Genomic DNA, 72,089 nt, shown 5'->3' with positions numbered 1-72,089 from the left:
ATCTGAATGAGATCCTTGCCGGGTAGAGTAATCTTGGTTGTAGGTTGTTCCCTTTCATCACTTCAAGTATATCATGCCACTCTCCTCTGGCTTGTAGAATTTGTGCTGAGAAATCAGCTGTTAACCTTATGGGAGTTCCCTTTTATGTTATTTGTCATTTTTCCCTTGCTGCTTTACATATTTTTTCTTTATCTTTAATATTTGCCAACTTGATTACTATGTGTCTTGGGTGTTTCTCCTTGGGTTTATCCTGTATGGGACTTGCTGCACTTCCTCAACTTGGCTGGGCTATTTCCTTTCCCATGTTAGGGAAGCTTTCGACTATAATCTCTGCAAATATTTTCTTGGGTCCTTTCTCTCTTCTCCTTCTGGAACCCCTATAATTGGGACGTTTTTGTGTGTAATATTGTCCCAGATGTCCCAGGCTCTCTTCATTTCCTTTTATTCTTTTTTCTTTATTCTGTTCTGCAGCAGTGAATTCCACCATTCTGTCTTCCAGGTCAGTTATCCGTTCTTCTGCCTCTGTTATTGTGCTATTGATTCCTTCTAGTGTAGTTTTCATTTTAGTTATTGTATTGTTCATCTCTGTTTGTTTGTTCTTTAATTCTTCTAGGTCTTTGTTAAACATTTCTTGCATCTTCTCTAGCTTTGCCTCCATTCTTTCTCCAAGATCCTGGATCATCTTCACTATCATTATTCTGAATTCTTTTTCTGGAATGTTGCCTATCTCCACTTCATTTAGTTGTTTTTCTGGGGTTTTGTCTTGTTCCTTCATCTGGTACATAGCCCTCTGCTTTTTCATCTTGTCTATCTTTCTGTGAATGTGGTTTTTGTTCCACAGGCTGCAGGATTGTAGTTCTTCTTTCTTCTGCTGTCTGCCCTCTGGTGGATGAAGCTATCTAAGAGACTTGTGCACGTTTCTTGATTGGAGGGACTGATGATGGGTAGATCTGACTGTTGCTCTGGTGCGTAGGGCTCACTAAAACTTTAATCTGCTTGACTGCTGATGGGTTGGGCTTGGTTCCCTCCTTGCTGGTTGTTTGGCCTGAGGCAACCCTACACTGGAGCCTACCTGGGCTCTTTGGTGAGGCTAATGGCAGACTCTGGGAGTGCTCACACCAAGGAGCACTTCCCAGAACTTCTGCTACCAGTGTCCTTGTCCTCACAGTGAGACACAGTCACCCCCTGCCTCTCCAGGAGACCCTCCAAAACTAGCAGGTAGGTCTGATTCAGTCTCCCCTGGGATCATTGCTCCTTCCCCTGGGTCCTGATTCTTACACTACTTTGTGTGTGCCCTCCAAGAGTGGAGTCTCTGTTTCCCCCTGTCTTGTCAAAGTCCTCCAATCAAATCTCACTAGGCTTCAGAGTCTGATTCTCTAGGAATTCCTCCTCCCATTGCTGGACCCCAAGGATGGGAAGCCTGACGTGGGGTTCAGAACCTTCACTCCAGTGGGTGGACTTCTGTGGTATAAGTGTTCTCCAGTCTGTGAGTCACCCACCCTTCAGTTATGGGAATAGATTTTGCTGTGATTGCACACCTCCTACCATCTCATTGTAGTTTCTCCATTGTCTTGGATGTGGGATATCTTTTTTGGTCAGTTCAAGTCCATGAATCTTTTTGAATTATTGTTTTCTCAGGCTATTTGCCCAGTAGTAGGATTGCTGGTCATATGGTAATTCTATTTTTAGATTTTTAAGGAAATTTCATATTGTTCTCCACAGTGGTTGTATCAATTTACATTCCCACCAACAGTGCAAGAGTGTTCCTTTTCTCCACACCCTCTTCAGCATTTATTGTTTGTAGAGTTTTTTGATGATGACTATTCTGACTAGTGTGAGTTGATACTTCAGTGTGGTTTTGATTTGCATTTCTCTAATGATTAATGATATTGAGCATCCTTTCATGTGTTTGTTGGCAATCTGTATATGTTCTTTGGAGAAATATCTATTAAGGTCTTCTACCCATTTTTGGATTGGGTTGTTTGTTTTATTGAAATTGAGCTGCATGGGCCGCTTGGGTATTTTGGAGGTTAATCCTTTGTCTGTTGCTTTGTTTGCAAATATTTTCTCCCACTATGAGGGTAGTCTTTTCATCTTGTTTATGGTTTCCTTTGTTGTGCAAATGCTTTTAAGTTTAATTAGGTCCTGTTTGTTTATTTTTGTTTTTATTTCCATTTCTCTAGGAGGTTTGTTGGAAAGGATCTTGCTGTGAGTTATGTCATACAGTGTTCTACCTATGTTTTCCTCTAAGAGTTTTATAGTGTCTGGCCTTACATTTAGGTCTTTAATCCACTTTGAATTTATTTTTGCATATGGTGTTAAGAAGTGTCCTAATTTCATTCTTTTACATGTAGCTGTCCAGTTTTCCCAGCACCACTTATTAAAGAGGCTGTCTTTTCTCCATTGTATTCTCTTGCTTTGTTTATCAAAGAGAAGTTGATCATATATGCATGGGTTTATCTCTGGGCTTTCTATCCTCTTCCATTGATATAAATGTTTGGTTTTGTGCCACTACCATACTGTCTTGATTACTGTATCTTTGTAGTATAGTCTGAAGTCACAGAGCCTGATTCCTCCAGCTCCATTTTTCTTTCTCAAGATTGCTGTGACTATTCAGGGTCTTTTGTGTTTCCATAGAAATTGTGAAATTTTTTGTTCTACTTCTGTGAAAAATGCCATTGGTAGTTTGATAGAGATTTCATTTTTCCAGATTCCACAAATATGCATTAATATATGATATTTGTTTTTCTCTTTCTGACTTACTTGACTGTATGACAGAATCTAGGTCCATCAATGTCTCTACAAATAACCCCATTTTATTCCTTTTTATAGCTGAGTAATATTCCTATGTATATATGTACCACATCTTCTTTATCTATTTGTCTGTTGATGGACTTTTAGGCTGCTTCCATGACCTGACTATTGTAAACAGTGCACCAATGAACATTGGGGTGTATGTTTGTTTTTGAACTTTCTCTAGGTATGTGCCCAGTAGTGGGATTGCTGGGTCATATGTAATTCTATTTTTAGTTTTTTAAGGAACCTCCACACTGTTCTCCTTAGTGGTTGTATCAATTTACATTCCCACCAACTGTGCAAGAGGGTTCCCTTTTCTCCACATCCTCTCCAGCATTATTGTTTTTAGATTTTCTAATGATGCCCATTCTAACCAGTGTGAGGTGATACCTCGTTGTAGTGATGTTATAACCACGGCAATCAGAGAAGAAAAATAAATAAAAGGAATACAATTTGGAAAAGAAGAAGTAAACCTTCACTGTTTGCAGATGACATGATACTATACATATAAAATCCTAAAGAGGCCACTAGAAAACTACAAGAACTAGTCAATGAATGTGATAAAGTTGCAGGATACAAAATTAATGCACAGAAATCTCTTGCATTCCTATACACAACAAAAAAAGATCAGAAAGAGACATTAAGGAAACAGTCCCATACACCATTGCAACAAAAAAATAAAATACCTAGGAATAAACCTACCTAAGGAGGGAAAAGACCTGTATACTCAGGAAACTATAAGACACTGATGAAAGAAATCAAAGAAGACACAAACAGATGGAGAGATATACCATGTTCTTAGATTGGAAGAACCAAGACATATTTTATCATAATTAACTCAACTGGATCATCTCAAAATGGATCATGGACTTAAATGTAAAATGTAAAACTACAGAAGTACTAGGAAATAATGGGGAAAAAAATCTTTGGGTTCTTAGGTATAAGTGAAGAGTTCTTAGACTTCACATAAAAAGCAAATCTATGTTTAAAAAAAAGCTGACAATTGGACCTCATCAAAATTAAAATCTTTTGCTCTGTGAAAATCATCTTTGATAGGATAGAAAGATAATCTAAAGTTTGGGAGATAGATGACAAATAACTAGGACCTAGACTATATAAATAATTGTCAAAACTCAATAATAATACAAGCCAGAACAAAATAAAAACAAAACTAAAAAGTTTAATTTGAAAATGGGCCAAAGAAATGAGATATTTTCCTGAAAAGTATATACAGATAGAAAAGTAGCACATGAAAAGATATTTAACACCATTAGTCATTAGGGAAATGCAAATTAAAATCACAATGCAATAGTCCTATAACTTGTCATGATGGTTAAAATAAAAAATAGTAACAACAAATGTTAGCAAGGAAATGGTGAAAGTGGATCACTCATAACATTGCTGGTAGAAATGTAAGATTGTAAAGTCACTCTGGAAAACAGTTTGGCAGTTTCTTATAAAACCAAAGATGCAACTACCATACAACCCAGCAATTACACTTTTGGGCATTTATACCAGAGTAATGAAAACTTATGTTCATTCACAAACCTGTACATGTATGTGCATAGGAGCTTTATTCATAATTCCCCAGAACTAGAAAAAACCCAGGCTTATTTAATGGGTCAATAATGAAAAAATATGGTATATTCATACCAGGGAATACCACTAAGAAATAAAGGAAATGAACTATTTATATTCATGATAACTAGATGAATCTCCAGAGAATTATGCTGAATGAAAAAAAAAAAAAATCAATCCCAGAAGGCTACACACTATGACTTCATTTTTATAACATTTTTGAAATGACAGAATTATATAAAAAAAAAAAAAAAAAAAGAAGAAGATTAGTAGTTACTGAGGGTTATGAAGAGGTTGTGGGCAGGAGAGAAGTAGGTGTGGTTATAAATGGGAACCACAGGGATCTTTTTGGTGATAGAATGCTCTGTCCCTTCACTATGAATCTTAATATCCTGGTTGTGATACTATACTATAGTTTTTCAAGAACCAGTTACCATTGGTGGAAACTGGTTAAAAGGTACACATAATCTCTTTGTTTTATTTTTTACAACTATATGTCAATCTAGAATTAACTTAAAACAAAATGTTTAGTTTAAAAATGTGAATAACATTAAAAATTCCTTTTGTGCTTGAAGGAGAAAAAACGAATTGTGGAATGTACTCAAATAATCACTAGGTGTATCATTTACTACTGACTCTGTTTTAAATATCCCATACTGTAAAGACCTTAGACAAAGATAATAAAATCAAACCTAATTAATTCCTTCTGTGTTCTTACACTCACAGCATATATTTCCTGAAGTGTTTCAGTCTAATTTGACAATAATGGAGATGGAAAACAGTAAGATGATTTTGACTTTATAGAGTAATGTACACCGGTCCTACATAATGAGGTTTTCTATCATCAAAAAGTACTCGTGCCTTTATAAAGCAAGACTGGGAATTTCTAATAGTTGTCAGGATCACCTCATCATCGTGATAGATTTTATATGAATTGCATAGGCATATAAAATAACAATATTATACTATTTGTTTCTAAGTCTATGTTGTGGCTAGATAATATTTCATGTAATTTTGAAAATGATAAGAATGGTACAAATGTGTCTTTTTTAAGTTGAGGTATAAGTTGCATGGATTGAAATAAATAGATGTAAAGTATACAGTTGGATGAGTTCTGACAAAAGCATACTCCCTTATAACCCACATCCCTATAGAGATACAGAACAGTCACATCACTCCAGAAAGCTTCCTCCTACCTTTCCCCTCATCAACAACTTATCTCTTATCTCTTTCAACATGTCACTACTTCTCCTGCATCATGTCCTATCAAGTTTCTAAACTGTTATTTTATAAAATCAGGTTAGTTGTGTTTTACTTATTAAGTTGTAGAAATTCTATATACTTTATGGATGCAAATTCTTTTGTGAGTTATAAGTAGTGTGCAGTTATTACAATTTTTAAATTGTTGATAAAATTTTGATTTATTATTTTTAATTGATTACCAATAATCAATGGTTAATGATTACCAGGTTCTTTGAGACTTCTCAAAGGTTTCCAGGAAATCTTTGCTTGTCCCCACATTATGAAATATTCTCCTATATTTTCTTCTAGAAACTTTGTTATTTCAACTTCTGTTGAAGTGTGTGACCTATCAAATATTAATATTTTTGTAAGATGTGAGAAAATGGTTGAATTGTCTTTCTTTCTTCAATATGAACAGCCGGTTGTTTCAGGATTACTTTTTGAAAACAATTTTCTGTCTCAAGTTTATTGCTCTGACATCTTTGTGTAAATTCAATTATTCATATAGCTATGGCTCTATTTCTGGACTCTATTTCATTTTAAAACAGTTTTATTGAAGTAAAATCACTTATAATAAAACATATATTTAAACTGTACAATTTGATTGACTTGTCATATATATGCATATATGAGAAGCCCATCAAATTGTATATATATATATATATATATATATATATATATATATATATATACACCTATGAAACCTTAACCATCAAGATGTTAAGCTTATCCATTAACTCAAAAGTTCCTTCCTGCAATGCAATAATTCCTCCACCTTCCCCTCATGTATTCACCCATGCCATTGCCTAGCAACAAATGATCTACTTTCCTTCCCTAAGGGTTAGTCTGTATTTTCTAGAATTATATAAATGGACTCATACAGCATGTATTCCCTCTTATCTGTCTTTTTTGCTCAGCATAATTATCCTGATATTAATCTATGGTGTATCATATATCAAGAATTCATTTATTCATTTTCATTGTTAAATAATACATCATTGTATGATAGATACACCATAGTTTGTTTATTCAATCAAATGTTGAAGGACTGGGACTTCCCTGGAGGTCCAGTGGTTAAGACTTCACCTTCCCGTGTGAGGCTTATGGATTCGATCACTGGTCAGGGAGCTAAGATCCCACATGCCTTGCTACCAAAATTCCAAAACATGAAAAAACAGAAGCAATGTTGTAACAAATTCAATAAAGACTTTAAAAATGGTCCACGTCAAAAAGAAAAAATCTTTAAAAAAATGTTAAAGGACATATGGGTTGTTTTGCAGTTTTGTCTTTTACAAATTAAGCTGCTATGAACATTTATATATAAATATTTTCAGACTTTCATTTGCCTTTGGCAAACAAAGGGAAATTGGAAATTGAATGGCTTACATAATATGGTAACTGTGGTAAGTCCATGTTTAACTTTTTAAGGAATGCCAAACTCTACCAAGCTACCTATTTGTTTAAAACAAGTAGCTCTCTTACCTACCACTTCGTCTTTGATGGAAGTGAAAGATTCATGCTTAATGTTGATGTTTGTATATCTTTATACCAGTACCAGACTACTGGTCCTACACAGTGTTTTCATATCAGAAAAATTTTACTTTTATTTTTCATGACTCTTTTGCCTGTGCTGGTCCCTTTGCATTTCCATATAAATCATAGTATCAGTTTCTTGTTTTTCACATGCACACAAAATCTATATTTGTATTTTTATTGAGGTTGTATTGACACTGTAGATAAATTTGGAAATAATTGATATCTTAATAGTATTCAATCTTCCAATAAAAACATATGTTCATGTAATCATAACTTAGGCCAACTTTAATTTATCTCAACAAAGTTTGTGTTTTTTAATGTAGAAATTCTGAGCATTTTTAAATTAAATTTGTTTCCAGATATTTTAAGTGTTTTGATGCTATTGGAAATTGTATTGTTTCTTAATTTTCTAATTGATTTTTTTCTAGCATATAGATATAGATCTGTACATATATAGATATATAATTATATTCTGCAACTTGCTTAAATTACTAATTTAGTTGCACTTATTTTTTTGTGTATCATTTAAGCTTTTCTATGGAAATAAACTTTTATTCTCTGATAAACAAAATTGTACTGGCTAAACCCTCCAGTAAAAATGACAAAAAGTTATAGGCACCCAGTTGGAAATGAAGAAGTAAAGCAATTCTATTCTTATTCATAGGAAATAGATGATACAATCCTGTGTGTAGAAAATCTTAAGGAATCTATGTAATAACGACTGGAATTAGTAAATGAGTTTAGCAAAAAACAGATCAATATACCGAAAGACTGAATTTGGCAATAAACAATGGACAAACTATATATGATGAGAGAATTCTGCCACACAGCCACTGAAGCAATCAGTGTAAAACAGTCAGGAACTAGTCAATGAATACACTCTTATTTTTTGTTTCCACTTCCATCTCAGAATCAACTAGACAAAGCCAAATACGCTCACTAAACCAAATACATAAAACAGTCCTAGTTAGTCCACCAACAACTTCTCTATGCCAGCAAACCCCCAGTCAGAGCATACCCGAAGCCCTTCACTGTTCTCCTCTATCATCTTCCCATTCCCCTGCTTGTCTTTGATTTTCTGCCAAACACAAATGATGGTAGCTAACTCCCTTATTTTATAGCAAGCTCTGAAGAAATTGCTTCTGTATGTTCTCATTTGGGAGTCTTCATTTATTTTCACAGTATACATTATATGCCTATATATTTGCAGCAAATAATAAGAATATGAATTTTAAAAAATTAACTACATTCATCATAGCATCAAAAGGAATAAAATACTCTGGGGGAAATTTAACAAAGTTAGCACAGCACCTGTACACTTCAAGCAACAAAACATTGCTGAGATAATAAAGAATAAAAAATAATAAATGGACAGATATTCCCACTTTGTGAATTTGAGGAATCAGTACATTTATAATAAAGGAATATCTTTCAGAATGGTGGTAGGAAGAGGGAGATAGACCCTCATTGCAGTGAAACAGCTATTTAACTGCTGAAATTTACAAAAATAACCCTTTACAGTTTGGGGGGATGGTCCTAAGGTAACAAAGCAAATAGAGGAACATACATTCAAGAAAATCTCAGAAAAGAGAGAGTCTATGGCATTTGAACCACAACCTATACCCTCTCCTCCTGGTCTGGCTCAGTATATTAGAAACTCCACTCTGGGTATATGCAGTCAAAATGATTGGGCTCCCTCTCCACATAGCTTTAGTCTAGGTACTATAGTTTCACTGTGGAGAGGTTGACATAGAACTCTTTCACCACTCCAGCTTCATTTGTAGAAGTTCAATTTTGTTTAGGCTCAGTGAAGAACACTAAGTCTCTCTTCTTGTACTCTGCATCCTTGAATAGGATGGAAACTCTACTCTAGGTATGACAAACTCAGCATATGGACTTCAAACACCACTGCTACAGATTGATGGTAGGGTGAAAGTTCCATGCCAGGAAGGCAACCCAAGAAATCAGGGATTACTGTCCCCACACAAAGCCTCACTCACAAAGCAGGGTGTCACTCTGGGAGAAGCTGGCCATTATCCTGCTCCTAGCTCCAGGACAGTGGCATAGAAACATGAAGACAGTTCCTCATCCAACAGAGAATATCAGTAGAGAGATAGAAAAACTTTAAAAAGAACCAGATGAAAAAGTTTGATTGAAAAGTACAATAACTAAAAAAATAATAATCATTAGAGGGGCTCAAAAGTAGATATAAGCTGGCAGAAGAAAGGATTGACAAACTTAATAATAGGTTGATAGGAATGATGAGATTTTAAAAAGAGAGAAAAAGAAGTAAAAGAAACTCAGGAAAAAAAAAAAAAAAAAGCTAAGATACCATTAAATGCACCAATACACACATAATGGGAGCCCCAGAAAGAGAGAAAGAGAAAAATGAAAAACGTTTATTCAAAGAAATAATGGATGAAAACTTTGTAAAATCTGATGAAAAATATTAACCTACTCATCCAGGAAGCTCAGCAAACTCTAAGTGGGTTAATGTAAACAGGTCAAGAACCTGTTTACATTTGACATAATAGTCAAAATGTTAATACAAGAAAAAATGTTAATAAAGACAAAGAGAAAAATTTTTAAGCAGCAAGAAAAAATAACTCCTCACAAAAGATCCCCAAAATATTAATGTGTTATGCATCATAAGAAATAATAAAAGTCAGAGGGAGTGGGTTGACATATTTAAAGTGTAGAAGGAAAAAAAAAGGCCAATTGAGAATTTTATTTGAGTCAAACTACCTTTCAGCAATGAATAAAGACATCCACAGATAAACAAAAACTGAGAAATTTACTTGATAGCAGACCTGACTTATAAGATGTTCTAAAGGAATTTCTTCAGACTGAGAGCAAGTGACACCAGAGAGTAATTTAAATCTATACTTTTAAAAAAGGAGCCCAGAAAAGATAGTTATATAGGTATTTTATTTAATTATATATATCCTTTCCTTTATTTTCATAATTAGTTTAAAAACCAAATTAATAAATAATATGTATATAATTGTATTTTGATGTCTGTTATACATAAAACTATAATATGTTTGACAATAAGCACAAAGGAATTGAATGGGAACAAACATGCACTGGAGAAAGAAAATAAAACCAAATGATAAGTCAAATCCACAGGAGAAATAAAGAGAATCAAAAAGGGAAAATAAGAAAACTATATGACAAAACTTAGAAATATATTCTTGTTCTTCTTTCTTCTCTAGCTACTTTAAATGCCTAAATCATAAAAAGTAATAATTATAATGATATATTGTTGTTTTAGTCACACATATAGAAGTAACTGTATAAAAATAAGGGCAAAAAAAGAGGGAGTAAGACTAGAGCTATTAGGAATAAACTTTCTGTCTCACTGGAAATTAATATAAATATGAATTATATCTATGTTAAAATGAATACTGTGAGCACTATAGCAATGACTAAGAAAATAACTCAAATACTTGGAAAAAAAGGATCCCGTGAATTAAAATAACATGCTAGGAAATACCTAATACAAAAGAAGGCAAAAAAGAGTTAAAGGAACAACAACAAAAATGAGGCATATAAATATTCAAAAGCAAAACAGCTGATAGATAGATAAATCAAACCATACTAATAATAACATTAAATGTGAATAATTTAAACAATCCAGTCAAAGGTAGAAACCGGATTAAAAAAAAAAGACCCAATTATGTGCTATCTACAGAAGTCACACATTTGATTCAAGATACAAATAGATTGAAAATAAAGGATGCAGAAAGATATAATATGCAAATAACAATCATAAAAAGCTGGAATGGCTATACTAACATTAGCCCAAAATAAAGTTGAAATAAAAAGAGAAAATAAAACAACAATAGAGATAAATAAAGGTTTTAGGGTCAGAAAGATAGAAAAATTTTAAAAAATGTATGTCCATCTAAAAGCAGAGCCCCAAAATACATGAAGAAAAAACCTTCAAAATTGAAGAGAAAATAGAAAATATAACAATAATAATAATTGGAGACTTCAAAACTCTATTTTTAATAACTTAAGGAATAAATAGATAGAATACTCACATGGATATAGAAGACTTGAAAAATACTCTAAATCAACTAGACGCCCTACCCCTTTAAATCACTGCATCCTGAAATAGCAGAATACAAACATGGAATATTCACTAAGATTGACCATAACCTAGGCCATAAAATAAACACCAAGAAATATGAAATGATTGAAATCATACCAAGTATATTCTTCAACAAAAATGAAAAAAATTTAGAAATTAAAAAGAGAAGGAAGTTTGGGAACTTCACAAATATGTGGAAATTAAGTTAGAGTTCTAAAAATACCAATGGGTCAAAGAAGATAAATTAGAAAATATTTGAAGAAGGAAAAGATAAACACAACATACCCAAATTTATGGGATGCACCTAAAGCAGTGTTTATAGGAAAAACATGTAGCTGTAAAACACCTTTATTTAAAAAGAAGAAATATTTCAAAGAATGTTAGCAAAATAAAGACCCTCTATGGCGATGCCCACATCTTAATCCCTGGCATCGGTGAGTATGTTATATCTCATACTTCATGACAAAAGGAAACTAAATGTGAAGATAGAATTATGTTTACTAATCAGCTGACCTTAAAGTAGTGGGATTATTCTGGGTTATATAGGTAGAACGAATGTAAATACACAGATCTTTTTTTTTTTTTTTAACATCTTTATTGGAGTATAATTGCTTTACAATGGTATGTTAGTTTCTGCTTTATAACAAAGTGAATCAGTTATACATATACATATGTTTCCATATCTCTTCCCTTTTGCGTCTCCCTCTCTCCCACCCTCCCTATTCCACACCTCTAGGTGGTCACAAACCACGGAGCTGATCTCCCTGTGTTATGCGGCTGCTTCCCACTAGCTATTTTACGTTTGGTAGTCACAGATCTTTAAAAGTGGAATTGATAATCACAAGAGGGAAGTAGAGAGTCAGAGAGAGACTTGAAGATGCTTTGGTGCTGGTTTTGAAGATAATCAGAAACCAAGGATTGCAGGAAGCTTCTAGAAACCAGAAATGGCAAGGAAATAGATTGTCCCTCAGAGCCTCTAGAAACAAACTCAGCCCTGCTAAGGTCTTGATTTGAGTTCAGTTAGACAAATACCTCACCTAAAACTGCAGAACTGTAAGATAATAAATTTGTATTATTTAAGCTGCTAAATGTATACTAATTTATTATAGCAGCATCAGGAAACTAATACACAAATCAGTAACCCTGCATCCAAAGACTTGTAAATTATACCCAAAGCAAGAAAAAGGAAGGAAATAACAAAGATTAGAATGAAACATAAATTAATAAAATGAAGAATAGAAAATCAATACATAAAAATAGATGAAAACCAAAGGTGATTTGGGGAAAGATGTTAAAAATTCACTAACTTTTATCTAGACTAATCAGGAAAAGGATAGAAGATTCAAAGTACTAAAATCTGTAATAAAAGGTAGAACATCCCTACTGACTTTACAGAAATAAAAAGTATAAGGGAATACTATTAAAATTGTGTGCCAAAAATTACATGAACTAAATTAAATAAACAACTCCATAAAAAGACACAAACTCCCTAAAACTACTCAAGAAGAAATACATAACATGAATAAACCTATAGAAAGAAAAGAGAGGAAAGAGATTATTTAAGAATTTCCTACAAATAAAAGTCCAGAAGCAGATAGATTCACTGGTGAATTCTACCCAACATTTAGGAATCAATACCAATTCTTCATAAACTCTTTCAAAAACAGAAGAGGAATTATTTCCTAACTCATTCAATGAGAACAGTGTTACCTTGGTACCAAAACCAGGTGAAGATATCATACACAAAAAAGAAAATTACAGATCAATATCTCTTATGAATATAGACACAAAATCTTCAACAAAATACTAGTGAACAAAATACAGTAATACCTAAAAAAAGGATGATAACAACAAGCAAGCAGGATTTATCACAGATGAAAATAAGTTTAATATTAAAAGTTAATCGATATAATATACCATATTAATAAAGGACAAAGCCATGTGATTATCTTAATGTCAATGGATGCAGAAAAAGCCTTTAACAACATCTAACAACATGTCATGATATAAATGGTGAACAAACTAAGAAATGAAGGGAATTTCATCAGTCTGATAAAGTCATCTGTAAAAAATGCACTGCCAAGATCATAGTCAATGATAAAAGACTGAAAATCTTTCCCTTAAGATCTTGAAGAAGACTAGTATGCTCATTCTAAGCACTTCTATTTAACATTGTACTAGAGGCTCTAGCTAAAGCAATGGAGCAAGAAAAATAAAAAGTGTTATATAAATGTGAAAAGAAATAAATTATCTTTATTTGCAGATGACATGATCATGTATGTAAAATAGGCAATCCCTATCAAAACTCAGAAAGCTTTTTTATTGAGAAATTGACAAGCTGCACCAAAAACTTTATAGAAATTCAAAGGACCCACAATAATTATAAAAAAGAAGAGTTTTGGAGTTCCCACACTAACTGATTTCAGCCTTAAAGTGCAGTAATCAGAATGGTGTGAGATTAGCAAAAAGATGGACATATATATTAGTAGAACAGAATTGAGATTACAGGCAAATTCTGAGATATTCAGATATTCAATTGATTTTTTTCGACATTTCTAAGACAATTCCTTGAGGAAAGGGGTAGATTTTTCAACTCATGGTTCTGAGAAAATTGACCAAAAAAAAAAAAAAAAAGAAAAGAAAAAAGAAAAAACAGAACCCCCCCAAAAAAAACATGGTTTGCTATTTCATGTAACATAACATACAAACTTTAACTCAAAACGGATCATAGACCCAAATGTAAAATATCACAAATCATAATACTTTTAGAACAAAATAGAATAGGGTGTTGGATTTAAATTAGGCAAAAATTTCTTAGCTATGACAACAAAACTATAATCCCTAAACTTAAAAAAATAATAAATTTAACATCAGTGAATAAAAAAATGCTGCTCTTGGGGATTTCTCTTGTGGTCCAGTGCTTAAGAATCCGCTGTCTGATGCAGGGGACGCTGTTTGATCCTTGGATGGGAAGCTAAGATCCCACATACCGTGGGGCAACTAAGCCTGGGTGCCTCATCTAGAGAGCCTGCGTGCTGCAAACTACAGAGCCCATGCACTCTGGAGCCCGCACACCACAACTAGGGAGAAGCCCGGGCGCCTCAACGAAGAGCCCATGTGCCCGCAACTAAGATCTGACACAGCCATAAATAAATAAATAAATAAATAAATAAATAAGGTTGCTTGCTTGTTTGTTAAAAAAACACTGCTCTTAAAAAGGAAAAAGCCACAGAGTGGGAGAAAGTATTTGCTACTCATGTATCTGATAAAGGACTTCTGTCCATAATATATGAAAAACTTATACAGCTCAATAAGAACACAAACCTAATAAAAATGAACAAAGTTATTTTATCAAAGAAATATTTCACCAAAGAAGATATACAAAAACTTGTTAATACATGAAAACATGCCCAACATCATAACTTGTTAAAGAAATGAAAATTCAAACTACAGTGCAGTACGGCTACATCTCTGCTAGAATGGCTACATTCAAATAGATTGACAATACCAGGTGTTGATAAAGGTATAGAGAAACTAGAACCTTCACACATTGCTCCTGGGAATGTAAAATGGTACAGACACAATGGAAAATAGTTTAATAATTTATTACAAAATTAAGCATAGACTTTAATATACCAGCAATTCCACTCAGGAAAAATAAAAAACATATATCCACCCAAAGATTTTAAGATGTAGAGTTGTCTTATATACATCTAAAAAATAAAAATGCTCCCCATTAAGTTATGGCACACCCTCAGCTGTAGGATGCATTACAACGTGAAAAAATGCAAATCTTCTATTGATGAGACTTTCATTTATTTTGCACCCCTCCCAAAATATATTTTATTGCCAGTATTCCAAGTCACACCATTTGGGGTTGGGGATGATGGTTACTATTGGCTTCAAATGAGTCAAATTGACAGCTTTCCATTTGTTAAGGAAAAAAAAAAAGATTATATATTGATATCTTTATAATGGCAAAGAATGTCTTAATCTACAGTTTGTTTAAGAAAATTGTCCTCTTCATCCATCTTTCAATCAATGTAATACTATAAGAATAGGATTTTCAATATGTTACAAAAGTGATTCATTCAGTTGAATATATTTGTTATTAGTGATGAAATTATTATTTAATTACTGTCAACTCTGCTTCAAATATTACTAGTAGGAAATCCTAGAACACTGACAGTAGAATGTAATTTATTAATCAATTTCATAGTACTGCTCAGCTAAGCATAAATTTACCAATTAAAGTAAATTAAATAACTAAATCTGGAAGGGTATATTCATAGCATTAAGTATTTTGACCTTATATAGATAATCACAATATTCATGGCCAGCTAACAAAACTTTTTCTAGAAGAACAAAGCTTGTTCAATGCAGAATAATTGGCTTTATATTAGTATCATCTCTAAATAGTTATTGGACTTCCTCCCTCTCACTCTGCCCCCATCATCCAATCTCTTCCTCTCTTGTTTTTTCCCATTCTTTCTTCCTCTATTTCTTGCTCTCCCCCTCCATTCTTTCCTTTCTTTTGTTTCTTTTGCATAAAGAAATAAATTGTTTGCTAATATCCCTTGATAATTTTGATATTCCTTAAAATAGTTATAATAAAAAAGCTTCGGGCTTCCCTGGTGGCGCAGGGGTTGAGAGTCCCCTGCATCGGCAGGGGTTCGTGTCCCGGTCTGGGAAGATCCCACATGCCACGGAGTGGCTAGGCCCGTGAGCCATGGCGGCTGAGCCTGTGCCTCCGGAGCCTGTGCTCCGCAACGGGAGAGGCCACAACAGTGAGAGGCCCGCGTACCACAAAAAAAAAAAAAAAAAAAAAAAAAAAAAAAAAAAAAAAAAAAAGCTTCACTCTTCCTCACAATTTAAAGGGAGAAATAAGAAATACTGATTAATTTTTAATTCTATATTCAAAATTGTTGTTGTTGTGATGGTGGGGAGACAAATTTATCTTTGCTTTTGGGGCATTCGCTATAAAGGAAAGATTGAGAAATTTACGTATTGTACCAATGAAATATTTCCACTCTGACTTGATTAGACACTTAATATTCCCGAAGATTACTTAACCGGGATTATCTCTTTATTGTAGCCTTAAAATATTTTTCTAGGTGATTGGATAAAAGGCACATATTAATAAGCTCAAACTAGACATTTCAGAAGCATGAAAATAAGTTATGTATCATATTCTTGGCCAGATCCTGTCAATCAGTCTAGCTTCAGATGCCCACAGGAAAACCTAACCCAGGATGCCAGGTTTACTTTCACATACGCAGTGTCAGGCCATTTGTCTAAAGATGGGGCCACCATCTCAAATGTACCAGCTTACCTGTACTTTACTCCCCAGCATAAGGTCAGGTATTTCTCTGTCCTTAGCACCTTTGCATAATGTTTAAGGGTTTCTCATGCCACCTCTGGCTTTCTTCTTGCCTAGAGAAAGAGAAATGGCAGAATATTTCTTTTCAATTGAGGGAGCGAAATATCCAGACACCTTAAATGGTGATAGAAATTTGCTGCAAGAAAAATATGCTGCAAATATATCCTTATAACAAAAAGTGATAGCTGTGGATATTAGACGCATTTGTATTGATGTTTTAGAGGAATGGGGAATATTAACATACAGTAGATGTGCTGAATATGTGTCTATTTTTCTGTGGACCAGATGCATGTCAGCATAGGCGTCTGGGCTGAGAACATGGAGGAAAGTGCCAATGAGGGGTGGGCAAAACTGGGGGATTCACGCCCATAGTGACAAAGTCTTAGCATCATTATTGACTCACTAGAGAAGGTTTTAGTGCAGATTATGATTTCAATACCAAGAGAAAGTTCTAACCATATCTTTCATCATTAAAAATGAGTTTGGGTTGTCTTTATCAGTAGTTGAGATTTCTATCATATATGATTTCTCACAATTTACAAATTCACTGGTTATGTTTATTAGTTTGGGACTCTGCTGACCAAGTGCATAGGGCAAGTAACTGACCTCTCCATTAATCAAGTAAATGCAATGAGAGAGGTAATATAGCCGATGAGCCCCAAGTAGTAATATTATAAGAATTAGACACCCTGAATATTACAACCTGGCTTGATCTCTAGATATAAGAAGCAAAAACATTTCTCTTAGAATTCCAAAATGGTCACTTGTTGTGAGACGTTGAGAAATACTCTGCATTAAGAGCTCAATTTCTTCATCAATGTAATGGGAATCACATAATCTTTGTTTTCTTTATAAAATTATTTTAAAGCTGTAATGGGAATATCGCTGTAAAAAAATTTATAATCTCTAAAATTTTAATCTTGTATAGTATTCATAAAATAAGAAAAGTAATAAAAGCATTAATAGTAATTAATTGACAATAAAATTAAATTTATGGACCACTCTATAAGTTAGGCGTGTATAGATCATGTAATTTGGTTCTTGATATTATGCAGAATTGAAGACTTTACCAATAGCAGATGAAATCCTGAGATGAACCCAGTATACTTGGATTAAAAGCTAAAAAATACATTTAAAATAATTTAAAATCAATTTTTAAAATGCTTATTTAAATATCCACTTTTAAGAATAGATTTCATACTGTAAATTAATAAGATTTGGTATTACAGTTGATAAAAAGTTGAACGGGGCTTCCCTGGTGGCGCAGTGGTTGGGAGTCCGCCTGCCGATGCAGGGGACATGGGTTCTTGCCCCAGTCTGGGAAGACCCCACATGCCGCGGAGCACCTGGGCCCGTGAGCCATGGCTGCTGAGCCTGCGCGTCCGGAGCCTGTGCTCCATAACGGGAGAGACCACAACAGTGAGAGGCCCGCGTACCACAAAAAAAAAAAAAAAAAAAAAAAAAAAAAAAAAAAAAAAAGTTGAAGGGCCCTGAGTGGAAGGAGGATGCAGTGAAGGCCTGTGATGGTCCCTGGACCTCCCTTCCTCCCTGTGTGGGGTCTCCTTGGGGCAGAATCTACAGGTGATGACGGAGATCTGAGATAGGGTCCAGTAGGAGTTCCTCCTACCAGGATATGGAACAGTTTCAGAGCCAATAGATTGAGTATATCAGTTGAGACAGGATATGTCTTTACACTACATTCTAGATTCCCTAAGGGGAAAAAAAAATCTGAAACATGATCTACCCACATGCCAAAGTGTATGTTCAAAACCCAATTTAAACCTTATCAGCAGGTTAACATTATTTTTCCAAATATTACATAGTCTTCTAATGCATCTACTGCCACGATTGTAAGATACAAGAGAAGACAAAGTACATAAACTCATGCCATCAAATTAAGTCTCATGCTCTTCTTGGACTCACAGTTCACTCTAGATCCTAGTGATTTTTCCCAAGACAATTAAAAGGAAGACTGAGCAGGATCATAGGGGAGTAACAGATGGTTATGACCGTAAGAATGAAATGCCACCCCAGATAGAATAGCAATGTGCAGCTGGAATACAAAGGACTTGAGCCACGTGACTCCCTTCTTCACATAGGACTTCAGAATGAATCGACTCTTGGTGTGCCTCATGTATTATCATGGGCTGCAGTTGTAAGTTTGGGAAGATAATTTGTGGTTTCAAATTTTTATAAACTAAAATACTTCCCTCTCACTGAAAACTGCTTCCTTTGGCCCAGCTGGAATGGATGCTTGCCAGAGAAAGGGAGGGAGGGAGAGAAAGAGAGAGAGAGAGAAGGAGAGAGAGAGAGAGAGAGAGAGAGAGAGAGAGAGGGAGGGAGGGAGGGGGAGAGAGAGAGAGAGGGAGACGAGCACAATATATTAGAAAAGCAAAGGGAGAAAAAATGAGGAGAGAAGTAGAAAGGGTTAGAGAATGATTTCTTTTTTTCTTGTGGAAGTGTCAGTTTTTCCTGACACAAAGGAGAGTGCTTTGTCATTGTTTTCTTTATAACATTGATGAATTTCTTACTGAGTGGGTATTGGGTTTTAGTTAAACGTGACAGGAACAGAGATTTATAGGCGGTCACCTCAGAGGTTGTTTGAAAGGCCCCATAATGCTTCAGGGCACTGATGTGATTTCAGTGTTCACTTCTGGTAAATAGCCAACAATTTCATACACTCCACCCCTTCGCCCTGATTAGAGAGCTCTCCTTGAAAAATGGAAGTATACTTGATGAAATTCAAAGCAAAGGCAGAGGAAGGGGTAGTAGGTAGGTTTTTGTAGGGGTTTTCTGTTGTTTTCTTTTCTTTTCTTTTCAACTTACACATTCTTAGAATAAACGGTGGTATCCATCCTGTCCTTGTGTTTATTATAGAGAAGGGCAACATCCTGGATGACAAATTGTATTCTAAATACCAGTATGCTTCTCGTTACAATCTAATAGGTTTAAAATTCTATCTATGTGTGTGTATGTGTGTGTATACACATAAAATAAATGTCTCTTGGTGAAAGCAAAAAAAGTGAAGGTAAGGAACGCAACACAAACTAGTCACTATGAACATAAACATATCACTAGATGCCTCCCCTTCTCTTACTCTATCATGTGTGATATGTACAATCTCTTATAGTTTTTTTAACTCAAAACCCATTGAAAGCTTTTATTATGTTATTATAAATCTTTGTTTAATAAATGTACCATAATTTACATAATCCTTTGATTTCAAATTGCCTATGTTTTCAATTTTTCACAATTTTGTATAGCACAGAAATTAGAATTTACACATAATACTTTTTCTTCAGTTCCCTTAGTCAGTATTCCAAAAAGTGCACGAACTTGGTATGAACATTTTAAGAACATTTGGTTCACATTGACAAATGGCTTTTCAAAAAATTGGATCAATTTACATTTCTATAATAGTCTCTTTGCCTTATCCTCACTAGCAGGCATTATTTTTAGATTTTAAAAAATATTTCTCCAATTATTATTATTATTATTTTTTTTTTTTTTGTGGTACGCGGGCCTCTCACTGTTGTGGCCTCTCCCGTTGCGGAGCACGGGCTCCGGACACGCTGGCTCAGCGACCATGGCTCACGGGCCCAGCCGCTCCGCGGCATGTGGGATCTTCCCGGACCAGGGCACGAACCCGCGTCCCCTGCATCGGCAGGCGGATTCTCAACCACTGCGCCACCATGGAAGCCCTCCAATTATTTTTTAATGTTTAAAATTCACTATTAAGGCTGAACAAGGACATTTTTATTACCCTTTACCCAATAGTTCACCTCAAAATGTCTTAGTGAAATCTTAATATTTCTATTTATAAATGTTATGTATTAAAGATTCCATCACAGTACATTCAAATATTTATTTCCCAGATTCCCTTTGCATTTAAGTTTTGATTATTTTAAAGACCTTGTTTATTTGCAGCTATACTAAGATCAAAGTGTCAGATAGGGCTCCATAGCATATTATAAAAGTGATAAAAGTTAAAAAAGTTATAAAATTTATTGCCTTCAACAAAGGGGAGGCAAAAAGAGTTAAACCTGAAAATACGGAAGAAGAAAACAGCTGAATGAACTCTTTATTTGGATAAAAGAATAAACCCCAGCAAAAGAGTAACTTCAAACCCAAACTATAATCTTCAGATCCTACAATATGCCTTTGGGTTCCACGGGTTAAGTTTATCAACTTGCAAAGTGCAAATAAAGGCTAATGTTTCTATGGTGTTGTATAGTTAGACTATTTTTCCTTGGTCTCTTTGGTGGGAAAAGGGGGAAAAAAAAGGTTGTGTTTGGCCCTTTTGGCACTGATTAAATGTGAGAGAAAAAAGGGGGCAAGATAGAGTCTCCAGAGGGGAAGAAGCCACCCCGCTGCCTCCCAAGGCGTATTTCTTCCCTTTACCTGCGCTTGTCATAAGCCATCTCGTCACTAGCAGCAGCCCAGCTCAGCTGGTGAGGAAAGACAGACACGTGGTGAACCATGCTAAGTGGGGGCACATTTCCACACTGTGCTCACTCAGATTCTGGCACATTTACCTTGTCTAGGAACCTGATTGTAGCAGAAGCAATGCCCAGAGTTCACAAGAACAATCTCCCACAAACATCAGGGCTGTGCTGGAATTAACTATTTTTAAATCATATCTATAAAAGCATATCTATAATTTAGATAGTAAAAATGGAAAAAGCTGGAAAGTTCCTTAAGTGCGCTACATTCATAAAGGTGTTCAGAATCAAAGGGAAGAACTCTAACCATCTGAGCCATCTAGAATCTTTCTCTCATTTAACAAATATGGGTCAAATGCTTGCTGTGTGCCATGTACTGTACTTGGCTCTGAGGCTAAGTATAAAGATGTCTCTGGTCCTGACTTCTCTTTGTTCATTAGTAGTAGTGACACATACAGGAATAATCACATATTTTTACAAACTTTTTTTTTTGAATGTTCTCTCTTCCAAATGTCCAAGATTCTTCTCTTTATATTAGATGTAATCATTTAGCAGAAAAATAATTTGAAATTCATGAAAACCTTTTGGGAGCATCTTATGAAACTGATTTTAAGCATGCATATCTGGAAAGAAATGTCTACTATTATGCCAAAATTTGCATTAACTCCATCAATGCCCACCAAAGCCACTTTACGTTCTCAGTAGATATCTTCCATCTCATTGTTTCTACATCTCTCGACCCAAACCACTGAGATATACATCTATGACAAAGATGGTCTGACTTAGTCTGAACAGGAAGGACCCTGGACAGCAAAGATATGCATTCAATGTATTCTGGACTTCCAGCCTGATTGACATTTGGCTTTCAGAGTGCTTTCTGATAGCAGGATTCTGTTGATAGCATTTCTATTAGGCCCAATTTATTTTCTCTTCTATAACAATATCCTAAGTAGGTTGAACTCTTGGTTGAGAGTTTGAAGAAGTCAAGGAAATTCCAGATTTGTCATAATAAAAAAAATGACTATTGATTATTTGGATACCTAGTTTAGCACAATGCTGATTTCAAATCTATTAATTTCTTAATACTAATATAGTTTAGCTTAATAGTTAAGAGCAAGAATTTTGGAATATGGCAGATATTGGTTCACATTTTGACATCTACTGGGGACTAGATTTGGCCTCAAACTCACTGACTTGGATGCTGTCTCCTCTCTCGCATGAATCTCCTTAGGATTTCTTTCTGTATTCTCATCTTGCCAACTTCCTGGATCCAAACCTATGATTTACTCCTGACCTCAAATCCACTGGACCCCTAATCCCAGTGAACTGTTCCCTACTGCTGGATATAGCCTGGTCAAATTTGCCCTTCTCCTGCTTGGGTATGACCTAAATTTTGAGCATAAGATCAGTCTATAGTGTGTCAATTTTCACTTACCCTCTTCTTAGTAGGCTAGAGCCTTCTTCCTAAGCCCTTTTTTCCCTGGGAAGGTGACTAGGTGGATGAATCACTGGATTTTTCTTCCAAGGTTTAAGAATGAGCATACATGCTTTGCTCAATTAATACGATGGCTTGGAAGTACGGATTTTTCAGAGGGCTTTTATAGTGAAGGCAGCACATTGTGTCTAAGGAAACACTATTCTAGGAGGAAAAAATACCTATACCTAAGACTAACAGCTACTTCCACTGCAAATTCAGCACAGAGCAGTGAAAGTTACTAATATTCATTATATCTAAGGTCTATCAACAGAAAAGAAATTATACTAAATAAGGTGCTCAGCAGGTGGCAAGTACAAACTATTCACCGAATGAATGAGTAAATGACAATAAGAAGAGAGAAGATGGTACAATTTAATATTATTATTACTCCAAGTTCTTCCTTGGCCTATCTTCATCTTTCTATTAGTGAGTGGTTTCATGGCTTCTCCTGTTTAACTTCAATAGTATATCACTGGCTCCCCTCCAGAGAATCTTGTATCAGAAAAACTGTAAAGTTCTTAAAAGAAAAGATGCAAATTAAATTTTCTCCCTCCTATCTTTACTACTGAATTTTCTTTTAAGACACAAGATTATATATACACACACACACACATATGGATAGATAGATAGAGACAGAGAGATGAGACAGAGAGACAGAGATAGACTGTGTGTCTTCAATTTTTTTTTTTTTTTAAGTAAATAAAATCTTTTGCTTCTTTTTTCCTTTTGAGTTGTCTAAGAGGACCCTAAGTGTTCTTACTCAAAGTCGTATAACTTGGGGTTGAGTAGGAGGGAGTGATAAAGCAACTCAGGTTCTGATGGTTTGACAGCTACTGTTAAATGCTGTCTCTGGTGATGGTGGAGACTTTAAGATAAGTTTGCTGCTGTGGAAAGGGTCAGATAAAATGGGGTTCATGCCTGAGGAGCATAGTGAATGGCCAGGCTGAGAACCGAGAAGAGCTGGGTCTTTGTAAATAACTTGAGAGTGTCTCAGGAGCTTTTGAGAGCTTCTTTTTCAACCACAGAGCTCTTGTGCAGAATACTTCAACCAGTTGGCAGGTCAGTTCTCATACACTGCTGATGCTTTTCAGCTCACAGAACTGTGTCCTGTCAGTTGAAGCCAATTTTTGATCTTAACTTTGCCATCATAGTATTGTGATTCTGCTAATGTCTAGATGGAAGTGCAATGAACTGAAACATGAGTCTTTTTCCTTCTGGACCTGTATCATAAAGGTTAATATAGATACTATTATATTAGTTATCTTTTCCTGTGTAATAAACCACCCCAAAATTTAGTGGATTAAAAAATATTTTTCTCACAAGGGGGCGGTAAGGCTTGGGATGAGGAGGCATATCTTATCTCTGCTCCACCCACATCATTTGGGTTGGCTCACTAGGGCTGAGGGGATCCACGTTGAAGACAGCTCCCTCACATGACTGGAAAGTTGATGCTGGCTGTCAGATAGGAGCTCAGCCAGGGCTGTGGTTCTTCTCTATGTGGGTTGCCCCGGGGCTGCTTGAGCTTCCTCTCAATGTGGTAGGTGTGTTCCAAGAGCAAGCGTTCTAAAAGAGCAAGGCAGAATTGAAGGATATTTATGACTCAGTCTCAGAAGTTGTATAGTGTCACTCAGTTTTGTGAGAGAAGGAGATATAGACTCCACTTCTCAACTGGGGAGTTACAAGCTTCCAGAGAACTTATGGCATAAGAGATATTTCTGTAAACATCCTTGGAAAGTACTGTTGGCCACAGTAATTATTGTGATTTACACTGAGAAAAGTTTATGACACAGACATTCCTATATTTTTTACTACCAAAATCAACAACTAAAACCCACACCCTTGTATTAAAACATATAAAACTTGATTCAAATGTTAAAAACCTTTTTCTTTCATGTTTTTGTTCTCAGAAGAAAGAGAGGGATTAAGTTCTTGATTAACACTTCTCAAGTGTTCTTTAACATAGACTCTACCTTTCAGCTTGGCCCTAGGATATGTATTCAACACTAGGTAAGTATACCTAAGGCACTTGAAAAGTTACCCATGAATGATTTCTCCAGTTAAAAAAAAAAATAGTTTTGAGCATTTGTGACATTTGGTCATTCTTTGTTCTTTTGGGATGATTTTTACTTTGCTCTTGTCAAACAATTATATTCGAGTAGTTCAGCTTGGAATGAAACATGCAGAATTTAAAGAAGGTTTTGCATCATTCATACTGTTTCAGTATTACTAATGTCAGGAAATGAGGTCTGCATCAGTCTGTAACTGTCAGAGCTCTTAACTGCCAGAAATAGATACTAACACTGTTTGTTGTAAGCATCAGAGGGATTCCTTGAAAGAATACTGGGTAATTCACAGAATTTCTGGGAAGGCTGTAGAATCGGGCTTAGGAAAAGAGAGGCTGGGTAATAATAAGAACCATAGTTTATATCAGAGCAGGGCAGTGAGAACACCAAGGCCATCTCTGCCAACCAGTGGATGCCATGGCCATTGGGCACTGGATTCTATTGCTAGCCTCATTAAGAGGGCTGGTCCCATGTAAGTGGATGCTGCTGCCACTATAACCACTACCACCACAGTAGACTCTCTACAGCCCCTGTGAAAGTAGCTCCAGACTCAGAGTACAGGGTAGATTCATTTCATTTGTCAGGTCTGAGCTATAAGAGAAGATGGTCAAGCATATATCTAGTGTCCTCAGATTACTTTGGAGAGAAGCATGCTCTGGCTTTTATCCAGGTTTAGGAAAGACATTCTCACTCTGGGCAGAAAAAGAAAAACATGGGTCCATTACAACCTTTTCCTTCTGGGCTACTCTGTGTAATTCAGGAAAGCTGCATTGGTCAGGATGGGCTAGGTACTGCTGTAGCAACAAACATTCCCAGCTCTTTGAGTTTTAAGCCAACAGAGGTTTATTTATCACTCACCATACATATCCATTGAAGGTTGGAAAGGAATATGTGCTGTGTTTTCCTTACTGTGGAATGGAAGCTGGTGTAGCCTCTAGCATTTGGAATGTTGTGGGTTACAATAGCAAAATAGAAGGAAATATGGTGAGTTGAACACTGGCTTTTAAAGGTTTCCATAGGTGTCACCTTTGCTCACATTTTATTAGCTAAAACAAGTCAAATGATCATACCCTATTTCAAAGAGGCAGACAAATGCAACTCTTTCATAGGCCTGAAAGGATGAGAACTGGAATAATGGAACTAGGCCTAATGACTACCCTGTCTACCCATCTCATCACCAAAATCAAGCTAACTCTCCTTCCAGTAGGGAATCTACTTCTTCCATATTCAAGAGAGGCAATTCAAAGATCCTATTCAGTAATCCAGGATCGTTCAGTGGCTTATAAAAGTGTCTTCATTGTGGGGTGACACATGTAGTCTTACAAGGTGAAATGTGACTCCTCTTGATCCAGACATGAAATAGAAAGACATTGTACCTTTCACCCGACACCCAATATAAAGTGAGATAAAAGGACAGTACAACCACAGTAAATCCCCATTTGGAAAGAGGAAAGGAGGGAGACACAGCAAACACTGAAATCCTTCTAGGATGACATTTTTGAGTACCCTGATTTGGTGCCGATGTTCCTTCTCAAGGCCACTTCCGTTTTCCATGCTAACCTATGGACCTGGTCTCCACCCTCTGAGATTTTTTTGTTCTTCTTTATTTTCCTTGGTTATATTTGAAGTGAATATTGGGGTGTATGTATTCTTTGGATGCTGAACAGACTTCTTAACCTTATTCTCACCCATAACTGATTGAGATCCAAGCTTCTTTTTAGGTTTCAATTATTTCCAGTCTCTCTTCTTTATTTTTTAAATAAGTATTTTATTTTGAGATAATTGTAGATTCACATGCAACTGTTAGGAAAAATACAGAGGGATCATGTATACACTTCATCCAGTTTTCCCCAAAAGTAACATCTTCCATAATTATAGTACAAAACAATACCATAACCAGGAAATTGACATTGATATAACCTACTGATCTCATTTGTATTTCAGCCAGTTTTATATGTACTCATTTGTTTGTGTGTATATTTATTCTATGTGATTTCATCATGTGAGTATTTGTATATTTCAATTCTATCATCAAGATTAGAACAGTTCATCATTATCAGGATTCTTTGTGCTGCTGTTCTGTAATTATAGACCCCATTTCTAACCCCTGAGAACCACTAATCTATTCATTTTCATTTCAAGAATATTATATAAATTAAATTTTACAGTGTGCAAATTTATGGGATTGGCATTTTCACTCAAGATAATTAAATTGCGAGCAATCAAAGTTGTAGTATGTATCAATTTTTGTTCTTTTTTATAGCTAAGTGGTATTCCATAATATTGATGAACTATAATTTTTTAACCATTTGCCTGTTGAATAATATTTGGATTGTTTCCAGTTCAGGGCTATTGTGAATAAAGCTATTGTGAACATTCATGTTTTTTTGTATGAAAATAAGTTTTTATTTCTCTAGGATAAAACCCAAGGGTGCAATCTCTGGGTTGTATGGAAATCACATATTTACTTTTATAAGACATTGCCAACCTGTTTTCTATGGTGGTTGTACCATTTTACATTCTCACCAGTGATGTTTGGATGATCCAGTTTCTCTGCATCCTTGCCAATGCTTGGGATTTCACTATTTTTATTTTAGCCATTTTGTTAGTTCTATAGTGATATCTAGTGGTTTTAATTTATAAATTCCCTAATAAGTAAATATATTAAGTGTCTTTTCATATGTTTGTTTGCTATCTGCATATCCTCTTCAATGGTATGCCTCTTTGTCTTTTTATTCCCTCTTTTTCTAATTTAATTGTTTGGTTTCCCATTTTTTCATATCTGAGATTTCTTTCTATATTCCAAATACTACTGTATTGTTGAATATGTGGTTTGAAAATATATTCCCCCAATCAGTAGTTTGATTGTTTATCCTTTTAACCAGATCTTTTGCAGAATCAAATTTTTTTATGAGGTCCAGCTTATCAATTTTTGCTGTTATTGCTTGTGCTTTTGATATCAAGTCTCAGAAACTCATCCTGAAGATTTTACCTTATTTTTCTTTTCTAAAAACTTTATAATTTTACATTTTAATACAGTCTATTTTAAGTCCAGGGTAGTAAGTTGTTAGTTTGTTTTTCAGAATCACTCACTCAAAACTTTAGTATTTTTTTTATCTATTTGATTTCATTTAGCACCATATAACAATAGCTATATTAATAATATTTTTGATATGTAATTTTTATATTTGCAAATTTATTTGAATATCATTTTCATGCTTTTCTCTCTCTCTCTCTGTCTTTCTCCAACAGTTATTGAGTAAAAATCCTCTGCTGCCCACTGTACTAAATGCATTCTTTGTTGAGTAATTATTTAATATTCACAACCATCCTATGGAGAAGGACCTATTTTAATTCTTTCTTTTTTTAAGAAAAAGAAATGGAGACCTAGAGAGTTTAAAGAACAAGCTTTTGACATAAAACAAGCAAGAGGTGAAGGCAGGATACAAACTCATACAGCCTGACTTCACAGGCCCCCTACCCTGTACTGAATTGGGATGTATAACTCTCTATAATAAGATAAATTAGACACATCAGTGGTATTTGTATATAAAGCATTACTAAACCAAATGTGAACAGAAAAGGCTGATTATAACATATTATCACCCTAGTGGTTTCTCAGATCACTTTTTCTTCCTGTTTACTAAGGTTAATTACAGTTCTTTCTTGTGAGGTGCTACAGGAGAGTTTCTAAGGCAAGCATGTCTACAATACTCCCATATTTCCTGGATGAGCACAATGTTAATGTAATATATCCTCAGAGCCCTGCAACATAAATTGGAACTGAAATGCCAGGAAGCATGAAAAATAGCAGAGTGACAATATACTCTGTCAATGCTTACAGCTATGGGCTTTTAATATCCAGATCATTGAACTACTATATACATAATGTATAGTACCAGTCCGGGAGCAGTGTGGCTCTGTTGGCTGGAAGGTCTTCCTGCTTCCCCAGACTTCTCAGTCTAAGGCATCAAAGGGAACAGTCTCAGGTGTCCCAGTGCCTTGGGTCTGTGTGTGGGACCAACCCCTAAGCTGATGCTGCAGGACAGCTTCCTGAGAACCACAAGGATCTCAGCATTACTTTGTTTAGTCATCTCAAGTGTTGCTTTGCAGAAATGCTCTAAAACCAACATTTAAGGAAACTCTACAGTTACATTAGCAAAGCTATCTCAAGTGACTGTTCTTGTTTAGAAAATATCCCACATGTGTGAAACCAGATGTTTTACAGTTTAGTACTTGTTTTTGAAGGCAGAGAACGATATCTTAAAGCTTCTCTCTTCATCTTTCTTATCTTAAAATCAAGCTTACAACTACAACCCTGAATTTTCCTGAAAATTTAAAATATATTGCTCAATTATAATTTTCTCATTCAATTGAAAAAAAGAGCAAAAAAGGCTGAAAAAAATTTAAAGATAAACACTGACCAAACAACCCAACCCCAAATCCAAACAAACAAACAAATGTATAGGGCTGGTTTGGCTAACTGGATTTAATGCATGTATTCTCCATGTTTCATGAGTATAGTAGGGTTTGAAGTGTATTATATTTCAGCTTCTGATCAAATTTGCATTTGGTTTTGAGGTGGTCCTCTTTTTGAGATCTGTACATTCCTTAGCATTTGACCATTAGCTCTGCACCATTGTAAGGGTTGTTGTATCTTTTAGCTACCACCATAGACAAGAAGACACAAATGCGAGTTAATAACCATCAAAGGTGCCTATTTCCTTTTCCTATAAATCAGAACTTGCTTTCCTACTGAATTTTGCAAGAAGGAAAACAGACTCCCTCCTGCTGATGTGAGGAAGTGAAGCTAAATCTCTCTCAAGATTCACTTTGGCTCCTTGCAGCTGGATGTTAGTACCTTTTTATATGCAATTTTACTTCATTTAGTCTTTAAGGTTGTGCCTGAGGTTAGTTTAAAAGGTTAGTTAAATGTTAATGGATGTTAATGCTGCAATTAAATTGTTAAATCAATTGAAAACTGTGGCTCCATCTCTATCTGCGTTAGTGCTGGCTTGAGCTGCATTGGCGTATAAATTAAAAGCTGTAAATCTAGTGAAGTCTAATTAGAGACCAAATTTCTCATTTATCTTATTTTCACAGGACTGTAAGCACTGATAGATAATCAACGAAGGGCTAAAAACTTTTTAACATTAAAAAACTATTTTATCTATTTCAAGATTCAGGTGACTGATTATAATTCAGATCCAATTATTGTAAAAGGTCACATGTGAAATGAAGTTCTTTCAGACACTCTAAGTTTTATTTTACAAGTTTGCATACAACACACTACCATCCCCATCCCCAAAAGCAAATATAAATTATTGAAGACCATCTTTAATGACATCTTAGAGAAACCTCAGTGCTAAACAGTATGTTTAGTACACTGCTGCATTAACCAAAAGGGGGAAAGGTGGATTTAGAAACTTTGTGGGAGATTCGTCAGGGAGCAAAATTAAGCCTGCATGGATGTCTAAGGTGAGAATTTTTCACTGTTGCTTCAGATTGGCTGTTGCCATCTTGATTTACCCAGTGTCTGAGAATACTTGAGTATAAAGAGTTCAAATGAAAGGATTTGTCAAGCTTAATGCTCCTCAGTTCACTATTGTAGAACTACTCCATTGAAATTATTCTGTGTGTAACTCAACTTTGGTTCCACAATATTTGATCATACTTTTAAAAAAAATTCTCTCCATTATTCTCTAATTTATGGCACTTAACAATGAGGTCTAACCATAGTTTTGATATACAAATGCTGACATGAAGACATGTTAATTTCTACCTAAACCAGAAGATCAAAAATTGTATTTCCAAAGGGTAGGAACACACACATAGGTTTTGGTTTGCAAAGCTGGTTTTATTATTATTATTTAAAAATTTTAATGAAAATTATATTTTCTATGAATGTTAATTTCTTTAATAAAATCTTCTGCACAGAAAAATACTATTTTAAGAGAAGAAATTATAAATGGATATTCAACTAGAAGGCCTCATTCCTCTAATGAAGACACAAGCCATGTCCTTCTTCCTTCGTATTCTGAGACAAATTTCAGCACTGATTAAACCACAGAAGAGCATCAGAGAGTGAATTGCTGAGCAGATTGAATGTTCTGAACTTTTTGCTTTCTTATTAATTTTGTCATGAATTCAGATCTCCTAAAACTCTTATTCATAGACTGTAGGAAAAATACCATGTTAAGTTGCTTGTCTCCTGAAGCAAATGAAAAAATGTTCTATTTTTTCACCCTTAAAGAAGCACTGATTTCCTGACAGGATGTTTGTTTCTTACTTGCAAGCATTTCTAACTTAAGAACGAACACACTATAACCAGAACCAAAATCAGTCTATATTAATGAATTACTGTGACTTTCAATAGGAGGAGGCTGCAAGATCTTAACCAGGGACTTTGTATTTAATGATGAAAAGGTGAAGATGGCTTTCTACTGAAATACTTGGCATGGAACACAGAGCCCACCTCTCTCTTTCTCTCTTCCTTTAGTTCGGTAGAAAAACAATAGCAAAAGACACAATTTTGGCATTTTTGAGTGGTGTGAGTTATCACTCTACTTGTAAAAAGAGGCTGGGAAATTCTTTGAGTAGAAAAACTGGGATGGGATATTAATTTTTTTTTTCTGATCACCAGTCTTCTGGGAGCAGGATTTTTTATATTCAAGTGTTGACAGGAAACTATCCACTGAGACTAGACATACACCTAAGGGCTTTTATTTAATGATCTCTGAGAATGATCTGCAGCTGAAGCCTAAAATTTTGCAGTTAAAAATAAATTCTTATATGTGTGTTAGCATACGGTATTTGTTTTTCTCTTTCTGACTTACTTCACTCTGTATGACAGACTCTAGGTCCATCAACCTTACTACAAATAACTCAATTTCGTTTCTCTCTATGGCTGAGTAATATTCCATTGTATATATGAGCCACATCTTTTTTATCCATTCATCTGTCAATGGACACTTAGGTTGCTTCCATGTCCTGGCTATTGTAAATAGAACTGCAATGAATATTGTGGTACATGACTCTTTTTGTTTTTGTTTTTTAATGTTTTTATTGGAGGATAATTGCTTTACAATGGTGTGTTAGTTTCTGCTTTATAACAAAGTGAATCAGTTATACATATACATATATCCCCATATCTCTTCCCTCTTGCATCTCCCTCCCTCCCACCCTCCCTATCCCACCCTTCTAGCTGGTCACAAAGCACCAGCTGATCTCCCTGTGTTATGCGACTGCTTCCCACTAGCTATCTATTTTACATTTGGTAGTGTATATATATCCATATATACACTACCACTCTCTCACTTTGTCTCAGCTTACCGTTCCCCCTCCCCGTGTCAAGTCCATTCTCTAGTAAGTCTATGTCTTTATTCCTGTCTTGCCCCTAGGTTCTTCATGACCATTTTTTATTTATTCCATATATATGTGTTAGCATACAGTATTTGTTTTTCTCTTTCTGAATTACTTCACTCTGTATGACAGAATCTAGGTCCATCCACCTCACTACAAATACCTCAATTTCATTTCTTTTTAAGGCTGAGTAATATTCCACTGTATATATGAGCCACACCTTTTTTATCCATTCATCTGTCGATGGACACTTAGGCTGCTTCCATGTCCTGGCTATTGTAAATAGAGCTGCAATGAATATTGTAGTACATGACTCTCTTGGAATTATGGTTTTCTCAGGGTATATGCCCAGTAGTGGGATTGCTGGGTCATATGGTAATTCTATTTTTAGTTTTTTAAGGAACTTCCATACTGTTCTCCATAGTGGCTGTGTCAATTTACATTCCCACCAACAGTGAAAGAGGGTTCCCTTTTCTCCACATCTTCTCCAGGATTTATTGTTTGTAGATTTTTTGATGATGGCCATTCTGACCAGTGTGAGATGATATCACATTGTAGTTTTGATTTGCATTTCTCTAATGATTAATGATGTTGAACATTTTTGAATTATGGTTTTCTCAGGGTATATGCCCAGTAGTGGGATTTCTGGGTTAAAAAAAAAAAAAAAAAATATATATATATATATATACACACACACACACACACACACACACACACATATATATAATAAATTCTTTTGAATTACAGATTGTTTTCTCAATGCAAATGCAAACATCTTTTAAGTCCTACAAGCCACTCTCAGTCACTAATGTGACCACTTCACAATCTGAAGCTGCTTCAGGTCTGGTTCAAGGGCTGGTGGAGGATGTGAGTGAGGGAGATTTTACTGGAGGCTGAAGAGGTGGGGTCTGAGCAAGGATTCCTCCCCCAGTGGGGAGAGGCAGAGCAGGACAGTGCTCCAAAGTCTCAGCTCTGGAGGCAACAAACAACTAAGTTCAAACTCAGCTAATTTGCATATGTTCTAGGGCATCAGCTACCTCTCTTTGCTGACATTTCCTCATCTTTTTCTTGACTCTTCTTCATCCGTATTCCCATGGCTTTACATTCTATCTGATTGCAGATGACTAGTTATTTGTATTTTTAACTCTGACTTGTAATTCCCAAACACCTTTATTGAACAGTTTTATTGAGATGGCTACTTAGATTCATTAATTCATTTACTCATTTATTTTCTCATTTGTACATTCATTGTTGAGTGTTGGCAATATGCCAGCCACTATATAAGTCATTAGAGGTTCTATAGTGAGCAACAGAAATCACTTGCCCTTTTAGCATTTATATTGTAGAGAAGGATATAGACAGCAAACAAAAAAGGAGAAATCTAACATAATTTCAAAAAGGAATATACACTACATAAGAAATCAAGTCAGAGTAGAAGCAGACAGTGACTGAGCATGCTCTTTTGGGTTGATGGGATGGGGGAAAGAGATCTGGAAGAAGTGAAGGAACAGGTGACTATCTAAAAGATATTACAAGTGGGACTTGTCAACAACAGTTTGCTGATTGTCTAACTGCCTAGTGTTCTCTTCCTTCTAAACCTCCTTCTCTTCCTGTTTTCCCAATCTCAATTAATGACACTACTATTTCCATAGAAACCTAGAAGTCTGTTTTGATTCTTCTTTTACCCTTACCCACTCCTGTCCAAATCCTACCCATCAGCAGTAGGCTAAAGGTAAAACACTACCTTACAGAAGGGTGACTAATGGTCAGCGGATTTATGTGACTAGCCCAGGGTTATACAACCAGTCAACAGTGGACCCAAGGCTTGTTTGAAATCAGACTTTCTGACACCACCTTTGCATTATTTCCCTCTGCCCCTGAAAGGGGGCTGCAAAAGGGACAAGAAGAGTTGCAAGTGCCCCATATTCGTCCAAAAGTTCTCCAGACTTATCAATTTTACCATACCTTCCCTGACAATTTCTATTCAAAACTGGGTTTTACTTGCTTCCTTCAATTACTAATCCAGTCTGTACTCTCTCACACACTTTCTTATACATTATTTTTCAAGTACTCCCTCATCATTTCATGTTTTGTCTTGTCTTGTAGCTACATTATAAATCCCTAAAGGACAGAGGTCAAGTCTTCTCCCTCCATGTATACACTTGGTGTTTAACAAATGTTCGTTACAGTTAAACAGATATTTCATCCTCTGTTCTCAGAAAATTTGCAATCTAGCAGGTGCCATAAACAAGGACTCATGACAAAGTTAAGTGATGGAAAATCAAAGTGAGCAACTGAATGACATAAAATGGAATATTTTACAAACCGGGGAGCAAAAGAAATCACTGGAAGCTGAAGAATGAGCATAAGTTTTGGTTGAGGAGGAGAAGAAAAGGGAAGAATGGAATGAATAGATTTCAAAGATGACAAGGAATATATCATTTGCAGATTAGGCTGACATGATGAGAGCTAAGGGTTCTTTCCATAGATGAGTTCATGTACCAAATATTTATCAAGAACTTACCAGATGTCACACACTCTATTGTCATACACAGTAGTGACTGAAATAAATATTGTCATCTTCTCATGTAGTTGATAGGTTAGCAAGGGAAGACCAAGAAGTTAACAAGAAATGCTGACAAAGCAGGGAAAGTACTGTGATGAGAGTTCATATCAGAAGCATCTAACTTCTTGAGGAGTCAAGTTCAAGAGGGGCTTTCTGAAAGAAATGCTGTTTGAGGCTTGGAGAATTATTAATGAAAGATAAAATTAAGTTAGATTAGACTACATGGTACCTTATATAGCTTCCAACACTGGGGCTACCAAATGTGATGCCTAGAGGGAGGATGAAGGGAAGGGAAAAGGAGGAAGGAGAAGAGTCTGGAGGGAGAAGTTACTGGGGGTGACATGAGGACTTTCATTAAGAAAGCCCCACAGGCACCCAAAGAGGGAATGTCTCCAGAGGACATTTGTAGAAACAAAAAGGAATGTTCCTGTGGAGGGAACCCATATTTGGTTTATAGATGTGAGCTCTTTGTCTTCATTCTTATGCTCCATATCACCCAACCAACTAACTCTTCTTTTCTTGCCACTTTGATCTGTACCAATGTATTCTTTTCATTCTCCATCTCATTTTCTTTATTATCAGTGTCACTTGCTCCATCTTCTCCTACACTTCCAAACACAGTGGCATTTCTTTAAGATGCACCATTGACCCTACACCTCCTCAGCAAACTCTTCTAAACTCTTGCCATTAGCCATCATGTTTGTGCAAATTATGCATTTCAAATATGTATTCTGGTAGAGGAAATAGGTGTTTACTTAAGAGACTTTGGAAATTAGTAGTCTATAAAACTAAAGTGAAAAGAAACTGTAAATGAGCATTGTACTCTAGTTGAGGAAATTGTCTTCCATGGTGCCATATGGGCTAACAATTCTGATACCACACCAAAAAACCTCACACAAAATGATGAAGCATGTCAAAGGGACACAGGCACTGAAAGAAAGAGTTCCCAATGGCCTAAACTGTAATAATTTGAGCAAGAAAATAAGTAAATTAATATTGTGTTATAATTCAAAGTGTATGTCAACACTGTTATAAATCAATGAAACAAAAATAATTATTTATAAAAGTAAATAATTGTAGAAAAGAGATGTATTCTGTGCAGAAGAATTCCAAATAATTCATGTAGATACTTCACTCTCAAGGAGGGTAACATAATTCCCAGTCCTTAAGTGTGGGCTGCACCTAAATGACTTCCTTCCAAAAGTACAGAATGGAAAGGGAAAGGAGGAAGGGTAACTTTATAATGGAGAAATCTGACAAACCCTATCTCAGCCAGGTCAACAGAGTCAACAGTCACAGTCATAAGTCATGTTGACAATATGTACCATTGATATGATAGGATGAGAGTGACACGGTGGTCTTCCTTCCAAAGACTCATGACCTGAGAAAATAATCATGAGAAAAACATCAGACACATCCCAATAGAGTGACATTCTACAAAATATGTGACTGGTACTCCTCAAACTGTCAAGGTCATTGAAAATAAGGGAAGTCTGAGAATCTGTAACAGCCAAGAGGAACCTAAGGAGACATGATGTCTAAATGGGATGTGGTATCCTGATTATGATCCTGGAACAGAAAAAGTACACTAAGCTTTACATTAAGTAAAAATGAAGGAAACCTGAATAAACTATGGATTTTAGTTAATAATGAAGTATTAATATTAGCTCATTAATTTTACCAAATGTACCATACTTATACAAAATGTTAATCATAGGAGAAATTGGGTATAAGGTCTATGAAAACCCTCTATGCAATTTTTATATAAATCTAAAAAGATTCTAAGAATAAATTTTATTTAAAAATTATATTTTCAAGTTCAACTCTTTTTCTGAGCACAGACCCACATTTTTAAATACCTGCTGGACTGTTCCAATGAATGTTCTGTGGGTACCTCAAATCAAGTTATCCAAATCCAAACTCATCATGTTAAGCATCACATCAGCTGTGTTTCTTAATTTCTTTATCTCTCATAGATAGTAATAAATAAAATAAAATAATAAAATAAAAATAAAATCATGACACACAATTATTTTAAAGATCTGCCAGTCTGGAAACTTGACAATCATCAGTCCTTCCTCCCTTTCTCTAATCCCATTGACATCAGTTGCTAAATGTATATTCTATGTCCACAGAGACTTTTTGATTATTATTCTCCACATCATTGTTTAGACACTCATCGAATTTTTGAATTATTTTCAAGGGTCTCCAAAATGATCTTTTCATCCAAATATATCTCATTGCCTAATTAATGTTACTAACGCTTAATTCCAATCATGTAGTCTTTTAAAAATTATAAGTAGCTACCAACTGCATGACATCCAGAGTTAACACTTCTCATCTTGGCCCTTTGTGATACATCCCCAACCTTACTTTCCAATCTCTGTTCCCAGATTTCTCTACACAAAGCATGGCAGCCTCATTCTTCCATTTCATACCAGGTATCACTCTCATGGCCTCTCTTACCCCCCCAGAGCCTGTAAAATATGGGTGTGTGCCTGCTGTGGGTTAGGTATATGAGTGTCATGCATTCCTGTTGCAGAGGGAAGAACAAAGGTAAGATATCCCTTCTTTCCTCAGAATCCATATCTGCCTCTTTACTCATACTTATCCTCTCGCTGCACTTTCCTATCCTCTCAGTTCTGGCTTTCAAGATGTCATTCACCCTTCAGAATCTCCCACAGCAAAGATATAGACAGTTTAGTAAAGTGGTTAAAAGCATGGGTGCTGAGTTAAGGCAGACCTGGGTTTAATTTCTGGTCTTGCATTTTACCATTTTGCAAAATTAGACAGTGTCCTCTCTAGGTATCTATTTATCTGTGAAACGGGGATTTGGTGCAGATTATATGAAGCAAAGTACTTGGTATAAGTTCCTGAAATACAGTAAGTCTTTAAAATTTATGTTAAAGTTCTCCTTTCAAAGGTCAGCTTTTCAGGAAATCTGGCCTATTTGTGTCTGTTTTTTATTTGTTTATTTGGTTTTTTTGAAATCCCCATTTGTTGAGACTCCATGGGATTTTGTTTGTGTTTCCTGTCTACTACTTTTCCAATTCCCCTTTGCCCCATGGTGATTTGTACTCTTGTTCTACAACATTGGGCAATAACCCCTCCATGTCTTTATTGGCTCCTCTGTATAATGGAAATACTGATAGTACTTCCCTCAAAGGATTCTTGGAAGGTTAAGAGAGTTTATGTATAGAGCACTTTGAACAGTGCTTGACATATATTGTGTTAGATATGTGATTTTACTTATTATGAGTAGGATTATTATCTCATCTGCCAAGATAGCAGAAAATGAGACTTACCTTTATATTCCCTGCAGTGGCTAGAAAAAAATGCCAGGTATATAGTTGGTGTTCAGTGAAGGCAAACTAGAGTGGGATCTGATGCTGCCTTTGTAACTAGACACAGTCTTCCTTTCTCTGAGGAGAAAAATATGGATCAATTATAACCAAGGGCCAAGGCCATGACCAATCAATGTGCAGGGCATGTGAAAAAGAAGACACACTGGAGAAGGGTCAGGCAGAAAGAGAAGATTCAGGAGGATGAAGCTGTCAGGAGCAAAAGTACGGAGAATGAGTTGTATTAACTAATGCAGTGTTTATTGGTGCCTGATGAATAAATGAACAACACTAATGTTACTTAGTGCATACCCAGAGATACTTTCACCTCCAGGATAAGTTACTAGGTAATAGTATGCAATCAGCCAATGTCCAAGTATAGACATTAGACAAAATCCCCCAAATTGTAAGTCTAAGTAAAATCTTTGCATAAGGTATGACTTGATTCTTATTTAATGATATAGTAGTCTTTCTTTAACCTGGATGATTAAAAACACTCATATTTGAAAGATTAGTATAGGCAACATTAGTATGTTTTTAGAAACATTGTATGGTAGCCGTATCTTTCCAATAGTAAACATTAAGACAAAATAGCTATCTATTAGTGACCATCTTTCCTCTGTATGACAAGAGCTGTAGTGGGCAATCCAGACAAGTTCTAGTGGGTCTCTAATTTTCTGTCTGTCCCATTGGTCTGTCTTTATTTTCTATCTATGAAGTCTGAACAGAGATTAAAACCTAAAACATAATTGTGAGAGAATTAGATAATTGCTTGTTAATTAGAAATATTACATACATATTTCCATTTTGGAGAGAAATTAAGAATCTGTTTCAATGTTTTTCATTTGGTTTTTCATCAAGTTTGAATTTGAAAGTCAATATACACCCCTGTGTTTATTATCTCGTATAAGGCACTAGCATGTTCCAAATTCAGAGGAAGAAACTACATTTCCTCAAACCATTTAAGAAGAGGCAGGGATGTGGTCTGAAAAACCCCAGCTAGATAAGGAACCCGTTCAGACTGCCCTGAAAGAGGTGACATGAAGAACCCCATTACTTTTATGGGCTTGACCTGATCCCTCATAAAACTTTCCTCTGTGATTTCTCAGTACAATATGAATCCTTGAAACACCCAGAAAGCAAAATGAAACCTTTCCGGCTTGTATTTAAACTCGACCCCAAAGCATGTATGTTTATTGGCCTCATAAACCTAATGCAACTGAAGCATTCATGAATCAAGATTAGGAGTTGTGACAAAGAGTAATTTGTCACCGGCGATGACATCATTTTTATCACCTACATCATCGTGGGAGACGTCTGAGCATCCCTTTGAGCAGCAGCCCACACCCGCCACTCTAGGGAACAGCAGAGGGGTGGGCCCTGGTAGCAGTTCACGGAGGCTCTATCACAGGCAAAAGATTAAATTATTCAGCATTTCTTGGGCCAATTTTGTGAGGAGGAATTACTGAACAACCAAATCACAGGGCTGTTAGAAATAAAGCCATTCTTGTGAGGCACAGTGTTTTTGTTTCGGCAGTTCAACCCCAGGATGTTAAGAAATCCTTATGGGTCTGGTTTTGGAATTTGAATGTACCTATTATATTTAAGTTCTTATTTTCTTTCTTTCCTTCCGCTCTGGTTCTATGAAAAGTATGTATAGAAGGAAGGGGGTGGGGTTGGGTGGGTGGGTCTTGGAGAATTGAAACAGCCGAAGGTCTGTTCGCTACATCTAGGGTCTTATCATTAGCCCCCGCCCCCAACCCATTACCAGAATACAAGGAAGCACAATGGGTACCAGGCAGGAGATATGAGCCCCAAGAGGCATCACTTCATTTTAAAGTTAGTTAGTCCTCCCACCTTCCCAGCAAGGCTGCCCACCGCGGCTCCCTCCGAAGGGATTTTGAAGTGAGGTGGTTAGCAATTTCCCTTTCTTCCTTCCTTCCTGGTGCATCCCTGCCCCACCCCCACTCCCACTCCATCTCCTCCTGGAAGCCCGGGCCAAGTCTGTTGCTTGCAGCAGAAAGACTCAAAACATTTTCGTGATCCGACTGATTTCAAACAAGCTCGGCTCCTGTGAGCCTTACCAGCTGTGACTAATAACAAAGAGAAGGGGGGAAGAAGCTTCTCGAGGCTGCAGGCTTCAAACAGGCAGGCTCTGGGGGAAACAAGAGAAAGCCATTAACTAACCACAGCGTTATCTTGATTCTCTCGGAGAAACGAGCTAGGGACGCCTAATGAACTAGCCTTAACGTTTCAAACTGAATGTGCCTCTGGGAGTCTACTAGAACAAACAGTGTGACAGATCAATGCTTGGTTCCTGTATCAAGAGAAAAGGTTATTCGCTCCTCTGAGGAATTCGAGGGTTAGTATATCTTTATGATATACTTTCCTTCCTTTTAAAATTTTAACTTTTCTTACTTTGTTCAGATATAAGTAGCGCAAAGTGGATGGGAGGGTGTGCCTACGTGTGGACATGTGTTTGAACATCTGGTTTCAAAGTTCATTAATAGAAGATATTCCTGTAAGATAGAAGAATATTTCTTTTTACACTTATTAGACCATAGCTCAATTTTTTGATTGTTGTTGCTCCACATAAGGTAGCTATTTCAAAAGAAATGATACAGCCTTCAATTTCTGCACCTCAGACTGAGGTGGGGTCAAGGCGCAAGCAGGCAAAGCTCACCTTCTCAGTTCAAAAATCCCCATGTGGCTACTAGCCAGAGATTTTCAAAAGGTGACTAGGTTTCTGCACAAAATCCTCCAGACTGTTCATTTTCTAGGAGGGTTACTGCATCGGTTATCATTTGGAAGAATTTCTTGATATGAAGCTACATAAAATGTAACATTCTTGTCGGTCAGTAATGACTGAGATGGAGTGTGTTTTGTACTACCCTCCAGGGTGGCCAAGGAGATGCCAATTGTACCCTGTAGAAAACCAATCTTGGACTCTCAAATTAAAAAAAAAAAAAAAAAAAAAAAAGAAAGAAAGGAAGGAAGAAAAAGAAAGTTAAAGAATGGTTTGAATCAATGTCCTGGTAACTGGAGTTAGGTTCAGAGTCACACTTGGATCCTGCTTATCTTTATTCTTACAGGAGACTCTCATTGAAATTAGGTCACAGAATTCTTTCTTTGTTTTTTTTTTTGTTTGTTTGTTTTTTTTCTTCTTCTTTGTTTTTTGATGCTAATTTTTAGCCAGCTGTATGTCCTTAAGTCCTGGTAATGTGGTAATTTGTCTTTAATAAACAAAAGTGAAAGCTAGCTCCCTCTCCTCCCGGTATCTCACTCCCTCCTAGATTCCCAAGTGTTCTTTGGAATCACAGTCTAGGCAGAGTTCCTTACATGTGAAAGACAGCTATCTATGAAAAGGATTTATACAGAACAGCCCTCTTCACTACCTCTTATCCATCAACATGCTGGCCTATTTTGCAAAGTGAATTATTTGAGAGTAGTATACTATGCCGTTTATATTTCTGAGAAAATTTTAAAAGCCTTAGTACGTGCATACTTTGACCCAACAATTCCAATTTCAAAAATTTTTCTAAGAAAATTATCAAAGATCTGTAGAATTTTACCTATAGGAATAGTTATCACAGCAGCAATAATGTTAGAATATGCTTTTCCAAACTAAATATTATGTTCTATTATGTTCTCTAATATAGAGAATCACTGTCTTGCCAACTATCTCTTTTTCTTTCATTTAATACCATGTACTTGTTAAGCAAGTCAATTCTCCATATTAAGTACAAAATGGGAAATTAAGTAAATCTCACTTGAATTATTATGGTGTATTAGCCTGCTTGAGCTGCCATAAAAAAAAATACAATAGACTGAGTCACTTAAACAACAGAATTTCTTTCTCACAGGTCTGGAGGCTGGGAAATCCAAGATCAAGGTGGTGGCAAAGTAGTTTTTATTCTGAGGCCTCTTCTCTTGGCTAGTAGGTGGCTGCCATCTCTGTGTGCTCATATCACTTCTTTGTGCATTTGTGGGGAGAGGAGGAGACTGGGGAGAGGAAGGGGGAGAAGGAGAGAGGAAGAGAGAGTTTTCTTTGGCAGGTTTCCTAATAAAGACACTAATCCTATTCGATCAGGGCCCCACCGTCATGACCTCATTTGAACTTAATTACTTCCTTGGAGCCCCCTTCTCCAAATACAACCACACTGGAGATTAAGGACTCAGCATAGGAATTTGGTGGTAATGGAGGGGGTGGGGAACAAACATCCAGTCCACAAGATACAGTTTCCTAGTTAGTAGAAGTTTTTCTTAATGAGACATTCTTTAGATAAATATCTCACTAAGTCTCAAATAAGATTGTATAATTAGATCAAAGAAGCTTCACACCAACAGCTTGAAGAAAGTTCTCCTTGTTGCTGTTCACACATGCAGTCAGAGGGTCTGGGCTCTACCCTTAACTAGTTACATGACTGGAAACAAGGCCCATAACATTTCTGGATCTTGATTTCTACATCTTTAAAGAGAAGGAGTTAAAACAGATGTCCATTCAAGTTTCTTTTAGCTCTCAATTTCATGCATCTGTGACAGTTTCTTGTAGCTCAATGTTCTCACACCTGAGATACAACTGTCAGAAATGATAACGTGGCAAATAACATATTTTGCAAAGTTCATAGCTATAAAAATTGCATATACAAATGATTTATGTGTCTGTACTTATTTTCTCACTAGGATCATTTATACAAATCATTCTGGATTATTGTTTTATTCAACAATATAAAGTACATAGAATTCCCTTTAATTCAATCCTTGAAGTTGGAAGCAACTGGAATGAAATACAACTCAAATATAAAGGAGAAATTGGATCCATATTTGGAATTTCATCAAAAACAGGGACAGGGAGGAACATTCCAGGAAAATAATGTAATTCATTTTTATGAGTAGAATATTAGTGAACATATTTCAAAATCTGAGCCATATTAATACTTTTTATAATAATATTTATTGCCTAGCAATTTCCTCCATCTATGCCATAAAACAGTTTTGTCTGATGAGCTCCTAGTACCAATTATATAAACCAGTTGATAAGGACATAATAGGAAAAGGGAAAAGTATAAATATCGGCTTTTACATCAACAGGTCTGTAAAATTCTCAAAGGTTGGAGGTTATCAACTTTTGTTTGACACTTGGGTTACTCTTCAGCCGGCTGGATTTATAAAAGAACACTCTGCTGATGGGCATATTGGAGGAGTTGAAATAATCAATCTCAGGAGGGGCTGCAATTCAGTAGTGAGTGAATCCATCCCTGGAGTCGAGAGTCTACAAAGTGTTCCAAGATTATTAGAGACCAAATTTTCCACTCAAGTATTTAGTATTTTAATAGGTAATTACTTTAAAAGACACTCATTAAACAATTTCCATTAATAGACCCCACTGGGCATAGATGGCTCAACTCTCCAAGGCTTTCTGGGCATGCCTTTTCACGTAGTATTTTTAAATGTTTAGAAATCATTTTTACATCCTGCTTCTTGCTGCATCCCCTCATTGGCTTGAATACAAAGTTCTGGTCCCAACATATGCCATGCCACAGCCAATGTAATTTTAAGCTACACTAGGATAAATTGGATGCTAAGAGGGTAGGAATCAGATAACAATGAGGACAAAGGCACAGTATTTCCATAATGGGGAAATATGTTAACTTTAAGGATGAGGAAATGTCCAGAAACAATGCATTAAAGGTAAAGCTACTTCCAAAATAGTTTAGCCCAGACGATTATTCAGAGAAATGAGGCTGGATAGATAAACAATTTGGAGAGATCCAAGCAGAGACAGAAAATGTATAATTTAATTATCTGATTATACCATTTTCATAACTTCCATTTTACACGTAATTGCCAGCTATCTTCTTGACTGTATAGATTATAAAACTAGTCAAAAATTTCACAATGACCCATTAAATAGGAGCTTGGGGGAATGCTTGGTCTTTGCACACATACAGGAGTGGATTTGAATATCCCACATCTTGGGCCAGCTGTGTAGTCTTAGGGGAAGGATTTTCCCAGCTTCTGCAACACTAGCTCTTGTTTTACAGGCCTCAAGTTCAATACCCTCCCCCACCAGTGAGGCCTTCCAACACCATTCAACCTTAAGTAACTTCCAATCTCTCTTTATGATAGGATTCTATTTTATTTTTAACCATGAAATTATTACTGACTGATATTTTCTTGTTTGTTTTCTGTCTCTGCTCACTAGAATGTAAGCTTTGTGAAAACAAGGCTCTTTTCTACCTTGTTTCTTTGTTTGTTTATTAATTGAAGTATAGTTGATTTACAATGTTGTGTTAGTTTTTGGTGTACAGCAAAGTGATTCAGTTCTTTTTTTATTATTTATATTTTATATTTTAAAATTTTTATTGGAGTATAGTTGATTTAAAATGTCATGTTAGTTACAGAAAAGTGAATCAGTTATATATATATATCCACTCTTTTTTAGATTCCTTTCCCATATCTGTCATTATAGAGTATTGAGAAGAGTTTCCTGTGCTATACAGTAGGTCCTTATTAGTTATCTATTTTATATATAGTAGTGTGTATATGTCAATCTCAGTCTCCCAATTTATCCCTGTCCCCCTCAGTTCCACATGTGTATATATATATATATTTTTCATATTCTTTTCCATTATGGTTTATTACAGAATATTGAATATAGTTCCCTGTGCTACCTTGTTTACCTCTATTCCCAAGGCCTAGAACAGAACCTTGTACATAATAGTTTCTTAGTCCATATTTGTTACAAGATTATCGAATGAATGAATGAATAAATGACCTTCAGTTGCCTTATTGCACTTGGGGGTGGCATCGCCTACCTCAAAGCTGTCTCAAACACACAATAGGAAAATCTAATTTTAAATGTTTTGCCTAAGAATCACCCAGGAAAAATTCATTATTTTCCCTGCCACTTTTCCTTTGAAATCTTCTCTTTTCTTTAATATGAAAAGACTAAATACATCTCTAGGAAATAGATATGCCCAGAAGGCCTTGATTCCCAACAAACTCCCACCTACCTCCTTTCCACAAAGCAATTATTTGGATTCTGTGATTCTTATTTTCTCCAGCATGTCTATTTCTCCTGATGGTTCTGTTTACAAGAGAGAGATACCTCTTTAATTCGTGTTTATGTGTGTTGTTTTTCTTAGTCTTTACTCCTCTCTCTCTCTTTTTTTTTTCCTGAGAGAAGATAATCAGGTTCTCATGTTACTACTAAGTGTTCTAGTGGATGGAAAAAGGTTGCCACATGAGGTCATTGCTGTGTGGATGAACTTGTAGACGCTGACATATCAGAGAGCATCTAAGGGAAATATTATAGGGGCCATCAAGGCCGCTTCAAATTTCCTGATTGCATATATTAAAACAGGATAAGCTCCAATTACTGGAGTCCTAGCTTCAATATAATGGAGAATTGGAGCTGTGTGTGGATTCTGATCTCTTGAAGCAGTCAAGTGTATCTGAAAATATGAAAATAAAGTTAACTATCTATAGCTGGAAGAGCCAGAGAGCTAAGGAACCAGGCCCTATCGTTTTGGGCAGGAGAAAAAGGGTCATGAGAGTTCAATTTGGGTTTGTGGCTTTTCACCAAATACGGTGTAGTCTTGAAATGCATAGCTTCGTATTTCTTTTTCCTGGTGATAAGTCAGATAAGATACGGAAACTTAGCCTTAATGGTTTTAAACCTTTCTATCTGTGACCATAAAGTGACCATTTACAAATTGGAATGCTTTACTGACCTGAGACCCGGTTGCTTCTGGACCTGTCACTACAAGTGGGGGTTTCAGCTAAAACAACAGCGGACTCATGCAAAAAGCTTCCCATCGTCTGTAGGAGAGGAGTGTACTGGGAGACAGCTGCTTAGAACAGCTGTGTACTCACACAGCCATCTTAGGGGAGAGTGATTAATGAACTCACTTGGGCAGCGAGTAGCCCAGTTCACTGATCCATAGTTGCAGCACAGGTATTGATGTGAAACTAATGAGAAATTTGATGCTCAAATTTGAATGTTTATTCCAATTACCAACCAACAGATCCAAATTTTTTTTAAAGCTTAAAACATTAACCTTTTGTTAAGAATGGGCAACATGAAACTGTCGTTTTATGCTGTGTGCTGGGACTTGCAAATTGATGTGATTGGAGTCTGTTTTGACAAATGGTACTCCTTCCATGTGCATTTCTTTCTTTAAACAGCATGTTAAGTTTTTAGCCAAGGAAAGAAGGAAAGAGAAAAGTACCTGTCCTGTGCCTGTCATACTGGCATCACTTAGCACTAAACACACAGATGTAATGAAATTTCCCTCCCAAACCAAATAATAAGACCTTACACTGCATACGTCTGAGTGTGGAGTCCATAACAAGGGTACTGACATTCTAGATCTTCTCTCTGCTCACCAGACCACACCTGCATTACTATGCACAGCCCTGACTTTGGCCCTTTAAGAAACATATTAATACTTATTCTAGAGAAAGAGCAAACATGGCAAAGATGGGGGAAAAGAAAGCATAAAATGAGAGATTTACTTAAAACAATGAAGATATACAAACTAGAGAAGAGAAGGTTATTAGGAGTTGCAGCAAGTATCATAGGTCTACAACATGCATATAGTGAATATTTACTGCCCAATCCCTGCCCGGCATCCATGGCAGATACTGTTAAATAATGCTCCCTTTTACACTAGCCAGGATCCAGCCTTAAGTGTGGAGATCTGGACAGCATCACCAATCAATCAGAACCAATAGGAGAGGCGACATCCATTTGCCAGTGCAGAGTGCGAGGGCTTGGGACCCCCCGTAGGTCTCCTCCTGGCTCTCTCTCTCAGGTCTCCATCTACACACATATCACCTTGTAAGTGAGTTCTTCCCTGACCACCTGATACAAACTCACAGCTCCCCTCCTCACCCTGCATACCCTAGCTTTCTCCTCTACCTAATTTTTCTCTACCCTACATTTTCCATTTTTGCTTGTTTGTTTGCTTATCTTCTCCCTCTACACCCAGTCCAGAATGTGAGTCCCAAGAGGGGAATGAATTTGTCAGTTTTGTTTACTGCAGTATCAGAACTCCATGGGTGTGACTCATAGTGGGTGCCCAGTAAATGGGTGAATACATAAAGAAGTGATTTTTAAGTAAAATACAAGTAGGGATGTCCTGTATGAAAATAATGGCTCTACTCTATGAGGTCCTTTAGTACAGAAGGAGCTCAAGTGGTTAAAGTTTTTGAAGCCTAATTACAACAAAGTATAAAGAACAAATTCAACTGGACCCATCAAACAAAGTAATAGGCTGCTTTCTGTGGAGTCTTTGAGAGCAAAGGACTCAGAGTCCTTGCGTCCATCTGTCAGAAGAATGATAGAACGGATTCATGAATCATACAGAAAATAGACTTGTCCACCTCTGAGGTCCCTTCCAAATGTTATGTGACATATCTATTCCTTCAGAGGTTGAATGTCATGGTTAAAGATTTATGCTGTTTCATTAAAGACATCACACAATCCTCACAGGCTTAGAGGAGGTTGTCATAAGATTCAAGCCACTGTCCCTTCTTGGGCTAATGCTAAGAATATTCTTATTATCATTCTTGTTAGGCCCTACTAATGGAAGCATAAGTGTGATTTTGGTATATTCTTGCCAGGGAGTGATTGAGGTTATCGCAGTATGTAAGCTATATCCTCAAAGCAAGGATCCTTTCAAAGCTGAGGGAAATATTTCGTACTATTAGAATCTCATTTGGGAAATGGCAACCTTATTGCATGAAATGAGGCCATGATGTGCAGAAAGAGTTAAATGTTCTTCCAGAAGAGCCTGACTCTAAGCCAGGATATGGCATTAAGCACAGAGAAAATTGGGCTGAATAATCCCTTTAGACTCTTTAAGGTGCTGAGCTGACATTTTGATATGCTGCAAGTTGGCAAGTCAACATTTCATAGTTTATCTTCAAATTCCACATTTTAAAAGTCTTATTTCTCTCTTCCAAAAGGACTATACCTGCAACTACCTTAAGCCCTACCTACGCAAAATTGGATATCTTTTTTGTTAGTTCAATAAAGGGAGAATTTAATATCCTAAATTTTGTGGGAAAATAAATCCCATTTCTGCTTAAAACCTGTGCTTAAGTTTCATAATAGTCACAGAATTTTCTAAGGACAATAAATTATGAAATGATAGCAAGATGTAAGGCAATGCAGAGGTAGTTCTTTTGAAAATAAAAATATAATGTATAGTTGAAAGAGTTTTAAAATCAGTTGGGGCTATTTTATGTGGTTTGATTATGGATGTCAAAATACAATTATTTTTCTATTCATTAGACAGGCTACTGAGATTGTTTCCCTGCTGAAATGTCCAAATTAAACTCTCCAAAAGAGAGTCTTTTAATCTAACTAGTGTGTTGTGATAGCTGAAGGGAGGTAAATAAGAGTGGGATTGGAAAGGAGTGTATCTGAAAACTATTGTAGATACATGTGATAGTCACAGCAGACAATCTGTAAAATCAGGTCTTATAAGTCACATGTACATTAACTTTCTTCCCTTATCATGCAAGCATCCTGTTCTCCAGAAACCATTCCCCATTCCTCAGCCTAAGTTTGCTTCTCTTATATCCCCCATCAGAATTCATCACTTCTTCACGTGACTTAACACAAGTAGAATTTCCTGTCCCTTTTTGCCATCCTTCCTAGGGGGTGGGCTTCATAAGAACTGGCTGTGTCCATCAGTATTTAAGTATCTCTAGCCCTGAAATAAAATAGGATCTCAATAAAATTTGCTGAACGTAGGAATTATGCTTGAGCCTCCTCTGCTGTATTCCCACCACAAGGATTCTCCAGCCTAAGTGCAATCACCTCAACTACTGGGTCTCCTATTCTAGCCCATGACTTGCTGTGACACTCAAGACTCTAGGTTTCCAACCCAGAGACTCTCAATAGAAGGAGAAATGGAAGGTAACAAAAGTGCTCAGTACTACACTTAGCATCTCCAGTATCTTACAGGAAGTTTCAAGAGCTGCTTGATAGTGTGAGAATACTCATCAGTCATTGGCTCACGAGCAAAGCTGCTTGTGAGGAAAGAAAATCACCTCCAATTTGCAAATAAGAAAAATTTAGGCCAAAGGATCTCTGGCTTCTTCCAGAACTTGCCAGTGCCACCTATGAGTGTGCTTATATTGCTAACTCTGCTTATTAATTACTGTGTGAGCATCCAAGGATGTACCAGGTAACCAAAAGACCACAGCTCTGTGCATCTGTAGCAGAGAAAATCCTTTACTAGATAACAAGAATGGAATTTTCTAGCAATTTGTGTGTTTGACTTTTCATGTAACAACTAATGATGGAAGGACATCTACCTAGACAGAAGACTTTAGCTGCAGAATAGTACATTTTGTGCAAAAGTATATAAATACCACTATATTCACTCTGTTCCTTCAAAACAGTGGGATAGAATTAAAATAGAAATTTCTAACTCTGCAGTGCCTCTAATAGTCTCGGTGTCTTCTAAGTTGTTTACATCTGAAAGACAGTCTCTCATTTCTATTTCCTATTTTTCTTCTGCCTTGTGTGTGTGTGTGTGGAGTGGAGTCCAGATTTGAAAGGCTTCCTTCACCTTTGTAGCCCGTGCTCTCTCACATACAAACACACACACACACTTGAAATAAACTGCCTGATCTCTTCTTTGGTTCCTCCCCTCTGGTGGGTCAGGGGTCTCTCTCTGAGGAGTCTGTCTGAGCGCCAGCAGTCATGCGGAACCTGTTTCTGACGGTCAGCCAGTGCACTTGAAAGGGAGTGCCATAGAGATGGGCCGACCTTCCTGGCCCAGCAACTGAAAGGGAACCCTGTGGGGAACACCTAAAGGGGGTGTTTCTCCCTTGGTCGCATCAAGGTTGTTCACTTCAGTGGATCTGTTTTAACTGTTCCCTGTATTCTGCACTGACCACAGGAAAAGGCGATTTTGTTTTCTTGCCCCAGCTTCAGAGACATTAAACCCTTCACCTTGACTTCTCTTAGAACTGAAAAAACTAGGAAAGGAAGAAAAAAGGAAGACTGAAAGAGATAACAAAGACCCTTGGTACTCTTATCACATGGGTAATTATCGTGCTCACAGAGGTGGGCATGTCAGAGGGGGCGTGGGCGGCAGGCTCACTGCATAAGGGGGTCCCTCTTTACAACCCATTTGGCCCTTTTCATGTGCAGGGAATTTTTAAGCTGCTACACGATTCTACCTCTTGGGGTTGGGGATCTTGTTCACAAAATGTGTTATTTTTGAAAGTTGTGGTCGGAAAAGAAGACAATTAAAAGGATTTTTCAATTATGGATACATTTCAGAAAATCAATGATCTTAATACCCTCTTCATAGTGATAAATTAGGGTATAGGACTGACTAAGGGTATGCTGAAAATGCAGATAAATACTGTATGTTTTTTATAAAGCACATAAGTATTTAGCATTATTTGTATTTGGCTAGGCAAATAAAATCAGAGCTTCAAAGACACTTCCCAGGAGCTTTAAAAGATTAAATATTAGCCTTTGGACAAAGGATAGACGAGCTTACATTTCACATTGAACAGTTATAGGCCACATTTCCTTTAAATGTTTCAGAGAGGCAGTTAAATTTTGAAGGGGAAGCTTTCTTTTTGAGCTGTGTGAACAAAGGCAAGTTTGTATACGGGAAGGCGGCCCAGGGGATTTCTGCTAAGACAGATGAAATGATTGTGGTGAAATCAAATCACCTCTGCAGCCTCTTTGTCCAGTCTGTGCACCCTCCCGGGTGTTCTCCTTTTGCCTGGGAAAAAGTCCGGCAGTGGTCAAGTGGAGGTGGATCAAATGAAGCCAGGATGAATGTGCACGTTGACCTCCAGGAGCCTTGAGGACGATAAAAAACAGACAATGCATGGGAAGCACTTTGAAAATGGTGAGGTGTTATTGTTCTTACAATTATGATCTTTAAATCCACAAGACATATTCCTGGTGAGTTTGCTTTAGTTCCCCTCACTGCTGGAGAAAGTAATCTGAAAGATGGGACTTTGTCTCTCATCTCCCTGTATCTTATTGAACTGAGCTCAAATATGACAAAACTACAAAATTCATTTTTGTTTAAATAGTCTGAGAAGTGGCTGTTCATCCAACACACTCAATTCAGAAATTGATGAAACGATGTAATTATAGCTACGGTGAACTGATACTGATTTACGAAGAAAAATCACACAGAACACCAAGTCTTTTTACGTGTGACTCATAAAATCCTTGGTACCGAGGATATAAGGATGTACACCATTTTATACACAACATAAACCAGGGAGATAACAGTGCCTCTCACAGGCTGAGGAGGTGATCCAGGATTTATAGCACCACGGCAAAATTATTGGACTAGCTTGCCCCAAGGAGTGACAAACTTGGAGCCATAATCCTTAGCAAATGCGAGAAATAAAGTTGCTGTACCCTAAAATCCCGGTCCAAATGAATGCGTATTTGGATCTAGTTATACATCAGGATGAATCCCCAGCTAACAGCCTAGTTCCCCAACTTCTCAGTAACATCTGGCCAATTTTAACTTGTGGCTGGAGGTTGAAACCATGCGAAATCCTGTGGTTACAGTAATTTCCACCCGGAAACCATGACACACTGAGTGGTATGCAAATGAAGAAGTTTCAGTCGGCTTTATTTTTATTTCCAAGTTGAAACTTGAGGTTTGGTAGTACCCAAGGATTAAAGTGGCAAACTAGTTCTACACACAGCTGTGGAAGTGGAAAATTTGAAAGTATCTTTTCCCCTGAAAAGTGTTTTCATTGATGTTGTCTGTTGTTGGAGATTTTTGTTTGTTTGTTTGATTGATTCATAGAAGTTAGTGGCTGAGAGAAAGCAGGGAGGAGATGGTGGTGGATTCCTCACTGCCCCCTAGACATGACCCGGACAATTAGGAGCCGTCACTTCCTGAGTACGTTCTTTTATCGCATTGAATTAAGACCACAATCTGCAAAATTGGCATTATTAGTCCCATTTAAAAGAGGCGGTAAATGAAGTTTGAAGAGGATTCGAACAAACACTCAAATCTTCAGAAATTCACACAACGCTTCAGAAACACAAATCTTTCCTCCTTGACAAAATACAACTTCACAAATGGGACTTCAGCTGTGCCCTCCCCTCCTCTCCACTCAACATTGTTCTGACAGTTTCAGCCTTTGGAGACTCCGGGAATCGAGGAGGGGAAGAAAGCACGTGGACAGCTTCTCCCGGACGGGGTTTAAGTGTGTTCTCATCATCACCCACACAGCATTAGCACTGATGTTGGACGCATGGCAAAGAGGACGTCTTTGCAACAGTTTGTTCTCAAGTTTGGTGGCCTCCAGTCAGGGCTTATCTCTAAGTTACTTCTCAGGAACGGGGCCAGATCAATACTGTATTCTTTCAGACCTCTCTAAACACAGTGGGGAAGGCAATCACGGTCTGGCGGCTCCCTGCACCTTCTGGAGCGGATCGATACTCCGACAGCGCGGAGCTTTGTTGCTTCCCCAGCTCTAAGATGTTCTGCATGCTCTACATGGTTGCTTAAAGGCTTGCGTTCCCTTCCCCCTGGATGACAACACCACTCCCGCCCTCATCTTCCCTAATAGCATCACTGTAATTGCCTTGACATGAAATAGCAGCACAAACCCAGCGCCTGGGCTTTGAGGTGTTTTATCATTTTTGAATATCTCTTTTAGTAAAGGCTGTTGATTCAGCTTTAATATGTAGTCGGAGCTTTAATGCAAACCTGCACTTATTTACACTGGTTTGCGAAACCCACTGAGATGATTTTACCTATGGGAATCATATAGGGGACTGTTTGAGGGGAGAGGAAGGTATAAACTCCTAAGCCCAAGAATATTATCTTAAACTTTATGCGACTTGAAGCCCATTATATCTACTCCATACTGCCACAGCAGTTGTCTTAGAAGGACTCTGTGTCTTATTTACTTTTTAAGTGATGCTGGGTAAAATGAAATATTTATTTGACTCTTTTCAGCCAACATTCCATTAAGTGGTAAATAATACAAGGGCTCAGCAGATCCTATTTTTCCAATTCTTATTTTTTGTTGTTGCCTGCTAAGTAAAGTTATTGATATGGTCTGAATCTTTACCACGCACATGCCTTCTCATACTTCTCATCTCCCTCCAAATAAACCAAAACAAACAAACAAAAAATTAAAATAGAACTTAAAATATATATTATGTGATAGAATTGAAATAGAAAAGTTTAAATGGAAATCCACTACTTGGCCTAAGGAATAAAAGTCTAGCACTTTAGTCTCATTCAGTTGGCTTCAACCACATCTCTTTAGCCTCTCCCCTGTTGCTATGCCCCTGCCCTGAGTCCCAACCTCCATTATTGCTCTTTTGTTGTGTCAAGGCTTCTCCATACTGTTCCACTTGCCCTTTATTTTAGACACATATAACTCTTGGCCTTTCTTTGCTCCTTTAAATCCTCCCCACCCTTCAAGATCTGGTGCCAATTTCAGCCCCTCTGGGAGCCACTGGAAATGTTCTCCAATGTGGCCAGTGGGCCACAGTGGAGAACTGCCTTACATTGGTTATGAGTCAGATTATGGGACAATGGGACATTTGCTGCCAAAAGCAGCTGAACTTCCAAAGTTTGCCAATGATTTGTTTTTCTAAGATGATAATTGGGGTGATGAATATTGATGATTATCAACTGGTCAATTGAGACATGAAAGTTCAAGGTTATCCTTAATCTTTTTAGTCTTTCACTGGTACAGTGATATATTTCTAAGAATAACAGAAAGGGGTGGGGCCACACACCCTTAACTGCACCTTCCTTGAAGCTTGTCTTAGAGAACTCATAGGTCACTTAAGGTCAACCACTGGGTGGTGTTAGATATCTGAGATGTGTTGTAACACTCTACAATGGATCATTGCTATTTGTTGGGTCATCCACATACTCAATACTACACCTTATACATATTATTAGGCACAGAACAAATACTAATTAATGTGTTGGCTGGTGGAAGTCATCCTTTAATAGAAATAAGTATGTCTGTGGACCATACATGCACAGTGGCCATGAAGACAAAAAAAAAATAAAACCCGTAGGGAAATAATTTAGAACATATCCAGTATCACAAACTAATTAGATGAATTGTCACTTCTGATGGCAGATACACCATGCAAAGTTGCTTTAGTTAGTAGTTTACTTAATTTAATACAGGTATTATTCCATTTCAGGTTGAATATTTAAATATGGTTCCTGAATACACTGGACTGCTAAGATATATAATTAAAAATTCTAGCTGAAGTATTCTGATGTTTTAAGCTGTTTCATACAGCTGAGAAAAGAAAGCAGGTGTCAGACACTTGACTGTGTTACCGGGAAAAAAAGAATTGATTTTACTTGCTAGCCCAACGCAGAATGACAGCCACATAAAAATGCAGTGTTGCAAAATGCAACATGTAACATATATAATGTGTGCAGATGAGAGAAAGGAAGAAAGAGAATGATACAGAGTCAATTATTTCTCCTGCATTCATGTAACTTGGTTGCAGCTGAATTAATATGCATTTTCAAATACATTTTATTACTGCTATAGAAGTTACAAGCAACGTGTTCAAGATTTTATGAAATTTATTTTAAAAGCTTTAGTCTGAGATATTGATGTAGACGTGAAGGCGTAACGGAGGACAAAACTCATTATACAGGAGAAAACAGGTTGCTGTTGAACAGTGGAACCACAGCAGTATAGAATGTTGAAAGAAATGAAAATTGAAGTTCTATGTTTCATTGTTAATGTGATACATTTTGAACAAGGAAAAGGCTTGCTTCTTTCCCTTCCTTCCTTCCTTCCTTCCCTTCTTTTTTCTTCCTTCTTCCTTCCTTCCTCCCTCCCTACCCCCCTCTCTTTTTTTCTCTTTGTCTCTCTCTCTCTCTGTCTCTAACTCTGTCCTCTGTCTCTGACTCTCTCTGTGTCTCTTTGTTTCTCTGCCTCTCACTGTCTCTGTTTCTGTCTCTGTTTCTCTCTCCCTCTGTCTTCTCTGTCTGTCTATCTCTGTCTCTTGAATTCTATAAGAAGAGTCATCAAAGTCCTCAATTTGGGCACCTCTGTGACATGGTGGGAAAAGAGACTGAACTGGCTGGTACTTTGCAGTCCACGACCTTGAGAATCTATTAGTTTTCATGATCTCTGTAGTATCACAATGATAATTTGAACTGTCTACCCAGTATCCCACTCCAGCTTAGTAACAATATGCTGCATAAACTTTTTTAGCTCAAAGAATAAAAAGTGCCTTACCAAAAGAGGGAATCATTGATATCACCATTTCCTCAAATCCCTCATATTTCTTGTCTGATATTTATTACTATAACTATTCATTGAGCATCCACTATGAGCCAGGCACAGATTTTTAAAATGTCTTTGGATGGCTAAAAATCTCTATCAGTTGAATATACTGTTTTCAGCATGGTCTTAAGATTTCCATTTGAATTTTTCCCCAAGTCTATCAGGAAAGTGTTTGCATTTTCGTGCTAGTAATGGCATGGGTTTAGCATTTAATATTTAGTTTGGGGCATTTTTAAGCACATAAAATCAAACTGTCTTAAAAACAGTCTTTTTCAATCCAAACAAACTAACTTCTGGAAGAAAATTCATCTAACAATCTAATTGTTCACCTAACCAGACAAAATTCAGTGTTTTCTGTGACATGACCATAGAGTCACACTGATAGTCTATTGAATGTTGTCTTCAGATTATTTTCCCCACTTCCTGAAGTTATGTAAGAGCCATACAGTTTTCTTTTTACTAAAGTTTTGTTTTTTAAAACACTGAACATATAGAAATTTTTTAAAAAAATAGTACAATAAATCTACAATAAATGAATGAATGAATCTGCAACTGTCATCTTCCCAGAATTAGGTCAAACTTCCCAATCCTTTTCGTTTCTGGCACCAGTTGTAAGTTAAGACATCCCCAGGACATCCTCACTTCTGATCAAATTTAGGGGTTCCCTTGAGCTACTCAGGTTTGATAATCTGCTCAACTCAATCAAAGAATTCAGGAGAGCTCTTTACTTATGATTAACAGGGTTTTTTTTTTTTTTTTTTTTTTTTTATAGGAAAAGGATGCAAATCAGAAACAGCCAAAGGGCAGGCTGAAAGAGTCCCATATGTAAAGCTGCCTTTGTCTTTGGGGTCATGCTATCCACTGACATCAGTGTGTGACAATACAGAGTATTAACAACCAGGGAAGCTTGTCCAGGCTTTAGTGTCCATAGTGTTTATTGGGGCTTCATTAAATAGACATCATCACTTAAATCATTGGATATATGACTTAATATCCAGGCCCTCTTCTCTGCCCAAAGTTTGGGTGGGTACTGAGAGGCTCAAAGTCCCACCCTGTAATCACATGATTGGTCTTTTGAGCATGACCATCTTCCATCTTGAGTAATTTTATTAGCAGAAACTATCTAGGGACCCATCATGAATCACTTGGTTAGCATAAATGATCTGATGTGGTCCAAGGGGACCACCAAGAGTAACAAAGACAGATAATCCCAAGCCTGGAAAGAGACGCTCCCAAAGACAGGAAATTCTAAGTGTTTATAGTATACCTCCCAGGATCCAGGGACAAAGGCCAGCTAATTTCTTTATTATACAGAAATATTATTTTGCTGAACCATATAATATAAGATACAAACTCCTAAGTGTTTCCATATGTATCCCTTATAAGAACAAGGATATTCTCATAGTAGAATACAACATTTAAAATATATTTATTAAAACTAAGGAAGTGGAACACACATAAAATAGTATTATCTAATACATAGTCCAAATTCAATATTTTGTAGTTGTCTCAATTTTTTCCTTTCAAGTTCCAATCTAAAATCACACATTTCACTTAGTTGTTACATCTTATTACTATCTTTAAACAGAAACTGTTCCTTGGTTGTAATCTTTTCTCTTAGTTGTTATGCCTCATTACTTTCTTTAAACAGAAACTGTTTCTTAGTTTTATTCTTTTCTCTTATGACATTGACAGTTGGGAAGAGTATAGACCAGGTGTTTATTTAAGAAGTTCCCCAATTTGGGGTTGTCTGACTGTTTGCTAATGATTTGATTCAGGTTATGCATTTTCTGTCAGGATTACTGTATAAGTTTTGCCATGTCCTTCTCTGTGAACCATATCAGGAAGTACGTGATACCTTGATTTAGGTTGTTTATACACTATTTTCTATTGTAAAGTTCTCATTTCTTTTCTGTATAATTAATAAGAAATCCATATGAAGATATTTCTAGACTGTGTGGATACACTATTCTTTTTTGTTTTGAAGTTTACTTTATTTTTTTATACAGCAGGTTCCTATTAGTTATCTATTATATATATATTAGTGTATATATGTCAATCCCAATCTCCCAGTTCATCCTACCACCCTGCCACTTTCCCCCCTTGGTGTCCATACATTTGTTCTATACATCCGTGTCTCTATTTCTGCCCTGCAAACCGGCTCACCTGTACCATTTTCTAGGTTCCACATATATGTGTTAATATACAATACTTGTTTTTCTCTTTCTGACTTACTTCACTCTGTATGACAGTCTCTAGATCCATCCATGTCTCTACAAATGAGCCAATTTCGTTCTTTTTATGGCTGAGTAATATTCCATTGTATATATGTACCACATCTTTTTTATCCATTCATCTGTCAATGGGCATTTAGGTTGCTTCCATGACCTGGCTATTGTAAATAGTGCTGCAATGAACATTGGGGTGAATGTGTCTTTTTGAATTATGGTTTTCTCAGGGTATATGCCCAGTATTGGGATTGTGGGGTCATATGGTAATTCTATTTTTAGTTTCTTAAGGAACCTCCATACTGTTCTCCATAGTGGCTGTATCAATTTACATTCCTACCAACAGTGCAAGAGAGTTCCCTTTTCTCCACACCCTCTTCAGCAGCCTTGGTAGATACATTATTCTTTAACAATATTTCACACAAGAGTTTTAGGATCCATTGATAATTCTTGCCTATATTAATTATGACAATGGTAGTTGCAAAGTGGTGATTTGCTAACCCTGTTTTTCCTCCAGTAATTGTCACTTAGTAACTTTCTACTGTAGAAAAGAGCTTTCCCTTCACTCCTCTTTATTTGTTTGTTTGTTTAACTTTTAGCATCAAAGTCATGGATTCTTTTTTTATTTGCTATGTTATTATAATTCTGTTAAATTTCCACCTGTGAATGTATGTGTTCAGCAATAATCACAAGCCTCTATATGTAAAATGGTGAGATTTAGGGAATATTGTTTTGTGTCTCTTACAAGTAAGAAAGTTGTGGTTTAGAAACAGTCAGGATAGGAATCATTCATTTAACTCCTAACTTTATAAACCTTCTCAATGAAATATGAATGTTGCAGTAGACAACATCGTTCATTTCAAACAAGCAAATAAACAAGGGAATGTACCAAATCTTTGTAGTTGTGACTGTAATTTTGCAGAGAATGAGCTTTTGTTCAAATCACACAAAAAAAAAAAAACTAATTCAATTTGACTCCAAAACATACCCCCTATTGGGAGAGCAACTGAATACATCCTTCAAGGTCAGTTGGTTTTAAAATTATACCAATCTGTTTCATTCAATCATTATAAAATGATTTCTCTGGGAGGATGCATGTGCATGGCCCTCCTGTAACTCACCATGTGCATTGAGGTAAGCCATGGAATGTAGAGAATTCTATGCTGGATGTGAAGTTTGTCACTACCTTCTGACACATCAGTTCCCTTTACCCACTACCTGATTGTCAGCACTTGGAACTCCACCATCATGTTTTCTTCCCTGGCATCTCACCTAGACTCTACCCTCATTAATAGTATGTGTGTAAGATATCTCCCTCTTCTGAAGATCTGGTAGAGCACATTGATTAAGGTATACATTCTTCCCCACCTTGAAAGAAGACTTGCAGAACAGGTATCAGAAAAGAGGATGAAGGGAACATAAGGATTCTGGGTGTCTACTCGGAAGGAAATGATCTATTGGGAGGAATGAGGAGGCTGAGGCCCCAAGACAATATAGCCTGGCTTCCAGCCTGGTCACTGGCTAATCTAACCAGACTTTAATAGATGCTTTCTGGAGACAGAAATCCTTACCCCATAGCAGGGATTCTTGGAGAGGGTGAGGCACATGTCAAGCATTTGAAAAGACACTCACTCAGATATTTCTAAAAACTGGCCATATAGCTGACCATGTGGAACTCCTGCTTTCCACACGCAGCTGTATTTTTCCTTTTGTCCATAGTACTCCTCTCTTTCTAACATGTAATATAATTTACTTATTTACAATGATTATTTATTCTTTTATCCTGGAAGACAACTCTTACCACTCCCACACTTCCCCCAACTAGAATGTAAGTTCCAAGAAGGCAAGTATTTCTGTTTTATTCCTTAACATGTGTTGGGTTCCTAGGACGTAGTAGGGGTTCAGTAATATTTGTGGAATAAATTAGAGTGCTCTCTCAAATTCCCTCAAATGCATAACTGAAGATGAAAGTAAGTGACTTATACACAGTGAAATTCTTTGTTTCTCTTATTTAAAAAAAGGACAACTGACACACACCAGTTTTGCTCATTAACATCAATTTAATTTTCTACCTAGAAATTTCCCACTGTTCTTGGATACTTTGCAAACAGTGTTTGTCCCTTATTATTGTTTTTGTTGTTGTTCTTCTTCTTATTATTATTATTTTTTTTTTACTAAATTAGTATGTAAGACACTGAGCTGGGTTCTTTCATGATATAAGCTTCTCTTTAAGGATGAGTCCATGCGTCAGGACACATTTCAGAACTGGAAAAAACAATGCTACTTCCACAGATGCAAACTTACTCACAGGGAGTGTGGTCTTTGGGGATCTCACTTATTCAGAGTCCATAAGGCTGTGACTGTTTACAGAATGAAGAATGAGACCAGGGTTGTCTCAAGTTAGGGACACATGCCTTTTAAAATCACAGTCATCTGCTTACCTATCAGCTCCCCTGGGGACACCCTGCTTTATTAGTGGGAGAGCAGCTCTCTTAATCTCTGTTGACAAGGCAGTAACACATGCTCTACAATTAGCTGTGCATTTCCAGCCCAAGGATCTTCCAGGGAACGGGCAACAATGCTTTGGCCTGTTTGCGTGGTATTGGCAACCTGAAAAAAAATAGTTGCTAACTGCATCTCAAAGAGCAAAATGTAATTCTTAAACCTTCTACAATTTGGTTTAAATTAAAGCCTGCAATGCAATTCAGAAATTCTACACAATTGGAGAATAAAGAATTTAGTGCTTATGAAGACTTCCATGGGTTAACTTAAGAAGCTCTCCAGAAGTTCAACTTTTGCTTATAACATTCAGTTAGGAACTTAAGATAACCTGCATATGAATAATAGAATAATTTTAAAGCCTGCACAGAAGTTCTTAGTATGACTTCCATTGATCCCTAAACGATCTAGTTTCATGTGTGTGTGAAATATTCTGTGAAGACAGTCCATAGATTTCATGTAGTTCTCAATGATCCTTATGCAAAAAAAAAAAAAAAAAAAAAAAAGGGGTTTGTGTGTTAAAAATTACTAGATTTTTATCATATGTCTTTGGAAATGAGAAAAAGAAACATAATAGTGGAAAATGACTATTTCAAGGCCAAAAAGCAGATGTACTGAGACAGTGGTCAGGAAAGAGCCCTAATCTGCTGATCCATGGCAGAGTTTTCTGAGAATAATTGTCCTTTTCTGCAAAATGAGCTTAACCACATTTGCCTTGTACATAAGTTTGTTTAGAGATAGAATATGAAGTATGTGGAATGTTCTTTATAGCTCACAGTTATCTTTATTATCACCATGCACAGTATTATGTGGATAATTTCATCTGTGTATGTGTGTGCACACAACTAAATGAATCAAGGTAGCCCAGATGTCATCTGTGATTGCTCTAAAATCTCCAATTTCCTGAATTCCATAATTTTGAAAGTATAAACCTTTTCAATGATTTCTAAAATTTCCCAGAAAGTGCAACATTTTCTAAGACAAAATCCATCTCTCTGAGGTTTTGTATTAGTAGACTTTATTAAACTCCTAGGTTGTCCTGAAAAGAGATGTGTTACATTATTGATAAACATAACCTGCTATCAACTTATTTCCTCCTTCATTTTCTCTCCTACATATAAATCCTTCAACTCCTAACATTTTCTCTTTTACTTCTTAAGATGATGAAATTAGCAACTGTTCATCATCCTTAGAAGTTGGATGTGGTGAAAGATGCAACATATTATTTTTAACCTGCTCTACCAATAATTACAATATAAAGTGAGAATTATAAAAATAAATACATAAAAGTGTTGCAGTTTCACACAAAAATGGAGTTTATGGTTCTAGATTGTTAAAATCTCAAAATGAGTAGGAACATTCTGGAGAGAAGGTGCTGTCCCTGTGCAAGTAATCCTGGAAAATCTCCTCTGTTCCATGCACTGATTTCAGGTGTGGAACATCAGGATCTACTCTCTGATATAAAGGATAGTGAGAAAATAATCCCTAACCAAATAAATTCCTCAGGTGATCTTAGATAGTGATAACTTTTGAAAATAATGAGAGTGATCTGGTTGGGGACAGAGACGTGTAGAATAAAAATATTTTATAAGATGGCTAGAGAAGATATCTCTGAAGAGGTGATATTTGAGAAGATGCCTAGTATATGAAAGGGAGACAGTCTTGCAAAGACAGAGGAAAAAGGCCTGGAAGCCCAGATAGCAAGAAGCAAAGGGTAAGTGTCTGAAAAACAGAGAAGCAAGAAAATATTGAGTGATTTGTTGCTTATTTGGGGGAAGATTCATCCGGGAAGGTAGGTTAAGTCTATGAATTTTGAACTTTCGCTGAAAAGCTTTTATTCAGAAGCTTGTCATGATGAGATTTTAGGTTTTGAAAGATCACTCCTTTTAGTCAACATACACCTTTGTTGACTAAAAAAATATATTCACACCCTAAAAGTTGAGAGTTATGTTTTATTCAGTGGGAATTTTTAGAATTTCAACCCCGGAGAGGCAGAATCTCAAGTAATCCTGAGACAAATGCTCCAAGGAGGCACAGCTAGGATATATAGGAGTTTTGCAACAAAAGGCAGATAGTAAGAACAAAAAATTACTGTTAATTAAAGAAAACTAGAAGTCACAAGTTAAGGAATTTAGCCCTTTTCTATGTATGGAAGATGCAAGAGTCTGGGCTCACTGACATCATTCTTTTGATATGTATCTCAGATATTTGGGGCCAGTATTCTGTGTTTTGACATCCTGAGTTTCCTCAGGAGCTCACAGTAGAGGCTGTAGTCTTATGGCTGCTAGATGGCATGTATTCTTTTCCTTCCTTAGTTCCCTCCGGGCTCACCGTAGGCAGTGGCTGCAATCTCAGATGACAGTGCCATTCTTTATTTACTGATATTGCAGGAAATATTCCACTTATCACTTTTAATAATTTGGTCTGGAGGTGGGATAGAAGTCTTTCTTGCTCTGCATTGCTCTTTCCCTCCCTCCTCCCAGTATGAATCTCAGGTCATCAGATTATACCACCCACTACTCTCTTGTTTGCAGCCATCTATTGAGTGCTGGGTCCCCCAATTTTTCCTTTGAGACTTTCATTCCTGGCCCATAGTCCTTCCCTCCTACACCATTGTGAAACTTCTTGCTGATTTTGTTATCCATATAGATGATCCATCTACTATCCTGGCTTCTCATTCCCTTGATCTCCTCTTTATCAGTAAGTCTCACTCTCCAACCTGGACCAGGTACTTACCCCCAGAGCCAAAACTTTTGAATACTAACTGCCTGGACTCCTTGCTTGGCGCCTTGCAATAAATGCTGCACTTGCTTTCACCACAACCCAGTATCGGTAGATTGGCTTTACTGCCAGCAGGCAAGCAGACCCAAGTTTGGTTTGGTAACATTTCCTTCAGCCTACACCCACCAAAATCACTCTTTGAGATTACCAATAACCTCCATGTTGCTAAATCCAATATGGGATCATCAGTCCTGATCCTACATGAACTAAGAGAAACATTTGACACAATTGACCACTTTTTGTCCTTAAGTGAGTTTCTTCACTTAGTTTCCCAAACTTCATACTCTCATATTTGTTTGCTTTCTTATTTTATTTTATTTTACTTTTTTATCCTCTGGGGTCTCAGTCACCTGTCTCCTTTGTTGATTCTTGCTCTTCTCTTTGACATCTTAAGGTTTAAATTGAAATTCTTTTCAGGATAATTGCTTGGACCTCTACCTCTTTTCCTCTATAGTCATTCTTCATAGGGTACAGATTCTCTATAGAGACTATAGACTCTAGAGTCTCTCACTTTAATTTTAAAATTTTAATTATAGAGTTAACATATAACGTATTGTTTAAATGGACACACTTTTGACAGTGGAAGGGGAACCTAAAAGTAGTTAAAACTATATAATTTTTAAAATTATTTATTGACTGATATACATAAATGTTTTATTATATGAATAGATGTATAAAAGCCTTCTATTCAAAAACCATTTTCAAAAATAAAATTATTTCTCAAAAAATGAAAATAATATAAATTCATATGCATATAATTATTGATTAACAGAACATTAAAAACATAAGTAAAGTAATTATTTTTGGTATTTATTCATTAGTTGTAATGAATTTCTTACTTATATCTGTTTCTAATACCATGTTATTGGTATTTTTTATAAAGAATATATTTTGAAATTATTTTAAATTTTTCCATAACATTTCTAGCAGAGATCTTCAAAGTTGCATCTTATTGTTAATGTGTTTAAAACAGTTCTGTCTCTTCAACTGACCCTAAAAATTCAAGTTTTGTAATGTGTTACACAACAGTTTAAAATATTTATTATAATTCTAATGATGACACAGGAAAAATATGGAAAGAATCTGGGTCTTTGAGAATATTGTAGAGCCACTGAATTTAACAGTCTTGGAACTGACCCACTTCTGACATTACTTATTACTAAACCAGTCAAGGACAATTTTCTATGACTTGAATAGAAAAAAAGTTTTAATGGATAAAGTTTTTGTGCTCTTTTTCTGTGAAAATTTTCAAAAATTTTAATTACATTACTATTTTCTGCCATGTTGACTCTGTTCTGTATTTCTTGTTTTGTATCATTATTTTTTTATCACCCACCTTCAACCAGTGTTTTTCATCTTGATTATATTTCTTTTTATATATTACCTCTAATATCAAAGACTTTGTCTTTTGAATTTTCTTGTATTTTATTGTAAACATAGACTGAATACACACATGCATTCAGTGAATTGGTTTGTCAGTCCCTTATTTTCCACCTTAGTCCTTTCGGAATCTTCTTCAATCAGGAGTTTCAGCTTGCCTAATGTGTGAATCTCCCAGCCAAGGATTTGTTGTTCAGCAGTCATTTATTTGTATGAATATCTTGGCCAGTGGAGGGAGCTGCCTGGTTGTCCAGCTCTTGAAGATTTGGACTTATATCTTGAAAAGCTAAAGCAGCCAATAGTTCTTCCTTTGCCAGAAATAATGAACAAAAAAGTGAAAGCTTCAGAGATGACCTTGCAAGTGAATTTTTACAGACTCAACTCTTTCCTATTTCTTACCTCAGAAAATATTCTTTTAAAATACAATTTTCTGTGGCTGGCCATGTTGCCATGGCAGAGATGGTATCTAGTGTGGATTATTAAGTAACATCCATGTGCTCAAGCTCACATAGGAGAGCCAGCACTGAGGATACTTCATGACATGATAAGGTTTCCCCAACATTTAGCTGAAGGGGTCATGAGTTTTCCAATTCTGTGTAAAGTTGGGTACTTACTGCTAGTGAGAGGTTGATATGTTGCCTAAGAAAAGTTGTGTGTATAGTACTCATGAAAAAAAAAAAAAAAGCTTTTCTTTTTTGATTATATAAAATATAGTGTTCTGGGCAATAAATGTTTCTATTCAAGCTGTAGCAGAGCACTGAGGTGGCACTTGGTGAGTGAAGAACAGGCTAACTGTGAACACCTTTATAGATCCTGTGAGACACTGGTCATGGTCCTAGGGAGAGCTTTGCAACTGTTGCCAAACATGGAAGTTATTGTGAATACTTACAGTCCTTCAAAGGGGCACAAAAATTCTGGTTTCCAATACTACTCTTAAATGTTATTGGACTGAAAACCACCTGCAGAGAAAATAATGTGAAATCTTTGGGTCAATGTCTTTTCAGATAATGGGAGTGTGGGTCCTTTATTTGATTTGTGAAAGACTGTAACTCTGTGTTAGGGGGTATACTTTGAAGGTAGATAGATGAAAATTATCCTTTGCCTTAGACCCCATGTATACTTACTGGGAATTCTTACTGGAATCCCCAAATTACCTCTGTGTTATGAACTGAGTGGTACCCCTTCTCAATTTGTGTGTTAAGGTCCTAATCCCTAATGTGGATATATCTGGAAAAAGGGCTTTTAAGGAGATAATTAAAGTTAGATGAAACCACACACAATTACGATTCATATATATGCATTTACAGAATCATTCATAACTTTATTTTTTAAAAATATTGTTCATTTACTTGGTTAAATGTTGTCTGTTAAATTATTAAATATAATAAAAAAAGTCTCTTTCTGGTGCATAGTTTGGATAGGTTTTCTAGCACACCCCATATAAATAACACACTCTATTGCTGGTAATGGGAAAAATATACCACTGGTCTGTATAAGAGGTAGTCTGTCTATAGCATAAATAAAACAGTTGTTAACTGAAATAAAATTAACTAGCTTGAATGTCTGTCCTGGTAACATCATCAACCATATCAAACATAGTCAAGGTTTTTATTACTTTTAGCATAAAATGTAACTTGAATTAAAACTGCAGATTTGCAGATCTTAGTTCATCAATTTCAGTTTAAAGATCAGAGATTTGAATAGTCACAAAAGATATTTTAAAAGGGCTCAGAACTTTTGAATAATTCTTCAGGAGACTTTGGGACATAGCAGCAAAAATTTGTGTACAATATATTTAAAATGTAGAAAATTGCTACTAATTTTAGTAAAAAGAAAATTAAAAGCATAAGACCATGCAGTACATGATGCAATCAGGTTTGTGGGTTCATGGAAAAGAATGATTAACTCCTCAAATGTATTCTTCTGTGTAACACTTTTAGAAACCACAGTTGAGTCTAGTATTTTTTGAAACAAAAGTAACAGCAACTATTATCTTTCACCATGCCTTTATTTGCAATGTTGGTTTTAATATGTCAGGAAATATATGGGAACCACAGAGTTAAGAAATGAATAGTTTATAGCCAAAATTGTTTGCTCAAGAGGATAGGTATTGAGGTTAGCAAGAAGTAAGTCCAACATTAGCGTTTGTAGAAGATATAGAACATTTTAGGAAAGCTGCCATTAAGTATCAACACATTAAATCAATAATGGGCATATATGCATTCTTTATACATTTTTAACAATATTTATATTCCACATATCATCAGCAAGATGATTTGCAGAGGTAGATCTTAGATGGAAATGTGAGTGTACCCATACTATTTTCCTACTCCAGAAATGTTAGCCAAGAACATTCTACTATGAATAGATTGAAACAATTTGGGAAATTTCAGTTGAAAGTTTACCCAGGTATTAAGTGTCATGATTAACTCTTTGGAGCAATTGTTTTGTTTTTGCCCCCAAAACCCTACCCCCCATGAGAGTGTTGTTTGAAGAGGAATGGTGAGTTTTCTAAGTGCTGTTTCCTATATTCAGGACATCACAGGGATATGTAGGAAAGGCCCAGGGAGAAATTACACTTATAATTTAACTCCAATACAGTGGCAGCAGTAGCAGCAGAAATAAGTTTTAAGAGACAACTTTCCATTGGATGTCTCATGCTTCTATATATCTTGTGGGTAGAGTCACTGACAATTTTTGTTCCAAACTATCTTTTCAAAGATGTTTGTATAAAAGACAGCCTTGGAAGATGGAGATAGTTTCTTCCTCCAGAAAGCAGAGGGGATATTTGTTTGTTATTCAGTATAATAAAGATTATGTCTTCTCCTGGGTCAAGGTTTGGACAGGTTTTCTAGCATCCTCTTGTAACTTAATAGGGTTTCCTGAGCTCAAAATTTCTCAGCCAGGATGCACAACACTGTGTATACAGAATCCTTCTAGTTCTATGTGCTTATTGTCCTCTTGGGATTTGGTGGACTATTGCACCTGCCATGAAATTGAAGCTCAGAGTGCCTGCTGTGCTGTAAGTAATGAAGTCTTTGTCTCTGACCTAGGAGTCTCGTGTCTTCTACCAGCATTATAAAACTGGAGGCAGGTTAACTTGTTAGCATTCAAGTAGCATAAACACCCCAGACACTTTACAGGTCTGAGAGCAACAGACATATAGGACTACAGGGAGTAGCATTAGTAAGTAGCAACAAAAAATTAAAAAGTATTTTTACTCTACAAATCCCCTCCAGTTTTGCTAATGAACTAACTTAAATCTTTAAAAGTACAAGATTATTTTGATGGGCCAAGTTATATCCTGGTATAGCTTTGTTTATATATATATATATATATATATATATATATATATATATATATATATATGGAGAGAGAGAGAGAGAGAGAGAGAGAGAGAGAGAGAGAGAGATTTGGTTATGTTGCCTTCTTTACTTTTAACATTATTTTCTTTTGTACTATATCTTATTTGCTGATAAATCTAGCCTACGTTTATCTGAGAGTTTATTTTATTTTTTTAAAGAATCAAATTCTAATTGTATTGATTCTCAGTTTCCAATCAAGAGTGGAGAATAGTTTTCAAAACAATAGAGGAGAAAAATTTTGAAAACAGTAGAAGAGAAAAATGAGAATCAATAATATATCACAAATCTAATGGAGGGCAGAAAGGAGAAAATGAAAGTTAAAAAATGTGCATAAAAATACAGGGAAAGTATCAGGTGGAATGGAATAAAACAATCAGGTATATCAGTAATGACAATTAATATTCACATATTAGAAAGTATGTTGCTATTAATATTCTATTAAGTTTTTGCTTTTATTTTTAAATTTTCTTCCCTAATATTTCTGTATTTGCTCTGTCAGTTTTTCATGGTGTTCCTAACTTTGTGAGTTGAGCACTTAGATTAATTCATAGTCTTTCTTGTTTTCTAATATATGCTTTTCACACTATAAATTTTCCTTTAGATACCAGTTTTAGCAGCATGAATTTTCCTTATGCACTTAGTTCTATACAGTTTTAAATGCTAATTATTATATCTTGATTGACCATTAATTATAGTTTGAAAAATGTGGTCTTATAATAACAGGGTCTTTTAATATTTGTTGAAACTTGCTTTTCATCCACTTTTGTTCACTTTATTTCTCAATTCTTCAACATTGTTAATAATTTTTATTCACTTGATTTTCAGTTTTGAAAGAGAGGTATTAAAATCTTGCAACATGGCTGTTTACTTGTCCATTTTTCCTGGAAATTCTGTCTTGATAATTTTTGATGCTATTTTGGTAGATGCACACAGGCTCGTTATTTCTGTCATTTCAGATTTGTTCTTTTATCATTATTTAATAATACTAAGTATACATAGTGATGACTTTTGCCTTAAAGTCTATTTAATATTGATATAACAGCTTTTTAAAAAAATTAATACTTTGTTTTAGCTGTGCTCTTAAAATTAGTGTAGAGCCAGATTTTTTTTTAATTTAAAAAGAATTAAAGGAAAACTCGCCAGATGTGTTTGCGATTTTAATAAAGTAGCAAGTGATAAAACAATCATTTGAAATTTTTATAAGTAGTCCTTTCTTTAAACTGTCTTGAAATGACCCAGTTTGAATGCACCGTATGTTTCCTCTGGAAACCTGATTGATACAGGTACCAATACAGGTGTCAACTCAGCTAATGTGATGACATAAGGTCACAAAGCAATTAAACAGCCAAGGCAGTTTTCAAGCACAGAAGGATATGCTTTGAAATCCTGTGATCTGTTGAACACATTGTCCTGCTTCCCAATATCCAACAAATGGGAATGTATAATGTAGGCAGCCAGACAAATACAGTCTGGGAGAGACTCTGAAATATTTTAATAATGAAGTTTTTCATTGAAGGTTTTCCTATGTCCAGGTAATGAGAATTTTGAGTGATTCCTTGGAACTTCTGCATAATGATTTATTTTGCTCCAGAATTAGAGACATGTAGTATTCAGCAGCTTTGATGACATAGTAAAGAAAATTTGGTATGTTGGGGATTTTTTTTAAGGAATTTGGAAATTTTAAGCAAAGAAATTAAAAAGGAGGCAGAACTCCATTAACACTGATCAACAATGTGAATAAAAAGTCAGTTACCTCAGACTTAGTAGAAGGTGGGAGGTTGGAGCCACCCACCCCTCCTTTTTTGCATCCCGAATGACGTGACATATTAAGCTAAGACAGACAGGGTTATGATTAGGAATGGATGGGAAACTGCTTCTGTGAATAACTGGAGGCTACAGAAAGCATGGTACATGTGTAGGCACACGTGTACACACACTGACATACACCAAAGATCCTGGACATACATAGCTGAGACACAGTTAAAAGACAATGAGGGAGCCAGGACAGTGTAGCGTTATGTTAATTGTGCTCTGATACAGAGGAAATAACTGTGTGTTAAAGAGGGTTCTTGCCCTTCAAACACTCACTGACCGAGTTTCCCCCTTACATTAAGTTGTGACAGCATTAATAAATGACACTCAAAACTTTTTTTCCTGTAGATGTATCTGTGGTTCCCTGGTGATGCTTGGGAAGCCATGACTTCCAGGGAGAAAGCCCTGATACAGAGTGTAACTGTACTGGGTTTGAATGGTCAGGCTTCCCTTTTCAAAAGCCTTACCCCAGAACCCAACTATTCCAGGGACTTCTGGAAGAAATGGCAACTGTGTTTAGTGCCAAACTGCTAAACTGACCCCAGGGAAGCGTCTCACTGCTAATGATTCATCCAAGTAAAGACCCTATGGACTGAATGAGTCATCTTAGGTGAGCTCTTTGCAAATCAGCCTGATGTATTTTCTCATTTGATGCCCAGGCTGTCAAACTTCACAATGGTGTCAGATAAGGTGAGCAATCTTGTAACCTGTTCATTTGCTTGAAATAATGACAGCAATAATTTGATCAGGTTTGCCCGACTGTCTCCATTTGAAGTGGACAGTGGTTTCTCCTGTTAAGATTGTGACAAATCAAGACAAGTGTGTGGTTATTATATTCAGTTATGGCACTTGGGTAACTTGAGACAGCTCACTGCTAAGTGAGTAATCCCCATTTACCACCCTGTGCATCCATTTGCTATGATTGGCATATTGCTATGGTTGAACCTGTCTCCAGGTCTCTTATTTCCTTCTGGAACTACATCAGTCCCAAATTCCTGTAGCTGAGCTCAAGTGTATTTATCAGTATTTATCTCTGAAGATATTCCAGTAGGAGTTATTTATAGGTTATACTGAGAAAGCTACTTGAACTCTCTAAGATGAACAAAGATTGACATATGGGTGCTGGAGAAGGGTTATGTTTAGACTTTTTTGATAGAGTAGGATTTGGATCTTTGTTTCCTTCTAGTACACAAGGCAGTTTTCCTTCTAAATTCTTTACACATATTATACAGTCCTCCTTGATATCAAAACCTGAGTCAAGAGGACAATTTGAGAATATTAAAACATTAAAATCAGTTCAACTTAGGCAAATCTATTTTGACAAGTTTCCAGATGCAAACTTGCTCAAATATCTGCTGTGTCTATTGGTGAAAATTTAGGAAATGTCATCTGAACTCTTCATGAAAGTATACCAACAAGTAATTACAAAGAAGTTGTCATGACATTTTTTTTTTCTTCCAATAGATTCTTTTCTTCTGAAATAATAGGCACAATTGTTCCAACTTAATCAGGGTTAGGTTTGGAATATTTTGGCTTTACTTGAATTAAAGCCAACCTTAATAAGTTGTTTTCTGTCTATCTTTCTTTTTTCTCTTCTTATTTATTTATTTATAATGAGAAGAGACAACATATTTGATGAGAACAGGTAGAGAAAACATTGGTAAAAGAAAATTAAATCCCATTATTATAAGATAATTTTCAGAAAATCTTCATTAAAAATAATTTCAAACAAAGCATTTTCTAAAATGTACATTTCAAATGTCTGGTCCAGAAAAATAACAATAAAGTCTATTAAGAGAATTAGGTGTTCAAAATCAAGAAAGTACATGCTGGACTTTATGAGGAGCAAGGTGAAAGGCTGGATACAAAACTGAAATATGGAAAAACAAAAATATGAAGGGGGATGACCTGCAAAGTCTAGAAAAGTTGGTATGGTGTCACTGCTGAGGAAAGTTCTGGAAGCAATTATCAAAAGGGAAGCAATGATCTTAAGTGTCAAAGAAATGAGTCATGTAAGGTAAATTTCACTTACTTGATAAGTTATTCTTTATTACCCTCTTATCTACTCTTCCCTCTCTTTACCCCACCCTACCTCTGGTCCATTCTTCACTCTCCACATTGAATTAGTCTTTCAGTACCTCTACCACATCTGATCGTGCCTTGACACGTTCCAATAGCTTCCTGTGTTTTATGAATAAATGTTCAAACTCCTTTGCATGGAATACAAATTCTTCATGGTTTGGCCATTTACCATACCTTCTTGCTGCTCCCACCACCCAAGTACCACCTCTGCTATGCATTACCTGTTGTGAAATTCACATGAATCCTTCAATACTGGTTTGGTTATCACTCCTGCAAACTCCGTCTGATTGTCATCTATCCTTTCTCCACTACAAAGTAGAGTCGGCCACTCCCACCCCTTGTGCAAAATTAGAGTATACACATGACTTTATTGAGTCAGTACCATACAAACATATTGAGATACAATTTTTAATTTCTATTTCTGATGTCATTTAATAGACTATGAGCTCTCTAGAGCAGAGACAATGTTACTATCATGTTGTTATGCCAAGATAACATGTAAGGTGAGAGAGAAATATTTGTTGTGTTAAGTCATTAATATTTTAGAATTATAATGTGGCAATTTACTCCAAAGTAATCTACAGGCTCAATAAATTCCCTATAAAATTCTGGCATGCATGTTGTAAAAATTGGTAAGACTTTTCAAAAACTTATATTAAAGTGTAGATGATCCAGAATAGACAAAAATATGTATTGGAAGACAACAAAATTGGAGGACTCATATTTTTCAATTTTAAAATGTGCTGTAGG

This window comes from Kogia breviceps, chromosome 3, assembly GCF_026419965.1.
Source record: "Kogia breviceps isolate mKogBre1 chromosome 3, mKogBre1 haplotype 1, whole genome shotgun sequence".
Taxonomy (NCBI): domain Eukaryota; kingdom Metazoa; phylum Chordata; class Mammalia; order Artiodactyla; family Physeteridae; genus Kogia; species Kogia breviceps.
Note: the sequence above shows the minus strand (reverse complement) of the source record.